The sequence below is a fragment of the Schistocerca americana genome, chromosome 11, assembly GCF_021461395.2.
Source record: "Schistocerca americana isolate TAMUIC-IGC-003095 chromosome 11, iqSchAmer2.1, whole genome shotgun sequence".
Classification (NCBI taxonomy): Eukaryota; Metazoa; Arthropoda; class Insecta; order Orthoptera; family Acrididae; genus Schistocerca; species Schistocerca americana.
In genome coordinates, this window is record NC_060129.1 from 11,350,171 (window position 1) to 11,422,259 (window position 72,089).

Consider the following 72,089-nt stretch of genomic DNA (forward strand, 5'->3'; position numbering starts at 1 on the left):
TTTCAGCACACGCGATACGCCATTATTTGTCGAACTTAAGACTTTCACAGTTATTTCTGCCAGGTGCTCCTCGAGTATTCCCTTGTATTTCGCCTGGTGACGAACATTTGGCTACCTTAAGAGGGTTATAGTTACTCCTGCCAGTTGCTCCCCGTTTTATCAACGTCACACCTTCAAGCTTTCTCTAGCCTGATCACCAGAAGCGACACGCCATTATTTGTTGACCTTAAGACTTTCTCAGTTATATCTGCCAAGTGCTCCTCGAGTTTTCCGATATTTTTAGCCGGGCGACGAGCATTGGCAACCTTAAGGGAGTCACAGTTACTCCTGCAAGTTGCTCCCCGTTTTCACACAGTAAAATCTTCAAGCTTTCTTGCGCCAGTTCAGCACACGCGATACGCCTATATCTGTCGACCTTAAGACTTTCACAGTTATTTCTGCTAGGTGCTCTTCGAGTTTGCCGATTTATTCCGTCTGGTGGCGAGGCACTTGGCTACCTTAAGAGAGTCATAGTTACTCCTACCAATTGCTCCTCGTTTCACCTTAGTTGCATCTTCAAGCATTATCTGACCAGTTCATCAGAAGTGATACGCTATTATTTCACGAGCTTAAGCCTTTCACAGTTACATCTGCCAGGTGCTCCTTGAGTTTGCCCATGTATTTCCCCTGGTGACGAGCATTTGGCTACCTTAAGAGTGTCATAGTTACTCCTGCCAGTTGCACCCTGTTACATAACATTCACGTCTTCAAGCTTCCTCTGGCCAGTTCACCAGGGGTTGTAACCATTATTAGTCGCCCCTAAGAGTTTCACAGTAACTCCTGCCAGGTGCTCGTCGAGTTTGCCGATTTATTCCGCCTGGTGACGAGGCATTTGGCTACCTTAAGAGAGTCATAGTAACTCCTACCAATTGCTCCTCATTTTACCATAGTCGCATCTTCAAGCATTATCTGGCCAGTTCGCCAGAAGCGATACGCCATTATTTGTCCACCTTAAACACTTTACAGTTATTTCTTGAGGTGCTGCTTGAGTTTGCCGATGTATTTCGCCTGGTGACGATCTTTTGGCAACCTTAAGAGAGTCATAGTTACTCCTGCCAGTTGCAACCCGTTTTATCACAGTCACATCTTCAAACTTTCTCTGGCCAGTTCACCAGATGTGATACACCATTATTTGTCGTCCTTAAGACTTTCACAGTTATTTCTGCTGGGTGCTCCTCGAGTTTGCCGATTTAATCCGCCTGGTGACGAGGCATTTGGATACCTTAAGAGAGTCATAGTTACTCCTACCCATTGCTCCCCGTTTTACCATAGTTGCATCTTCAAGCATTATCTGGCCAGTTCACCAGAAGTGATACGCCATTATTTGACGAGCTTAAGACTTTCACAGTTACTTCTGCCAGGTGCTCCTTGAGTTTGCCCATGTATTTCCCCTGGTGACGAGCATTTGGCTACCTTAAGAGTGTCATAGTAACTCCTGCCAGTTGCACCCTGTTACATAACATTCACGTCTTCAAGCTTCCTCTGGCCGGTTCACCAGGAGTTGTAACCATTATTAGTTGCCCTTAAGACTTTCACAGTAACTCCTGCCAGGTGCTCCTCGTGTTTGCCGATTTATTCCGCTTGGTGACGAGGCATTTGGCTCCCTTAAGGGAGTCATATTTACTTATACCAGTTGCTCCCCGTTTTACCATAGTCGCATATTCAAGCTTTCTCTGGTCAGTTAATCAGAAGCGATACGCCATTATTTGTTGACCTTAAGACTTTCTCAGTTATTTCTGCCAGGTGCTCCTCGAGTTTTCCGACATTTTTAGCCGGGCGACGAGCATTGGCAACCTTAAGAGAGTCACAGTTACTCCTGCAAGTTGCTCCCCGTTTTCACACAGTAAAATCTTCAAGCTTTCTTGCGCCAGTTCAGCACACGCGATACGCCTATATCTGTCGACCTTAAGACTTTCACAGTTATTTCTGCTGGGTGCTCCTCGAGTTTGCCGATTTAATCCGCCTCGTGACGAGGCATTTGGATACCTTAAGAGAGTCATAGTTACTCCTACCCATTGCTCCCCGTTTTACCATAGTTGCATCTTCAAGCATTATCTGGCCAGTTCACCAGAAGTGATACGCCATTATTTGACGAGCTTAAGACTTTCACAGTTACTTCTGCCAGGTGCTCCTTGAGTTTGCCCATGTATTTCCCCTGGTGACGAGCATTTGGCTACCTTAAGAGTGTCATAGTAACTCCTGCCAGTTGCACCCTGTTACATAACATTCACGTCTTCAAGCTTCCTCTGCCCGGTTCACCAGGAGTTGTAACCATTATTAGTTGCCCTTAAGACTTTCACAGTAACTCCTGCCAGGTGCTCCTCGTGTTTGCCGATTTATTCCGCTTGGTGACGAGGCATTTGGCTCCCTTAAGGGAGTCATATTTACTCATACCAGTTGCTCCCCGTTTTACCATAGTCGCATATTCAAGCTCTCTCTGGTCAGTTAATCAGAAGCGATACGCCATTATTTGTTGACCTTAAGACTTTCTCAGTTATTTCTGCCAGGTGCTCCTCGAGTTTTCCGACATTTTTAGCCGGGCGACGAGCATTGGCAACCTTAAGAGAGTCACAGTTACTCCTGCAAGTTGCTCCCCGTTTTCACACAGTAAAATCTTCAAGCTTTCTTGCGCCAGTTCAGCCCACGCGATACGCCTATATCTGTGGACCTTAAGACTTTCACAGTTATTTCTGCTGGGTGCTCCTCGAGTTTGCCGATTTAATCCGCCTGGTGACGAGGCATTTGGCTACCTTAAGAGAGTCATAGTTACTCCTACCCATTGCTCCCCGTTTTACCATAGTTGCATCTTCAAGCATTATCTGGCCAGTTCACCAGAAGTGATACGTCATTATTTGACGAGCTTAAGACTTTCACAGTTACTTCTGCCAGGTGCTCCTTGAGTTTGCCCGTGTATTTCCCCTGGTGACGAGCATTTGGCTACCTTAAGAGTGTCATAGTTTCTCCTGCCAGTTGCACCCTGTTACATAACATTTACGTCTTCAAGCTTCCTCTGGCCAGTTCACCAGGAGTTGTAACCATTATTAGTCGCCCTTAAGACTTTCACAGTAACTCCTGCCAGGTGCTCGTCGAGTTTGCCGATTTATTCCGCCTGGTGACGAGACATTTGGCTACCTTAAGAGAGTCATAGTTACTCCTACCAATTGCTCCTCATTTTACCATAGTCGCATCTTCAAGCATTATCTGGCCAGTTCGCCAGAAGCGATGCGCCATTATTTGTCCACCTTAAACACTTTACAGTTACTTCTTGAGGTGCTGCTCGAGTTTGCCGATGTATTTCGCCTGGTGACGACCTTTTGGCAACCTTAAGAGAGTCATAGTTACTCCTGCCAGTTGCAACCCGTTTTATCACAGTCACATCTTCAAGCTTTCTCTGGAAAGCTCACCAGATGTGATACACCATTATTTGTCGACCTTAAGACTTTCACAGTTATTTCTGCTAGGTTCTCCTCGAGTTTGCCGATTTCTACCGCCTGGTGACGAGGTATTTGGCTACCTTAAGAGAGTCACAGTTACTCCTGCAAGTTGCTCCCCGCTTTGGCACAGTAAAATCTTCAAGCTTTCTTGCGCCATTTCAGCACACGCGATACGCCATTATTTGTCGAACTTAAGACTTTCACAGTTATTTCTGCCAGGTGCTCCTCGAGTATTCCCTTGTATTTCGCCTGGTGACGAACATTTGGCTACCTTAAGAGGGTTATAGTTACTCCTGCCAGTTGCTCCCCGTTTTATCAACGTCACACCTTCAAGCTTTCTCTAGCCTGATCACCAGAAGCGACACGCCATTATTTGTTGACCTTAAGACTTTCTCAGTTATATCTGCCAAGTGCTCATCGAGTTTTCCGATATTTTTAGCCGGGCGACGAGCATTGGCAACCTTAAGGGAGTCACAGTTACTCCTGCAAGTTGCTCCCCGTTTTCACACAGTAAAATCTTCAAGCTTTCTTGCGCCAGTTCAGCACACGCGATATGCCTATATCTGCCGACCTTAAGACTTTCACAGTTATTTCTGCTAGGTGCTCTTCGAGTTTGCCGATTTATTCCGTCTGGTGGCGAGGCACTTGGCTACCTTAAGAGAGTCATAGTTACTCCTACCAATTGCTCCTCGTTTCACCTTAGTTGCATCTTCAAGCATTATCTGACCAGTTCATCAGAAGTGATACGCTATTATTTCACGAGCTTAAGCCTTTCACAGTTACTTCTGCCAGGTGCTCCTTGAGTTTGCCCATGTATTTCGCCTGGTGACGAGCATTTGGCTACCTTAAGAGTGTCATAGTTACTCCTGCCAGTTGCACCCTGTTACATAACATTCACGTCTTCAAGCTTCCTCTGCCCAGTTCACCAGGAGTTGTAACCATTATTAGTCGCCCCTAAGAGTTTCACAGTAACACCTGCCAGGTGCTCTTCGAGTTTGCCGATTTATTCCGTCTGGTGGCGAGGCACTTGGCTACCATAAGAGAGTCATAGTTACTCCTACCAATTGCTCCTCGTTTCACCTTAGTTGCATCTTCAAGCATTATCTGACCAGTTCATCAGAAGTGATACGCTATTATTTCACGAGCTTAAGCCTTTCACAGTTACTTCTGCCAGGTACTCCTTGAGTTTGCCCATGTATTTCGCCTGGTGACGAGCATTTGGCTACCTTAAGAGTGTCATAGTTACTCCTGCCAGTTGCACCCTGTTACATAACATTCACGTCTTCAAGCTTCCTCTGGCCAGTTCACCAGGAGTTGTAACCATTATTAGTCGCCCCTAAGAGTTTCACAGTAACTCCTGCCAGGTGCTCGTCAAATTTGCCGATTTATTCCGCCTGGTGACGAGGCATTTGGCTACCTTAAGAGAGTCATAGTAACTCCTACCAATTGCTCCTCATTTTACCATAGTCGCATCTTCAAGCATTATCTGGCCAGTTCGCCAGAAGCGATACGCCATTATTTGTCCACCTTAAACACTTTACAGTTATTTCTTGAGGTGCTGCTTGAGTTTGCCGATGTATTTCGCCTGGTGACGATCTTTTGGCAACCTTAAGAGAGTCATAGTTACTCCTGCCAGTTGCTCCCCGTTTTATCACAGTCACATCTTCAAACTAACCCTGGCCAGTTCACCAGATGTGATACACCATTATTTGTCGACCTTAAGACTTTCACAGTTATTTCTGCTAGGTGCTCCTCGAGTTTGCCGATTTAATCCGCCTGGTGACGAGGCATTTGGCTACCTTAAGAGAGTCATAGTTACTCCTACCCATTGCTCCCCGTTTTACCATAGTTACATCTTCAAGCATTATCTGGCCAGTTCACCAGAAGTGATACGCCATTATTTGACGAGCTTAAGACTTTCACAGTTACTTCTGCCAGGTGCTCCTTGAGTTTGCCCATGTATTTCCCCTGGTGACGAGCATTTGGCTACCTCAAGAGTGTCATAGTTACTCTTGCCAGTTGCACCCTGTTACATAACATTAACGTCTTCAAGCTTCCTCTGGCCAGTTCACCAGGAGTTGTAACCATTATTAGTCGCCCTTAAGACTTTCACATTAACTCCTACCAGGTGCTCGTCGAGTTTGCCGATTTATTCCGCCTGGTGACGAGGCATTTGGCTACCTTAAGAGAGTCATAGTTACTCCTACCAATTGCTCCTCATTTTACCATAGTCGCATCTTCAAGCATTATCTGGCCAGTTCGCCAGAAGCGATACGCCATTATTTGTCCACCTTAAACACTTTACAGTTATTTCTTGAGGTGTTGCTCGAGTTTGCCGATGTATTTCGCCTGGTGACGACCTTTTGGCAACCTTAAGAGAGTCATAGTTACTCCTGCCAGTTGCTCCCCGTTTTATCACAGTCACATCTTCAAACTTTCCCTGGCCAGTTCACCAGATGTGATACACCATTATTTGTCGACCTTAAGACTTTCACAGTTATTTCTGCTAGGTGCTCCTCGAGTTTGCCGATTTAATCCGCCTGGTGACGAGGCATTTGGCTACCTTAAGAGAGTCATAGTTACTCCTACCCATTGCTCCCCGTTTTACCATAGTTGCATCTTCAAGCATTATCTGGCCAGTTCACCAGAAGTGATACGCCATTATTTGACGAGCTTAAGACTTTCACAGTTACTTCTGCCAGGTGCTCCTTGAGTTTGCCCATGTATTTCCCCTGGTGACGAGCATTTGGCTACCTTAAGAGTGTCATAGTTACTCCTGCCAGTTGCACCCTGTTACATAACATTCACGTTTTCAAGCTTCCTCTGGCCAGTTCACCAGGAGATGTAACCATTATTAGTCGCCCTTAAGACTTTCACAGTAACTCCTGCCAGGTGCTCGTCGAGTTTGCCGATATATTCCGCCTGGTGACGAGGCATTTGGCTACCTTAAGAGAGTCATAGTCACTCCTACCAATTGCTCCTCATTTTACCATAGTCGCATCTTCAAGCATTATCCGGCCAGTTCGCCAGAAGCGATACGCCATTATTTGTCCACCTTAAACACTTTACAGTTATTTCTTGAGGTGTTGCTCGAGTTTGCCGATGTATTTCGCCTGGTGACGACCTTTTGGCAACCTTAAGAGAGTCATAGTTACTCCTGCCAGTTGCTCCCCGTTTTATCACAGTCACATCTTCAAACTAACCCTGGCCAGTTCACCAGATGTGATACACCATTATTTGTCGACCTTAAGACTTTCACAGTTATTTCTGCTAGGTGCTCCTCGAGTTTGCCGATTTAATCCGCCTGGTGACGAGGCATTTGGCTACCTTAAGAGAGTCATAGTTACTCCTACCAATTGCTCCCCGTTTTACCATAGTTACATCTTCAAGCATTATCTGGCCAGTTCACCAGAAGTGATACGCCATTATTTGACGAGCTTAAGACTTTCACAGTTACTTCTGCCAGGTGCTCCTTGAGTTTGCCCATGTATTTCCCCTGGTGACGAGCATTTGGCTACCTCAAGAGTGTCATAGTTACTCCTGCCAGTTGCACCCTGTTACATAACATTCACGTTTTCAAGCTTCCTCTGGCCAGTTCACCAGGAGATGTAACCATTATTAGTCGCCCTTAAGACTTTCACAGTAACTCCTGCCAGGTGCTCGTCGAGTTTGCCGATATATTCCGCCTGGTGACGAGGCATTTGGCTACCTTAAGAGAGTCATAGTCACTCCTACCAATTGCTCCTCATTTTACCATAGTCGCATCTTCAAGCATTATCCGGCCAGTTCGTTAGAAGCGATACGCCATTATTTGTCCACCTTAAACACTTTACAGTTATTTCTTGAGGTGTTGCTCGAGTTTGCCGATGTATTTCGCCTGGTGACGATCTTTTGGCAACCTTAAGAGAGTCATAGTTACTCCTGCCAGTTGCAACCCGTTTTATCACAGTCACATCTTCAAACTTTCTCTGGCCAGTTCACCAGATGTGATACACCATTATTTGTCGAACTTAAGACTTTCACAGTTATTTCTGCTAGGTGCTCCTCGAGTTTGCCGATTTAATCCGCCTGGTGACGAGGCATTTGGCTACCTTAAGAGAGTCATAGTTACTCCTACCCATTGCTCCCCGTTTTACCATAGTTACATCTTCAAGCATTATCTGGCCAGTTCACCAGAAGTGATACGCCATTATTTGACGAGCTTAAGACTTTCACAGTTACTTCTGCCAGGTGCTCCTTGAGTTTGCCCATGTATTTCCCCTGGTGACGAGCATTTGGCTACCTCAAGAGTGTCATAGTTACTCTTGCCAGTTGCACCCTGTTACATAACATTAACGTCTTCAAGCTTCCTCTGGCCAGTTCACCAGGAGTTGTAACCATTATTAGTCGCCCTTAAGACTTTCACAGTAACTCTTACCAGGTGCTCGTCGAGTTTGCCGATTTATTCCGCCTGGTGACGAGGCATTTGGCTACCTTAAGAGAGTCATAGTTACTCCTACCAATTGCTCCTCATTTTACCATAGTCGCATCTTCAAGCATTATCCGGCCAGTTCGTTAGAAGCGATACGCCATTATTTGTCCACCTTAAACACTTTACAGTTATTTCTTGAGGTGCTGCTCGAGTTTGCCGATGTATTTCGCCTGGTGACGATCTTTTGGCAACCTTAAGAGAGTCATAGTTACTCCTGCCAGTTGCAACCCGTTTTATCACAGTCACATCTTCAAACTTTCCCTGGCCAGTTCACCAGATGTGATACACCATTATTTGTCGACCTTAAGACTTTCACAGTTATTTCTGCTAGGTGCTCCTCGAGTTTGCCGATTTAATCCGCCTGGTGACGAGGCATTTGGCTACCTTAAGAGAGTCATAGTTACTCCTACCCATTGCTCCCCGTTTTACCATAGTTGCATCTTCAAGCATTATCTGGCCAGTTCACCAGAAGTGATACGCCATTATTTGACGAGCTTAAGACTTTCACAGTTACTTCTGCCAGGTGCTCCTTGAGTTTGCCCATGTATTTCCCCTGGTGACGAGCATTTGGCTACCTTAAGAGTGTCATAGTTACTCCTGCCAGTTGCACCCTGTTACATAACATTCACGTTTTCAAGCTTCCTCTGGCCAGTTCACCAGGAGATGTAACCATTATTAGTCGCCCTTAAGACTTTCACAGTAACTCCTGCCAGGTGCTCGTCGAGTTTGCCGATATATTCCGCCTGGTGACGAGGCATTTGGCTACCTTAAGAGAGTCATAGTCACTCCTACCAATTGCTCCTCATTTTACCATAGTCGCATCTTCAAGCATTATCCGGCCAGTTCGTTAGAAGCGATACGCCATTATTTGTCCACCTTAAACACTTTACAGTTATTTCTTGAGGTGCTGCTCGAGTTTGCCGATGTATTTCGCCTGGTGACGATCTTTTGGCAACCTTAAGAGAGTCATAGTTACTCCTGCCAGTTGCAACCCGTTTTATCACAGTCACATCTTCAAACTTTCTCTGGCCAGTTCACCAGATGTGATACACCATTATTTGTCGAACTTAAGACTTTCACAGTTATTTCTGCTAGGTGCTCCTCGAGTTTGCCGATTTAATCCGCCTGGTGACGAGGCATTTGGCTACCTTAAGAGAGTCATAGTTACTCCTACCCATTGCTCCCCGTTTTACCATAGTTGCATCTTCAAGCATTATCTGGCCAGTTCACCAGAAGTGATACGCCATTATTTGACGAGCTTAAGACTTTCACAGTTACTTCTGCCAGGTGCTCCTTGAGTTTGCCCATGTATTTACCCTGGTGACGAGCATTTGGCTACCTCAAGAGTGTCATAGTTACTCTTGCCAGTTGCACCCTGTTACATAACATTAACGTCTTCAAGCTTCCTCTGGCCAGTTCACCAGGAGTTGTAACCATTATTAGTCGCCCTTAAGACTTTCACAGTAACTCTTATCAGGTGCTCGTCGAGTTTGCCGATTTATTCCGCCTGGTGACGAGGCATTTGGCTACCTTAAGAGAGTCATAGTTACTCCTACCAATTGCTCCTCATTTTACCATAGTCGCATCTTCAAGCATTATCCGGCCAGTTCGCCAGAAGCGATACGCCATTATTTGTCCACCTTAAACACTTTACAGTTATTTCTTGAGGTGTTGCTCGAGTTTGCCGATGTATTTCGCCTGGTGACGACCTTTTGGCAACCTTAAGAGAGTCATAGTTACTCCTGCCAGTTGCTCCCCGTTTTATCACAGTCACATCTTCAAACTTTCCCTGGCCAGTTCACCAGATGTGATACACCATTATTTGTCGACCTTAAGACTTTCACAGTTATTTCTGCTAGGTGCTCCTCGAGTTTGCCGATTTAATCCGCCTGGTGACGAGGCATTTGGCTACCTTAAGAGAGTCATAGTTACTCCTACCCATTGCTCCCCGTTTTACCATAGTTGCATCTTCAAGCATTATCTGGCCAGTTCACCAGAAGTGATACGCCATTATTTGACGAGCTTAAGACTTTCACAGTTACTTCTGCCAGGTGCTCCTTGAGTTTGCCCATGTATTTCCCCTGGTGACGAGCATTTGGCTACCTTAAGAGTGTCATAGTTACTCCTGCCAGTTGCACCCTGTTACATAACATTCACGTTTTCAAGCTTCCTCTGGCCAGTTCACCAGGAGATGTAACCATTATTAGTCGCCCTTAAGACTTTCACAGTAACTCCTGCCAGGTGCTCGTCGAGTTTGCCGATATATTCCGCCTGGTGACGAGGCATTTGGCTACCTTAAGAGAGTCATAGTCACTCCTACCAATTGCTCCTCATTTTACCATAGTCGCATCTTCAAGCATTATCCGGCCAGTTCGTTAGAAGCGATACGCCATTATTTGTCCACCTTAAACACTTTACAGTTATTTCTTGAGGTGCTGCTCGAGTTTGCCGATGTATTTCGCCTGGTGACGATCTTTTGGCAACCTTAAGAGAGTCATAGTTACTCCTGCCAGTTGCAACCCGTTTTATCACAGTCACATCTTCAAACTTTCTCTGGCCAGTTCACCAGATGTGATACACCATTATTTGTCGAACTTAAGACTTTCACAGTTATTTCTGCTAGGTGCTCCTCGAGTTTGCCGATTTAATCCGCCTGGTGACGAGGCATTTGGCTACCTTAAGAGAGTCATAGTTACTCCTACCCATTGCTCCCCGTTTTACCATAGTTGCATCTTCAAGCATTATCTGGCCAGTTCACCAGAAGTGATACGCCATTATTTGACGAGCTTAAGACTTTCACAGTTACTTCTGCCAGGTGCTCCTTGAGTTTGCCCATGTATTTACCCTGGTGACGAGCATTTGGCTACCTCAAGAGTGTCATAGTTACTCTTGCCAGTTGCACCCTGTTACATAACATTAACGTCTTCAAGCTTCCTCTGGCCAGTTCACCAGGAGTTGTAACCATTATTAGTCGCCCTTAAGACTTTCACAGTAACTCTTATCAGGTGCTCGTCGAGTTTGCCGATTTATTCCGCCTGGTGACGAGGCATTTGGCTACCTTAAGAGAGTCATAGTTACTCCTACCAATTGCTCCTCATTTTACCATAGTCGCATCTTCAAGCATTATCCGGCCAGTTCGCCAGAAGCGATACGCCATTATTTGTCCACCTTAAACACTTTACAGTTATTTCTTGAGGTGTTGCTCGAGTTTGCCGATGTATTTCGCCTGGTGACGACCTTTTGGCAACCTTAAGAGAGTCATAGTTACTCCTGCCAGTTGCAACCCGTTTTATCACAGTCACATCTTCAAACTTTCCCTGGCCAGTTCACCAGATGTGATACACCATTATTTGTCGACCTTAAGACTTTCACAGTTATTTCTGCTAGGTGCTCCTCGAGTTTGCCGATTTAATCCGCCTGGTGACGAGGCATTTGGCTACCTTAAGAGAGTCATAGTTACTCCTACCCATTGCTCCCCGTTTTACCATAGTTGCATCTTCAAGCATTATCTGGCCAGTTCACCAGAAGTGATACGCCATTATTTGACGAGCTTAAGACTTTCACAGTTACTTCTGCCAGGTGCTCCTTGAGTTTGCCCATGTATTTCCCCTGGTGACGAGCATTTGGCTACCTTAAGAGTGTCATAGTTACTCCTGCCAGTTGCACCCTGTTACATAACATTCACGTTTTCAAGCTTCCTCTGGCCAGTTCACCAGGAGATGTAACCATTATTAGTCGCCCTTAAGACTTTCACAGTAACTCCTGCCAGGTGCTCGTCGAGTTTGCCGATATATTCCGCCTGGTGACGAGGCATTTGGCTACCTTAAGAGAGTCATAGTCACTCCTACCAATTGCTCCTCATTTTACCATAGTCGCATCTTCAAGCATTATCCGGCCAGTTCGTTAGAAGCGATACGCCATTATTTGTCCACCTTAAACACTTTACAGTTATTTCTTGAGGTGCTGCTCGAGTTTGCCGATGTATTTCGCCTGGTGACGATCTTTTGGCAACCTTAAGAGAGTCATAGTTACTCCTGCCAGTTGCAACCCGTTTTATCACAGTCACATCTTCAAACTTTCTCTGGCCAGTTCACCAGATGTGATACACCATTATTTGTCGAACTTAAGACTTTCACAGTTATTTCTGCTAGGTGCTCCTCGAGTTTGCCGATTTAATCCGCCTGGTGACGAGGCATTTGGCTACCTTAAGAGAGTCATAGTTACTCCTACCCATTGCTCCCCGTTTTACCATAGTTGCATCTTCAAGCATTATCTGGCCAGTTCACCAGAAGTGATACGCCATTATTTGACGAGCTTAAGACTTTCACAGTTACTTCTGCCAGGTGCTCCTTGAGTTTGCCCATGTATTTACCCTGGTGACGAGCATTTGGCTACCTCAAGAGTGTCATAGTTACTCTTGCCAGTTGCACCCTGTTACATAACATTAACGTCTTCAAGCTTCCTCTGGCCAGTTCACCAGGAGTTGTAACCATTATTAGTCGCCCTTAAGACTTTCACAGTAACTCTTATCAGGTGCTCGTCGAGTTTGCCGATTTATTCCGCCTGGTGACGAGGCATTTGGCTACCTTAAGAGAGTCATAGTTACTCCTACCAATTGCTCCTCATTTTACCATAGTCGCATCTTCAAGCATTATCCGGCCAGTTCGCCAGAAGCGATACGCCATTATTTGTCCACCTTAAACACTTTACAGTTATTTCTTGAGGTGTTGCTCGAGTTTGCCGATGTATTTCGCCTGGTGACGACCTTTTGGCAACCTTAAGAGAGTCATAGTTACTCCTGCCAGTTGCTCCCCGTTTTATCACAGTCACATCTTCAAACTTTCCCTGGCCAGTTCACCAGATGTGATACACCATTATTTGTCGACCTTAAGACTTTCACAGTTATTTCTGCTAGGTGCTCCTCGAGTTTGCCGATTTAATCCGCCTGGTGACGAGGCATTTGGCTACCTTAAGAGAGTCATAGTTACTCCTACCCATTGCTCCCCGTTTTACCATAGTTGCATCTTCAAGCATTATCTGGCCAGTTCACCAGAAGTGATACGCCATTATTTGACGAGCTTAAGACTTTCACAGTTACTTCTGCCAGGTGCTCCTTGAGTTTGCCCATGTATTTCCCCTGGTGACGAGCATTTGGCTACCTTAAGAGTGTCATAGTTACTCCTGCCAGTTGCACCCTGTTACATAACATTCACGTTTTCAAGCTTCCTCTGGCCAGTTCACCAGGAGATGTAACCATTATTAGTCGCCCTTAAGACTTTCACAGTAACTCCTGCCAGGTGCTCGTCGAGTTTGCCGATATATTCCGCCTGGTGACGAGGCATTTGGCTACCTTAAGAGAGTCATAGTCACTCCTACCAATTGCTCCTCATTTTACCATAGTCGCATCTTCAAGCATTATCCGGCCAGTTCGTTAGAAGCGATACGCCATTATTTGTCCACCTTAAACACTTTACAGTTATTTCTTGAGGTGCTGCTCGAGTTTGCCGATGTATTTCGCCTGGTGACGATCTTTTGGCAACCTTAAGAGAGTCATAGTTACTCCTGCCAGTTGCAACCCGTTTTATCACAGTCACATCTTCAAACTTTCTCTGGCCAGTTCACCAGATGTGATACACCATTATTTGTCGAACTTAAGACTTTCACAGTTATTTCTGCTAGGTGCTCCTCGAGTTTGCCGATTTAATCCGCCTGGTGACGAGGCATTTGGCTACCTTAAGAGAGTCATAGTTACTCCTACCCATTGCTCCCCGTTTTACCATAGTTACATCTTCAAGCATTATCTGGCCAGTTCACCAGAAGTGATACGCCATTATTTGACGAGCTTAAGACTTTCACAGTTACTTCTGCCAGGTGCTCCTTGAGTTTGCCCATGTATTTCCCCTGGTGACGAGCATTTGGCTACCTCAAGAGTGTCATAGTTACTCTTGCCAGTTGCACCCTGTTACATAACATTAACGTCTTCAAGCTTCCTCTGGCCAGTTCACCAGGAGTTGTAACCATTATTAGTCGCCCTTAAGACTTTCACAGTAACTCTTATCAGGTGCTCGTCGAGTTTGCCGATTTATTCCGCCTGGTGACGAGGCATTTGGCTACCTTAAGAGAGTCATAGTTACTCCTACCAATTGCTCCTCATTTTACCATAGTCGCATCTTCAAGCATTATCCGGCCAGTTCGCCAGAAGCGATACGCCATTATTTGTCCACCTTAAACACTTTACAGTTATTTCTTGAGGTGTTGCTCGAGTTTGCCGATGTATTTCGCCTGGTGACGACCTTTTGGCAACCTTAAGAGAGTCATAGTTACTCCTGCCAGTTGCTCCCCGTTTTATCACAGTCACATCTTCAAACTTTCCCTGGCCAGTTCACCAGATGTGATACACCATTATTTGTCGACCTTAAGACTTTCACAGTTATTTCTGCTAGGTGCTCCTCGAGTTTGCCGATTTAATCCGCCTGGTGACGAGGCATTTGGCTACCTTAAGAGAGTCATAGTTACTCCTACCCATTGCTCCCCGTTTTACCATAGTTGCATCTTCAAGCATTATCTGGCCAGTTCACCAGAAGTGATACGCCATTATTTGACGAGCTTAAGACTTTCACAGTTACTTCTGCCAGGTGCTCCTTGAGTTTGCCCATGTATTTCCCCTGGTGACGAGCATTTGGCTACCTTAAGAGTGTCATAGTTACTCCTGCCAGTTGCACCCTGTTACATAACATTCACGTTTTCAAGCTTCCTCTGGCCAGTTCACCAGGAGATGTAACCATTATTAGTCGCCCTTAAGACTTTCACAGTAACTCCTGCCAGGTGCTCGTCGAGTTTGCCGATATATTCCGCCTGGTAACGAGGCATTTGGCTACCTTAAGAGAGTCAGAGTCACTCCTACCAATTGCTCCTCATTTTACCATAGTCGCATCTTCAAGCATTATCCGGCCAGTTCGTTAGAAGCGATACGCCATTATTTGTCCACCTTAAACACTTTACAGTTATTTCTTGAGGTGCTGCTCGAGTTTGCCGATGTATTTCGCCTGGTGACGATCTTTTGGCAACCTTAAGAGAGTCATAGTTACTCCTGCCAGTTGCAACCCGTTTTATCACAGTCACATCTTCAAACTTTCTCTGGCCAGTTCACCAGATGTGATACACCATTATTTGTCGAACTTAAGACTTTCACAGTTATTTCTGCTAGGTGCTCCTCGAGTTTGCCGATTTAATCCGCCTGGTGACGAGGCATTTGGCTACCTTAAAAGAGTCATAGTTACTCCTACCCATTGCTCCCCGTTTTACCATAGTTGCATCTTCAAGCATTATCTGGCCAGTTCACCAGAAGTGATACGCCATTATTTGACGAGCTTAAGACTTTCACAGTTACTTCTGCCAGGTGCTCCTTGAGTTTGCCCATGTATTTCCCCTGGTGACGAGCATTTGGCTACCTTAAGAGTGTCATAGTTACTCCTGCCAGTTGCACCCTGTTACATAACATTCACGTTTTCAAGCTTCCTCTGGCCAGTTCACCAGGAGATGTAACCATTATTAGTCGCCCTTAAGACTTTCACAGTAACTCCTGCCAGGTGCTCGTCGAGTTTGCCGATATATTCCGCCTGGTGACGAGGCATTTGGCTACCTTAAGAGAGTCATAGTCACTCCTACCAATTGCTCCTCATTTTACCATAGTCGCATCTTCAAGCATTATCCGGCCAGTTCGCCAGAAGCGATACGCCGTTATTTGTCCACCTTAAACACTTTACAGTTATTTCTTGAGGTGTTGCTCGAGTTTGCCGATGTATTTCGCCTGGTGACGACCTTTTGGCAACCTTAAGAGAGTCATAGTTACTCCTGCCAGTTGCTCCCCGTTTTATCACAGTCACATCTTCAAACTAACCCCGGCCAGTTCACCAGATGTGATACACCATTATTTGTCGACCTTAAGACTTTCACAGTTATTTCTGCTAGGTGCTCCTCGAGTTTGCCGATTTAATCCGCCTGGTGACGAGGCATTTGGCTACCTTAAGAGAGTCATAGTTACTCCTACCCATTGCTCCCCGTTTTACCATAGTTACATCTTCAAGCATTATCTGGCCAGTTCACCAGAAGTGATACGCCATTATTTGACGAGCTTAAGACTTTCACAGTTACTTCTGCCAGGTGCTCCTTGAGTTTGCCCATGTATTTCCCCTGGTGACGAGCATTTGGCTACCTCAAGAGTGTCATAGTTACTCCTGCCAGTTGCACCCTGTTACATAACATTCACGTTTTCAAGCTTCCTCTGGCCAGTTCACCAGGAGATGTAACCATTATTAGTCGCCCTTAAGACTTTCACAGTAACTCCTGCCAGGTGCTCGTCGAGTTTGCCGATATATTCCGCCTGGTGACGAGGCATTTGGCTACCTTAAGAGAGTCATAGTCACTCCTACCAATTGCTCCTCATTTTACCATAGTCGCATCTTCAAGCATTATCCGGCCAGTTCGTTAGAAGCGATACGCCATTATTTGTCCACCTTAAACACTTTACAGTTATTTCTTGAGGTGCTGCTCGAGTTTGCCGATGTATTTCGCCTGGTGACGATCTTTTGGCAACCTTAAGAGAGTCATAGTTACTCCTGCCAGTTGCAACCCGTTTTATCACAGTCACATCTTCAAACTTTCTCTGGCCAGTTCACCAGATGTGATACACCATTATTTGTCGAACTTAAGACTTTCACAGTTATTTCTGCTAGGTGCTCCTCGAGTTTGCCGATTTAATCCGCCTGGTGACGAGGCATTTGGCTACCTTAAGAGAGTCATAGTTACTCCTACCCATTGCTCCCCGTTTTACCATAGTTACATCTTCAAGCATTATCTGGCCAGTTCACCAGAAGTGATACGCCATTATTTGACGAGCTTAAGACTTTCACAGTTACTTCTGCCAGGTGCTCCTTGAGTTTGCCCATGTATTTCCCCTGGTGACGAGCATTTGGCTACCTCAAGAGTGTCATAGTTACTCTTGCCAGTTGCACCCTGTTACATAACATTAACGTCTTCAAGCTTCCTCTGGCCAGTTCACCAGGAGTTGTAACCATTATTAGTCGCCCTTAAGACTTTCACAGTAACTCTTACCAGGTGCTCGTCGAGTTTGCCGATTTATTCCGCCTGGTGACGAGGCATTTGGCTACCTTAAGAGAGTCATAGTTACTCCTACCAATTGCTCCTCATTTTACCATAGTCGCATCTTCAAGCATTATCTGGCCAGTTCGCCAGAAGCGATACGCCATTATTTGTCCACCTTAAACACTTTACAGTTATTTCTTGAGGTGTTGCTCGAGTTTGCCGATGTATTTCGAATGGTGACGACCTTTTGGCAACCTTAAGAGAGTCATAGTTACTCCTGCCAGTTGCTCCCCGTTTTATCACAGTCACATCTTCAAACTTTCCCTGGCCAGTTCACCAGATGTGATACACCATTATTTGTCGACCTTAAGACTTTCACAGTTATTTCTGCTAGGTGCTCCTCGAGTTTGCCGATTTAATCCGCCTGGTGACGAGGCATTTGGCTACCTTAAGAGAGTCATAGTTACTCCTACCCATTGCTCCCCGTTTTACCATAGTTGCATCTTCAAGCATTATCTGGCCAGTTCACCAGAAGTGATACGCCATTATTTGACGAGCTTAAGACTTTCACAGTTACTTCTGCCAGGTGCTCCTTGAGTTTGCCCATGTATTTCCCCTGGTGACGAGCATTTGGCTACCTCAAGAGTGTCATAGTTACTCTTGCCAGTTGCACCCTGTTACATAACATTAACGTCTTCAAGCTTCCTCTGGCCAGTTCACCAGGAGTTGTAACCATTATTAGTCGCCCTTAAGACTTTCACAGTAACTCTTACCAGGTGCTCGTCGAGTTTGCCGATTTATTCCGCCTGGTGACGAGGCATTTGGCTACCTTAAGAGAGTCATAGTTACTCCTACCAATTGCTCCTCATTTTACCATAGTCGCATCTTCAAGCATTATCTGGCCAGTTCGCCAGAAGCGATACGCCATTATTTGTCCACCTTAAACACTTTACAGTTATTTCTTGAGGTGTTGCTCGAGTTTGCCGATGTATTTCGCCTGGTGACGACCTTTTGGCAACCTTAAGAGAGTCATAGTTACTCCTGCCAGTTGCTCCCCGTTTTATCACAGTCACATCTTCAAACTTTCCCTGGCCAGTTCACCAGATGTGATACACCATTATTTGTCGACCTTAAGACTTTCACAGTTATTTCTGCTAGGTGCTCCTCGAGTTTGCCGATTTAATCCGCCTGGTGACGAGGCATTTGGCTACCTTAAGAGAGTCATAGTTACTCCTACCCATTGCTCCACGTTTTACCATAGTTGCATCTTCAAGCATTATCTGGCCAGTTCACCAGTAGTGATACGCCATTATTTGACGAGCTTAAGACTTTCACAGTTACTTCTGCCAGGTGCTCCTTGAGTTTGCCCATGTATTTCCCCTGGTGACGAGCATTTGGCTACCTCAAGAGTGTCATAGTTAGTCTTGCCAGTTGCACCCTGTTACATAACATTAACGTCTTCAAGCTTCCTCTGGCCAGTTCACCAGGAGTTGTAACCATTATTAGTCGCCCTTAAGACTTTCACAGTAACTCTTACCAGGTGCTCGTCGAGTTTGCCGATTTATTCCGCCTGGTGACGAGGCATTTGGCTACCTTAAGAGAGTCATAGTTACTCCTACCAATTGCTCCTCATTTTACCATAGTCGCATCTTCAAGCATTATCTGGCCAGTTCGCCAGAAGCGATACGCCATTATTTGTCCACCTTAAACACTTTACAGTTATTTCTTGAGGTGTTGCTCGAGTTTGCCGATGTATTTCGCCTGGTGACGACCTTTTGGCAACCTTAAGAGAGTCATAGTTACTCCTGCCAGTTGCTCCCCGTTTTATCACAGTCACATCTTCAAACTTTCCCTGGCCAGTTCACCAGATGTGATACACCATTATTTGTCGACCTTAAGACTTTCACAGTTATTTCTGCTAGGTGCTCCTCGAGTTTGCCGATTTAATCCGCCTGGTGACGAGGCATTTGGCTACCTTAAGAGAGTCATAGTTACTCCTACCCATTGCTCCCCGTTTTACCATAGTTGCATCTTCAAGCATTATCTGGCCAGTTCACCAGAAGTGATACGCCATTATTTGACGAGCTTAAGACTTTCACAGTTACTTCTGCCAGGTGCTCCTTGAGTTTGCCCATGTATTTCCCCTGGTGACGAGCATTTGGCTACCTTAAGAGTGTCATAGTTACTCCTGCCAGTTGCACCCTGTTACATAACATTCACGTTTTCAAGCTTCCTCTGGCCAGTTCACCAGGAGATGTAACCATTATTAGTCGCCCTTAAGACTTTCACAGTAACTCCTGCCAGGTGCTCGTCGAGTTTGCCGATATATTCCGCCTGGTGACGAGGCATTTGGCTACCTTAAGAGAGTCATAGTCACTCCTACCAATTGCTCCTCATTTTACCATAGTCGCATCTTCAAGCATTATCCGGCCAGTTCGCCAGAAGCGATACGCCGTTATTTGTCCACCTTAAACACTTTACAGTTATTTCTTGAGGTGTTGCTCGAGTTTGCCGATGTATTTCGCCTGGTGACGACCTTTTGGCAACCTTAAGAGAGTCATAGTTACTCCTGCCAGTTGCTCCCCGTTTTATCACAGTCACATCTTCAAACTAACCCCGGCCAGTTCACCAGATGTGATACACCATTATTTGTCGACCTTAAGACTTTCACAGTTATTTCTGCTAGGTGCTCCTCGAGTTTGCCGATTTAATCCGCCTGGTGACGAGGCATTTGGCTACCTTAAGAGAGTCATAGTTACTCCTACCCATTGCTCCCCGTTTTACCATAGTTACATCTTCAAGCATTATCTGGCCAGTTCACCAGAAGTGATACGCCATTATTTGACGAGCTTAAGACTTTCACAGTTACTTCTGCCAGGTGCTCCTTGAGTTTGCCCATGTATTTCCCCTGGTGACGAGCATTTGGCTACCTCAAGAGTGTCATAGTTACTCCTGCCAGTTGCACCCTGTTACATAACATTCACGTTTTCAAGCTTCCTCTGGCCAGTTCACCAGGAGATGTAACCATTATTAGTCGCCCTTAAGACTTTCACAGTAACTCCTGCCAGGTGCTCGTCGAGTTTGCCGATATATTCCGCCTGGTGACGAGGCATTTGGCTACCTTAAGAGAGTCATAGTCACTCCTACCAATTGCTCCTCATTTTACCATAGTCGCATCTTCAAGCATTATCCGGCCAGTTCGTTAGAAGCGATACGCCATTATTTGTCCACCTTAAACACTTTACAGTTATTTCTTGAGGTGCTGCTCGAGTTTGCCGATGTATTTCGCCTGGTGACGATCTTTTGGCAACCTTAAGAGAGTCATAGTTACTCCTGCCAGTTGCAACCCGTTTTATCACAGTCACATCTTCAAACTTTCTCTGGCCAGTTCACCAGATGTGATACACCATTATTTGTCGAACTTAAGACTTTCACAGTTATTTCTGCTAGGTGCTCCTCGAGTTTGCCGATTTAATCCGCCTGGTGACGAGGCATTTGGCTACCTTAAGAGAGTCATAGTTACTCCTACCCATTGCTCCCCGTTTTACCATAGTTACATCTTCAAGCATTATCTGGCCAGTTCACCAGAAGTGATACGCCATTATTTGACGAGCTTAAGACTTTCACAGTTACTTCTGCCAGGTGCTCCTTGAGTTTGCCCATGTATTTCCCCTGGTGACGAGCATTTGGCTACCTCAAGAGTGTCATAGTTACTCTTGCCAGTTGCACCCTGTTACATAACATTAACGTCTTCAAGCTTCCTCTGGCCAGTTCACCAGGAGTTGTAACCATTATTAGTCGCCCTTAAGACTTTCACAGTAACTCTTACCAGGTGCTCGTCGAGTTTGCCGATTTATTCCGCCTGGTGACGAGGCATTTGGCTACCTTAAGAGAGTCATAGTTACTCCTACCAATTGCTCCTCATTTTACCATAGTCGCATCTTCAAGCATTATCTGGCCAGTTCGCCAGAAGCGATACGCCATTATTTGTCCACCTTAAACACTTTACAGTTATTTCTTGAGGTGTTGCTCGAGTTTGCCGATGTATTTCGAATGGTGACGACCTTTTGGCAACCTTAAGAGAGTCATAGTTACTCCTGCCAGTTGCTCCCCGTTTTATCACAGTCACATCTTCAAACTTTCCCTGGCCAGTTCACCAGATGTGATACACCATTATTTGTCGACCTTAAGACTTTCACAGTTATTTCTGCTAGGTGCTCCTCGAGTTTGCCGATTTAATCCGCCTGGTGACGAGGCATTTGGCTACCTTAAGAGAGTCATAGTTACTCCTACCCATTGCTCCCCGTTTTACCATAGTTGCATCTTCAAGCATTATCTGGCCAGTTCACCAGAAGTGATACGCCATTATTTGACGAGCTTAAGACTTTCACAGTTACTTCTGCCAGGTGCTCCTTGAGTTTGCCCATGTATTTCCCCTGGTGACGAGCATTTGGCTACCTCAAGAGTGTCATAGTTACTCTTGCCAGTTGCACCCTGTTACATAACATTAACGTCTTCAAGCTTCCTCTGGCCAGTTCACCAGGAGTTGTAACCATTATTAGTCGCCCTTAAGACTTTCACAGTAACTCTTACCAGGTGCTCGTCGAGTTTGCCGATTTATTCCGCCTGGTGACGAGGCATTTGGCTACCTTAAGAGAGTCATAGTTACTCCTACCAATTGCTCCTCATTTTACCATAGTCGCATCTTCAAGCATTATCTGGCCAGTTCGCCAGAAGCGATACGCCATTATTTGTCCACCTTAAACACTTTACAGTTATTTCTTGAGGTGTTGCTCGAGTTTGCCGATGTATTTCGCCTGGTGACGACCTTTTGGCAACCTTAAGAGAGTCATAGTTACTCCTGCCAGTTGCTCCCCGTTTTATCACAGTCACATCTTCAAACTTTCCCTGGCCAGTTCACCAGATGTGATACACCATTATTTGTCGACCTTAAGACTTTCACAGTTATTTCTGCTAGGTGCTCCTCGAGTTTGCCGATTTAATCCGCCTGGTGACGAGGCATTTGGCTACCTTAAGAGAGTCATAGTTACTCCTACCCATTGCTCCACGTTTTACCATAGTTGCATCTTCAAGCATTATCTGGCCAGTTCACCAGTAGTGATACGCCATTATTTGACGAGCTTAAGACTTTCACAGTTACTTCTGCCAGGTGCTCCTTGAGTTTGCCCATGTATTTCCCCTGGTGACGAGCATTTGGCTACCTCAAGAGTGTCATAGTTAGTCTTGCCAGTTGCACCCTGTTACATAACATTAACGTCTTCAAGCTTCCTCTGGCCAGTTCACCAGGAGTTGTAACCATTATTAGTCGCCCTTAAGACTTTCACAGTAACTCTTACCAGGTGCTCGTCGAGTTTGCCGATTTATTCCGCCTGGTGACGAGGCATTTGGCTACCTTAAGAGAGTCATAGTTACTCCTACCAATTGCTCCTCATTTTACCATAGTCGCATCTTCAAGCATTATCTGGCCAGTTCGCCAGAAGCGATACGCCATTATTTGTCCACCTTAAACACTTTACAGTTATTTCTTGAGGTGTTGCTCGAGTTTGCCGATGTATTTCGCCTGGTGACGACCTTTTGGCAACCTTAAGAGAGTCATAGTTACTCCTGCCAGTTGCTCCCCGTTTTATCACAGTCACATCTTCAAACTTTCCCTGGCCAGTTCACCAGATGTGATACACCATTATTTGTCGACCTTAAGACTTTCACAGTTATTTCTGCTAGGTGCTCCTCGAGTTTGCCGATTTAATCCGCCTGGTGACGAGGCATTTGGCTACCTTAAGAGAGTCATAGTTACTCCTACCCATTGCTCCCCGTTTTACCATAGTTGCATCTTCAAGCATTATCTGGCCAGTTCACCAGAAGTGATACGCCATTATTTGACGAGCTTAAGACTTTCACAGTTACTTCTGCCAGGTGCTCCTTGAGTTTGCCCATGTATTTCCCCTGGTGACGAGCATTTGGCTACCTCAAGAGTGTCATAGTTACTCTTGCCAGTTGCACCCTGTTACATAACATTAACGTCTTCAAGCTTCCTCTGGCCAGTTCACCAGGAGTTGTAACCATTATTAGTCGCCCTTAAGACTTTCACAGTAACTCTTACCAGGTGCTCGTCGAGTTTGCCGATTTATTCCGCCTGGTGACGAGGCATTTGGCTACCTTAAGAGAGTCATAGTTACTCCTACCAATTGCTCCTCATTTTACCATAGTCGCATCTTCAAGCATTATCCGGCCAGTTCGTTAGAAGCGATACGCCATTATTTGTCCACCTTAAACACTTTACAGTTATTTCTTGAGGTGCTGCTCGAGTTTGCCGATGTATTTCGCCTGGTGACGATCTTTTGGCAACCTTAAGAGAGTCATAGTTACTCCTGCCAGTTGCAACCCGTTTTATCACAGTCACATCTTCAAACTTTCTCTGGCCAGTTCACCAGATGTGATACACCATTATTTGTCGAACTTAAGACTTTCACAGTTATTTCTGCTAGGTGCTCCTCGAGTTTGCCGATTTAATCCGCCTGGTGACGAGGCATTTGGCTACCTTAAGAGAGTCATAGTTACTCCTACCCATTGCTCCCCGTTTTACCATAGTTACATCTTCAAGCATTATCTGGCCAGTTCACCAGAAGTGATACGCCATTATTTGACGAGCTTAAGACTTTCACAGTTACTTCTGCCAGGTGCTCCTTGAGTTTGCCCATGTATTTCCCCTGGTGACGAGCATTTGGCTACCTCAAGTGTGTCATAGTTACTCTTGCCAGTTGCACCCTGTTACATAACATTAACGTCTTCAAGCTTCCTCTGGCCAGTTCACCAGGAGTTGTAACCATTATTAGTCGCCCTTAAGACTTTCACAGTAACTCTTACCAGGTGCTCGTCGAGTTTGCCGATTTATTCCGCCTGGTGACGAGGCATTTGGCTACCTTAAGAGAGTCATAGTTACTCCTACCAATTGCTCCTCATTTTACCATAGTCGCATCTTCAAGCATTATCCGGCCAGTTCGCCAGAAGCGATACGCCATTATTTGTCCACCTTAAACACTTTACAGTTATTTCTTGAGGTGTTGCTCGAGTTTGCCGATGTATTTCGCCTGGTGACGACCTTTTGGCAACCTTAAGAGAGTCATAGTTACTCCTGCCAGTTGCTCCCCGTTTTATCACAGTCACATCTTCAAACTTTCCCTGGCCAGTTCACCAGATGTGATACACCATTATTTGTCGACCTTAAGACTTTCACAGTTATTTCTGCTAGGTGCTCCTCGAGTTTGCCGATTTAATCCGCCTGGTGACGAGGCATTTGGCTACCTTAAGAGAGTCATAGTTACTCCTACCCATTGCTCCCCGTTTTACCATAGATGCATCTTCAAGCATTATCTGGCCAGTTCACCAGAAGTGATACGCCATTATTTGACGAGCTTAAGACTTTCACAGTTACTTCTGCCAGGTGCTCCTTGAGTTTGCCCATGTATTTCCCCTGGTGACGAGCATTTGGCTACCTTAAGAGTGTCATAGTTACTCCTGCCAGTTGCACCCTGTTACATAACATTCACGTTTTCAAGCTTCCTCTGGCCAGTTCACCAGGAGATGTAACCATTATTAGTCGCCCTTAAGACTTTCACAGTAACTCCTGCCAGGTGCTCGTCGAGTTTGCCGATATATTCCGCCTGGTGACGAGGCATTTGGCTACCTTAAGAGAGTCATAGTCACTCCTACCAATTGCTCCTCATTTTACCATAGTCGCATCTTCAAGCATTATCCGGCCAGTTCGTTAGAAGCGATACGCCATTATTTGTCCACCTTAAACACTTTACAGTTATTTCTTGAGGTGCTGCTCGAGTTTGCCGATGTATTTCGCCTGGTGACGATCTTTTGGCAACCTTAAGAGAGTCATAGTTACTCCTGCCAGTTGCAACCCGTTTTATCACAGTCACATCTTCAAACTTTCTCTGGCCAGTTCACCAGATGTGATACACCATTATTTGTCGAACTTAAGACTTTCACAGTTATTTCTGCTAGGTGCTCCTCGAGTTTGCCGATTTAATCCGCCTGGTGACGAGGCATTTGGCTACCTTAAGAGAGTCATAGTTACTCCTACCCATTGCTCCCCGTTTTACCATAGTTACATCTTCAAGCATTATCTGGCCAGTTCACCAGAAGTGATACGCCATTATTTGACGAGCTTAAGACTTTCACAGTTACTTCTGCCAGGTGCTCCCTGAGTTTGCCCATGTATTTCCCCTGGTGACGAGCATTTGGCTACCTCAAGAGTGTCATAGTTACTCTTGCCAGTTGCACCCTGTTACATAACATTAACGTCTTCAAGCTTCCTCTGGCCAGTTCACCAGGAGTTGTAACCATTATTAGTCGCCCTTAAGACTTTCACAGTAACTCTTACCAGGTGCTCGTCGAGTTTGCCGATTTATTCCGCCTGGTGACGAGTCATTTGGCTACCTTAAGAGAGTCATAGTTACTCCTACCAATTGCTCCTCATTTTACCATAGTCGCATCTTCAAGCATTATCTGGCCAGTTCGCCAGAAGCGATACGCCATTATTTGTCCACCTTAAACACTTTACAGTTATTTCTTGAGGTGTTGCTCGAGTTTGCCGATGTATTTCGCCTGGTGACGACCTTTTGGCAACCTTAAGAGAGTCATAGTTACTCCTGCCAGTTGCTCCCCGTTTTATCACAGTCACATCTTCAAACTTTCCCTGGCCATTTCACCAGATGTGATACACCATTATTTGTCGACCTTAAGACTTTCACAGTTATTTCTGCTAGGTGCTCCTCGAGTTTGCCGATTTAATCCGCCTGGTGACGAGGCATTTGGCTACCTTAAGAGAGTCATAGTTACTCCTACCCATTGCTCCCCGTTTTACCATAGTTGCATCTTCAAGCATTATCTGGCCAGTTCACCAGAAGTGATACGCCATTATTTGACGAGCTTAAGACTTTCACAGTTACTTCTGCCAGGTGCTCCTTGAGTTTGCCCATGTATTTCCCCTGGTGACGAGCATTTGGCTACCTCAAGAGTGTCATAGTTACTCTTGCCAGTTGCACCCTGTTACATAACATTAACGTCTTCAAGCTTCCTCTGGCCAGTTCACCAGGAGTTGTAACCATTATTAGTCGCCCTTAAGACTTTCACAGTAACTCCTACCAGGTGCTCGTCGAGTTTGCCGATTTATTCCGCATGGTGACGAGGCATTTGGCTACCTTAAGAGAGTCATAGTTACTCCTACCAATTGCTCCTCATTTTACCATAGTCGCATCTTCAAGCATTATCTGGCCAGTTCGCCAGAAGCGATACGCCATTATTTGTCCACCTTAAACACTTTACAGTTATTTCTTGAGGTGCTGCTCGAGTTTGCCGATGTATTTCGCCTGGTGACGATCTTTTGGCAACCTTAAGAGAGTCATAGTTACTCCTGCCAGTTGCAACCCGTTTTATCACAGTCACATCTTCAAACTTTCTCTGGCCAGTTCACCAGATGTGATACACCATTATTTGTCGAACTTAAGACTTTCACAGTTATTTCTGCTAGGTGCTCCTCGAGTTTGCCGATTTAATCCGCCTGGTGACGAGGCATTTGGCTACCTTAAGAGAGTCATAGTTACTCCTACCCATTGCTCCCCGTTTTACCATAGTTACATCTTCAAGCATTATCTGGCCAGTTCACCAGAAGTGATACGCCATTATTTGACGAGCTTAAGACTTTCACAGTTACTTCTGCCAGGTGCTCCCTGAGTTTGCCCATGTATTTCCCCTGGTGACGAGCATTTGGCTACCTCAAGAGTGTCATAGTTACTCTTGCCAGTTGCACCCTGTTACATAACATTAACGTCTTCAAGCTTCCTCTGGCCAGTTCACCAGGAGTTGTAACCATTATTAGTCGCCCTTAAGACTTTCACAGTAACTCTTACCAGGTGCTCGTCGAGTTTGCCGATTTATTCCGCCTGGTGACGAGTCATTTGGCTACCTTAAGAGAGTCATAGTTACTCCTACCAATTGCTCCTCATTTTACCATAGTCGCATCTTCAAGCATTATCTGGCCAGTTCGCCAGAAGCGATACGCCATTATTTGTCCACCTTAAACACTTTACAGTTATTTCTTGAGGTGTTGCTCGAGTTTGCCGATGTATTTCGCCTGGTGACGACCTTTTGGCAACCTTAAGAGAGTCATAGTTACTCCTGCCAGTTGCTCCCCGTTTTATCACAGTCACATCTTCAAACTTTCCCTGGCCATTTCACCAGATGTGATACACCATTATTTGTCGACCTTAAGACTTTCACAGTTATTTCTGCTAGGTGCTCCTCGAGTTTGCCGATTTAATCCGCCTGGTGACGAGGCATTTGGCTACCTTAAGAGAGTCATAGTTACTCCTACCCATTGCTCCCCGTTTTACCATAGTTGCATCTTCAAGCATTATCTGGCCAGTTCACCAGAAGTGATACGCCATTATTTGACGAGCTTAAGACTTTCACAGTTACTTCTGCCAGGTGCTCCTTGAGTTTGCCCATGTATTTCCCCTGGTGACGAGCATTTGGCTACCTCAAGAGTGTCATAGTTACTCTTGCCAGTTGCACCCTGTTACATAACATTAACGTCTTCAAGCTTCCTCTGGCCAGTTCACCAGGAGTTGTAACCATTATTAGTCGCCCTTAAGACTTTCACAGTAACTCCTACCAGGTGCTCGTCGAGTTTGCCGATTTATTCCGCATGGTGACGAGGCATTTGGCTACCTTAAGAGAGTCATAGTTACTCCTACCAATTGCTCCTCATTTTACCACAGTCGCATCTTCAAGCATTATCTGGCCAGTTCGCCAGAAGCGATACGCCATTATTTGTCCACCTTAAACACTTTACAGTTATTTCTTGAGGTGTTGCTCGAGTTTGCCGATGTATTTCGCCTGGTGACGACCTTTTGGCAACCTTAAGAGAGTCATAGTTACTCCTGCCAGTTGCTCCCCGTTTTATCACAGTCACATCTTCAAACTAACCCTGGCCAGTTCACCAGATGTGATACACCATTATTTGTCGACCTTAAGACTTTCACAGTTATTTCTGCTAGGTGCTCCTCGAGTTTGCCGATTTAATCCGCCTGGTGACGAGGCATTTGGCTACCTTAAGAGAGTCATAGTTACTCCTACCCATTGCTCCCCGTTTTACCATAGTTACATCTTCAAGCATTATCTGGCCAGTTCACCAGAAGTGATACGCCATTATTTGACGAGCTTAAGACTTTCACAGTTACTTCTGCCAGGTGCTCCTTGAGTTTGCCCATGTATTTCCCCTGGTGACGAGCATTTGGCTACCTTAAGAGTGTCATAGTTACTCCTGCCAGTTGCACCCTGTTACATAACATTCACGTTTTCAAGCTTCCTCTGGCCAGTTCACCAGGAGATGTAACCATTATTAGTCGCCCTTAAGACTTTCACAGTAACTCCTGCCAGGTGCTCGTCGAGTTTGCCGATATATTCCGCCTGGTGACGAGGCATTTGGCTACCTTAAGAGAGTCATAGTCACTCCTACGAATTGCTCCTCATTTTACCATAGTCGCATCTTCAAGCATTATCCGGCCAGTTCGTTAGAAGCGATACGCCATTATTTGTCCACCTTAAACACTTTACAGTTATTTCTTGAGGTGCTGCTCGAGTTTGCCGATGTATTTCGCCTGGTGACGATCTTTTGGCAACCTTAAGAGAGTCATAGTTACTCCTGCCAGTTGCAACCAGTTTTATCACAGTCACATCTTCAAACTTTCTCTGGCCAGTTCACCAGATGTGATACACCATTATTTGTCGAACTTAAGACTTTCACAGTTATTTCTGCTAGGTGCTCCTCGAGTTTGCCGATTTAATCCGCCTGGTGACGAGGCATTTGGCTACCTTAAGAGAGTCATAGTTACTCCTACCCATTGCTCCCCGTTTTACCATAGTTACATCTTCAAGCATTATCTGGCCAGTTCACCAGAAGTGATACGCCATTATTTGACGAGCTTAAGACTTTCACAGTTACTTCTGCCAGGTGCTCCTTGAGTTTGCCCATGTATTTCCCCTGGTGACGAGCATTTGGCTACCTCAAGAGTGTCATAGTTACTCTTGCCAGTTGCACCCTGTTACATAACATTAACGTCTTCAAGCTTCCTCTGGCCAGTTCACCAGGAGTTGTAACCATTATTAGTCGCCCTTAAGACTTTCACAGTAACTCTTACCAGGTGCTCGTCGAGTTTGCCGATTTATTCCGCCTGGTGACGAGGCATTTGGCTACCTTAAGAGAGTCATAGTTACTCCTACCAATTGCTCCTCATTTTACCATAGTCGCATCTTCAAGCATTATCTGGCCAGTTCGCCAGAAGCGATACGCCATTATTTGTCCACCTTAAACACTTTACAGTTATTTCTTGAGGTGTTGCTCGAGTTTGCCGATGTATTTCGAATGGTGACGACCTTTTGGCAACCTTAAGAGAGTCATAGTTACTCCTGCCAGTTGCTCCCCGTTTTATCACAGTCACATCTTCAAACTTTCCCTGGCCAGTTCACCAGATGTGATACACCATTATTTGTCGACCTTAAGACTTTCACAGTTATTTCTGCTAGGTGCTCCTCGAGTTTGCCGATTTAATCCGCCTGGTGACGAGGCATTTGGCTACCTTAAGAGAGTCATAGTTACTCCTACCCATTGCTCCCCGTTTTACCATAGTTGCATCTTCAAGCATTATCTGGCCAGTTCACCAGAAGTGATACGCCATTATTTGACGAGCTTAAGACTTTCACAGTTACTTCTGCCAGGTGCTCCTTGAGTTTGCCCATGTATTTCCCCTGGTGACGAGCATTTGGCTACCTCAAGAGTGTCATAGTTACTCTTGCCAGTTGCACCCTGTTACATAACATTAACGTCTTCAAGCTTCCTCTGGCCAGTTCACCAGGAGTTGTAACCATTATTAGTCGCCCTTAAGACTTTCACAGTAACTCTTACCAGGTGCTCGTCGAGTTTGCCGATTTATTCCGCCTGGTGACGAGGCATTTGGCTACCTTAAGAGAGTCATAGTTACTCCTACCAATTGCTCCTCATTTTACCATAGTCGCATCTTCAAGCATTATCTGGCCAGTTCGCCAGAAGCGATACGCCATTATTTGTCCACCTTAAACACTTTACAGTTATTTCTTGAGGTGTTGCTCGAGTTTGCCGATGTATTTCGCCTGGTGACGACCTTTTGGCAACCTTAAGAGAGTCATAGTTACTCCTGCCAGTTGCTCCCCGTTTTATCACAGTCACATCTTCAAACTTTCCCTGGCCAGTTCACCAGATGTGATACACCATTATTTGTCGACCTTAAGACTTTCACAGTTATTTCTGCTAGGTGCTCCTCGAGTTTGCCGATTTAATCCGCCTGGTGACGAGGCATTTGGCTACCTTAAGAGAGTCATAGTTACTCCTACCCATTGCTCCCCGTTTTACCATAGTTGCATCTTCAAGCATTATCTCGCCAGTTCACCAGTAGTGATACGCCATTATTTGACGAGCTTAAGACTTTCACAGTTACTTCTGCCAGGTGCTCCTTGAGTTTGCCCATGTATTTCCCCTGGTGACGAGCATTTGGCTACCTCAAGAGTGTCATAGTTACTCTTGCCAGTTGCACCCTGTTACATAACATTAACGTCTTCAAGCTTCCTCTGGCCAGTTCACCAGGAGTTGTAACCATTATTAGTCGCCCTTAAGACTTTCACAGTAACTCTTACCAGGTGCTCGTCGAGTTTGCCGATTTATTCCGCCTGGTGACGAGGCATTTGGCTACCTTAAGAGAGTCATAGTTACTCCTACCAATTGCTCCTCATTTTACCATAGTCGCATCTTCAAGCATTATCTGGCCAGTTCGCCAGAAGCGATACGCCATTATTTGTCCACCTTAAACACTTTACAGTTATTTCTTGAGGTGTTGCTCGAGTTTGCCGATGTATTTCGCCTGGTGACGACCTTTTGGCAACCTCAAGAGAGTCATAGTTACTCCTGCTAGTTGCTCCCCGTTTTATCACAGTCACATCTTCAAACTTTCCCTGGCCAGTTCACCAGATGTGATACACCATTATTTGTCGACCTTAAGACTTTCACAGTTATTTCTGCTAGGTGCTCCTCGAGTTTGCCGATTTAATCCGCCTGGTGACGAGGCATTTGGCTACCTTAAGAGAGTCATAGTTACTCCTACCCATTGCTCCCCGTTTTACCATAGTTGCATCTTCAAGCATTATCTGGCCAGTTCACCAGAAGTGATACGCCATTATTTGACGAGCTTAAGACTTTCACAGTTACTTCTGCCAGGTGCTCCTTGAGTTTGCCCATGTATTTCCCCTGGTGACGAGCATTTGGCTACCTCAAGAGTGTCATAGTTACTCTTGCCAGTTGCACCCTGTTACATAACATTAACGTCTTCAAGCTTCCTCTGGCCAGTTCACCAGGAGTTGTAACCATTATTAGTCGCCCTTAAGACTTTCACAGTAACTCTTACCAGGTGCTCGTCGAGTTTGCCGATTTATTCCGCCTGGTGACGAGGCATTTGGCTACCTTAAGAGAGTCATAGTTACTCCTACCAATTGCTCCTCATTTTACCATAGTCGCATCTTCAAGCATTATCCGGCCAGTTCGTTAGAAGCGATACGCCATTATTTGTCCACCTTAAACACTTTACAGTTATTTCTTGAGGTGCTGCTCGAGTTTGCCGATGTATTTCGCCTGGTGACGATCTTTTGGCAACCTTAAGAGAGTCATAGTTACTCCTGCCAGTTGCAACCCGTTTTATCACAGTCACATCTTCAAACTTTCTCTGGCCAGTTCACCAGATGTGATACACCATTATTTGTCGAACTTAAGACTTTCACAGTAACTCCTGCCAGGTGCTCGTCGAGTTTGCCGATATATTCCGCCTGGTGACGAGGCATTTGGCTACCTTAAGAGAGTCATAGTTACTCCTACCCATTGCTCCCCGTTTTACCATAGTTACATCTTCAAGCATTATCTGGCCAGTTCACCAGAAGTGATACGCCATTATTTGACGAGCTTAAGACTTTCACAGTTACTTCTGCCAGGTGCTCCTTGAGTTTGCCCATGTATTTCCCCTGGTGACGAGCATTTGGCTACCTCAAGAGTGTCATAGTTACTCTTGCCAGTTGCACCCTGTTACATAACATTAACGTCTTCAAATTTTCCTCTGGCCAGTTCACCAGGAGTTGTAACCATTATTAGTCGCCCTTAAGACTTTCACAGTAACTCCTACCAGGTGCTCGTCGAGTTTGCCGATTTATTCCGCCTGGTGACGAGGCATTTGGCTACCTTAAGAGAGTCATAGTTACTCCTACCAATTGCTCCTCATTTTACCATAGTCGCATCTTCAAGCATTATCTGGCCAGTTCGCCAGAAGCGATACGCCATTATTTGTCCACCTTAAACACTTTACAGTTATTTCTTGAGGTGTTGCTCGAGTTTGCCGATGTATTTCGAATGGTGACGACCTTTTGGCAACCTTAAGAGAGTCATAGTTACTCCTGCCAGTTGCTCCCCGTTTTATCACAGTCACATCTTCAAACTTTCCCTGGCCAGTTCACCAGATGTGATACACCATTATTTGTCGACCTTAAGACTTTCACAGTTATTTCTGCTAGGTGCTCCTCGAGTTTGCCGATTTAATCCGCCTGGTGACGAGGCATTTGGCTACCTTAAGAGAGTCATAGTTACTCCTACCCATTGCTCCCCGTTTTACCATAGTTGCATCTTCAAGCATTATCTGGCCAGTTCACCAGAAGTGATACGCCATTATTTGACGAGCTTAAGACTTTCACAGTTACTTCTGCCAGGTGCTCCTTGAGTTTGCCCATGTATTTCCCCTGGTGACGAGCATTTGGCTACCTCAAGAGTGTCATAGTTACTCTTGCCAGTTGCACCCTGTTACATAACATTAACGTCTTCAAATTTTCCTCTGGCCAGTTCACCAGGAGTTGTAACCATTATTAGTCGCCCTTAAGACTTTCACAGTAACTCCTACCAGGTGCTCGTCGAGTTTGCCGATTTATTCCGCCTGGTGACGAGGCATTTGGCTACCTTAAGAGAGTCATAGTTACTCCTACCAATTGCTCCTCATTTTACCATAGTCGCATCTTCAAGCATTATCTGGCCAGTTCGCCAGAAGCGATACGCCATTATTTGTCCACCTTAAACACTTTACAGTTATTTCTTGAGGTGTTGCTCGAGTTTGCCGATGTATTTCGCCTGGTGACGACCTTTTGGCAACCTTAAGAGAGTCATAGTTACTCCTGCCAGTTGCTCCCCGTTTTATCACAGTCACATCTTCAAACTAACCCTGGCCAGTTCACCAGATGTGATACACCATTATTTGTCGACCTTAAGACTTTCACAGTTATTTCTGCTAGGTGCTCCTCGAGTTTGCCGATTTAATCCGCCTGGTGACGAGGCATTTGGCTACCTTAAGAGAGTCATAGTTACTCCTACCCATTGCTCCCCGTTTTACCATAGTTACATCTTCAAGCATTATCTGGCCAGTTCACCAGAAGTGATACGCCATTATTTGACGAGCTTAAGACTTTCACAGTTACTTCTGCCAGGTGCTCCTTGAGTTTGCCCATGTATTTCCCCTGGTGACGAGCATTTGGCTACCTTAAGAGTGTCATAGTTACTCCTGCCAGTTGCACCCTGTTACATAACATTCACGTTTTCAAGCTTCCTCTGGCCAGTTCACCAGGAGATGTAACCATTATTAGTCGCCCTTAAGACTTTCACAGTAACTCCTGCCAGGTGCTCGTCGAGTTTGCCGATATATTCCGCCTGGTGACGAGGCATTTGGCTACCTTAAGAGAGTCATAGTCACTCCTACGAATTGCTCCTCATTTTACCATAGTCGCATCTTCAAGCATTATCCGGCCAGTTCGTTAGAAGCGATACGCCATTATTTGTCCACCTTAAACACTTTACAGTTATTTCTTGAGGTGCTGCTCGAGTTTGCCGATGTATTTCGCCTGGTGACGATCTTTTGGCAACCTTAAGAGAGTCATAGTTACTCCTGCCAGTTGCAACCAGTTTTATCACAGTCACATCTTCAAACTTTCTCTGGCCAGTTCACCAGATGTGATACACCATTATTTGTCGAACTTAAGACTTTCACAGTTATTTCTGCTAGGTGCTCCTCGAGTTTGCCGATTTAATCCGCCTGGTGACGAGGCATTTGGCTACCTTAAGAGAGTCATAGTTACTCCTACCCATTGCTCCCCGTTTTACCATAGTTACATCTTCAAGCATTATCTGGCCAGTTCACCAGAAGTGATACGCCATTATTTGACGAGCTTAAGACTTTCACAGTTACTTCTGCCAGGTGCTCCTTGAGTTTGCCCATGTATTTCCCCTGGTGACGAGCATTTGGCTACCTCAAGAGTGTCATAGTTACTCTTGCCAGTTGCACCCTGTTACATAACATTAACGTCTTCAAGCTTCCTCTGGCCAGTTCACCAGGAGTTGTAACCATTATTAGTCGCCCTTAAGACTTTCACAGTAACTCTTACCAGGTGCTCGTCGAGTTTGCCGATTTATTCCGCCTGGTGACGAGGCATTTGGCTACCTTAAGAGAGTCATAGTTACTCCTACCAATTGCTCCTCATTTTACCATAGTCGCATCTTCAAGCATTATCTGGCCAGTTCGCCAGAAGCGATACGCCATTATTTGTCCACCTTAAACACTTTACAGTTATTTCTTGAGGTGTTGCTCGAGTTTGCCGATGTATTTCGAATGGTGACGACCTTTTGGCAACCTTAAGAGAGTCATAGTTACTCCTGCCAGTTGCTCCCCGTTTTATCACAGTCACATCTTCAAACTTTCCCTGGCCAGTTCACCAGATGTGATACACCATTATTTGTCGACCTTAAGACTTTCACAGTTATTTCTGCTAGGTGCTCCTCGAGTTTGCCGATTTAATCCGCCTGGTGACGAGGCATTTGGCTACCTTAAGAGAGTCATAGTTACTCCTACCCATTGCTCCCCGTTTTACCATAGTTGCATCTTCAAGCATTATCTGGCCAGTTCACCAGAAGTGATACGCCATTATTTGACGAGCTTAAGACTTTCACAGTTACTTCTGCCAGGTGCTCCTTGAGTTTGCCCATGTATTTCCCCTGGTGACGAGCATTTGGCTACCTCAAGAGTGTCATAGTTACTCTTGCCAGTTGCACCCTGTTACATAACATTAACGTCTTCAAGCTTCCTCTGGCCAGTTCACCAGGAGTTGTAACCATTATTAGTCGCCCTTAAGACTTTCACAGTAACTCTTACCAGGTGCTCGTCGAGTTTGCCGATTTATTCCGCCTGGTGACGAGGCATTTGGCTACCTTAAGAGAGTCATAGTTACTCCTACCAATTGCTCCTCATTTTACCATAGTCGCATCTTCAAGCATTATCTGGCCAGTTCGCCAGAAGCGATACGCCATTATTTGTCCACCTTAAACACTTTACAGTTATTTCTTGAGGTGTTGCTCGAGTTTGCCGATGTATTTCGCCTGGTGACGACCTTTTGGCAACCTTAAGAGAGTCATAGTTACTCCTGCCAGTTGCTCCCCGTTTTATCACAGTCACATCTTCAAACTAACCCTGGCCAGTTCACCAGATGTGATACACCATTATTTGTCGACCTTAAGACTTTCACAGTTATTTCTGCTAGGTGCTCCTCGAGTTTGCCGATTTAATCCGCCTGGTGACGAGGCATTTGGCTACCTTAAGAGAGTCATAGTTACTCCTACCCATTGCTCCCCGTTTTACCATAGTTACATCTTCAAGCATTATCTGGCCAGTTCACCAGAAGTGATACGCCATTATTTGACGAGCTTAAGACTTTCACAGTTACTTCTGCCAGGTGCTCCTTGAGTTTGCCCATGTATTTCCCCTGGTGACGAGCATTTGGCTACCTTAAGAGTGTCATAGTTACTCCTGCCAGTTGCACCCTGTTACATAACATTCACGTTTTCAAGCTTCCTCTGGCCAGTTCACCAGGAGATGTAACCATTATTAGTCGCCCTTAAGACTTTCACAGTAACTCCTGCCAGGTGCTCGTCGAGTTTGCCGATATATTCCGCCTGGTGACGAGGCATTTGGCTACCTTAAGAGAGTCATAGTCACTCCTACGAATTGCTCCTCATTTTACCATAGTCGCATCTTCAAGCATTATCCGGCCAGTTCGTTAGAAGCGATACGCCATTATTTGTCCACCTTAAACACTTTACAGTTATTTCTTGAGGTGCTGCTCGAGTTTGCCGATGTATTTCGCCTGGTGACGATCTTTTGGCAACCTTAAGAGAGTCATAGTTACTCCTGCCAGTTGCAACCAGTTTTATCACAGTCACATCTTCAAACTTTCTCTGGCCAGTTCACCAGATGTGATACACCATTATTTGTCGAACTTAAGACTTTCACAGTTATTTCTGCTAGGTGCTCCTCGAGTTTGCCGATTTAATCCGCCTGGTGACGAGGCATTTGGCTACCTTAAGAGAGTCATAGTTACTCCTACCCATTGCTCCCCGTTTTACCATAGTTACATCTTCAAGCATTATCTGGCCAGTTCACCAGAAGTGATACGCCATTATTTGACGAGCTTAAGACTTTCACAGTTACTTCTGCCAGGTGCTCCTTGAGTTTGCCCATGTATTTCCCCTGGTGACGAGCATTTGGCTACCTCAAGAGTGTCATAGTTACTCTTGCCAGTTGCACCCTGTTACATAACATTAACGTCTTCAAGCTTCCTCTGGCCAGTTCACCAGGAGTTGTAACCATTATTAGTCGCCCTTAAGACTTTCACAGTAACTCTTACCAGGTGCTCGTCGAGTTTGCCGATTTATTCCGCCTGGTGACGAGGCATTTGGCTACCTTAAGAGAGTCATAGTTACTCCTACCAATTGCTCCTCATTTTACCATAGTCGCATCTTCAAGCATTATCTGGCCAGTTCGCCAGAAGCGATACGCCATTATTTGTCCACCTTAAACACTTTACAGTTATTTCTTGAGGTGTTGCTCGAGTTTGCCGATGTATTTCGAATGGTGACGACCTTTTGGCAACCTTAAGAGAGTCATAGTTACTCCTGCCAGTTGCTCCCCGTTTTATCACAGTCACATCTTCAAACTTTCCCTGGCCAGTTCACCAGATGTGATACACCATTATTTGTCGACCTTAAGACTTTCACAGTTATTTCTGCTAGGTGCTCCTCGAGTTTGCCGATTTAATCCGCCTGGTGACGAGGCATTTGGCTACCTTAAGAGAGTCATAGTTACTCCTACCCATTGCTCCCCGTTTTACCATAGTTGCATCTTCAAGCATTATCTGGCCAGTTCACCAGAAGTGATACGCCATTATTTGACGAGCTTAAGACTTTCACAGTTACTTCTGCCAGGTGCTCCTTGAGTTTGCCCATGTATTTCCCCTGGTGACGAGCATTTGGCTACCTCAAGAGTGTCATAGTTACTCTTGCCAGTTGCACCCTGTTACATAACATTAACGTCTTCAAGCTTCCTCTGGCCAGTTCACCAGGAGTTGTAACCATTATTAGTCGCCCTTAAGACTTTCACAGTAACTCTTACCAGGTGCTCGTCGAGTTTGCCGATTTATTCCGCCTGGTGACGAGGCATTTGGCTACCTTAAGAGAGTCATAGTTACTCCTACCAATTGCTCCTCATTTTACCATAGTCGCATCTTCAAGCATTATCTGGCCAGTTCGCCAGAAGCGATACGCCATTATTTGTCCACCTTAAACACTTTACAGTTATTTCTTGAGGTGTTGCTCGAGTTTGCCGATGTATTTCGCCTGGTGACGACCTTTTGGCAACCTTAAGAGAGTCATAGTTACTCCTGCCAGTTGCTCCCCGTTTTATCACAGTCACATCTTCAAACTTTCCCTGGCCAGTTCACCAGATGTGATACACCATTATTTGTCGACCTTAAGACTTTCACAGTTATTTCTGCTAGGTGCTCCTCGAGTTTGCCGATTTAATCCGCCTGGTGACGAGGCATTTGGCTACCTTAAGAGAGTCATAGTTACTCCTACCCATTGCTCCCCGTTTTACCATAGTTGCATCTTCAAGCATTATCTCGCCAGTTCACCAGTAGTGATACGCCATTATTTGACGAGCTTAAGACTTTCACAGTTACTTCTGCCAGGTGCTCCTTGAGTTTGCCCATGTATTTCCCCTGGTGACGAGCATTTGGCTACCTCAAGAGTGTCATAGTTACTCTTGCCAGTTGCACCCTGTTACATAACATTAACGTCTTCAAGCTTCCTCTGGCCAGTTCACCAGGAGTTGTAACCATTATTAGTCGCCCTTAAGACTTTCACAGTAACTCTTACCAGGTGCTCGTCGAGTTTGCCGATTTATTCCGCCTGGTGACGAGGCATTTGGCTACCTTAAGAGAGTCATAGTTACTCCTACCAATTGCTCCTCATTTTACCATAGTCGCATCTTCAAGCATTATCTGGCCAGTTCGCCAGAAGCGATACGCCATTATTTGTCCACCTTAAACACTTTACAGTTATTTCTTGAGGTGTTGCTCGAGTTTGCCGATGTATTTCGCCTGGTGACGACCTTTTGGCAACCTCAAGAGAGTCATAGTTACTCCTGCTAGTTGCTCCCCGTTTTATCACAGTCACATCTTCAAACTTTCCCTGGCCAGTTCACCAGATGTGATACACCATTATTTGTCGACCTTAAGACTTTCACAGTTATTTCTGCTAGGTGCTCCTCGAGTTTGCCGATTTAATCCGCCTGGTGACGAGGCATTTGGCTACCTTAAGAGAGTCATAGTTACTCCTACCCATTGCTCCCCGTTTTACCATAGTTGCATCTTCAAGCATTATCTGGCCAGTTCACCAGAAGTGATACGCCATTATTTGACGAGCTTAAGACTTTCACAGTTACTTCTGCCAGGTGCTCCTTGAGTTTGCCCATGTATTTCCCCTGGTGACGAGCATTTGGCTACCTCAAGAGTGTCATAGTTACTCTTGCCAGTTGCACCCTGTTACATAACATTAACGTCTTCAAGCTTCCTCTGGCCAGTTCACCAGGAGTTGTAACCATTATTAGTCGCCCTTAAGACTTTCACAGTAACTCTTACCAGGTGCTCGTCGAGTTTGCCGATTTATTCCGCCTGGTGACGAGGCATTTGGCTACCTTAAGAGAGTCATAGTTACTCCTACCAATTGCTCCTCATTTTACCATAGTCGCATCTTCAAGCATTATCCGGCCAGTTCGTTAGAAGCGATACGCCATTATTTGTCCACCTTAAACACTTTACAGTTATTTCTTGAGGTGCTGCTCGAGTTTGCCGATGTATTTCGCCTGGTGACGATCTTTTGGCAACCTTAAGAGAGTCATAGTTACTCCTGCCAGTTGCAACCCGTTTTATCACAGTCACATCTTCAAACTTTCTCTGGCCAGTTCACCAGATGTGATACACCATTATTTGTCGAACTTAAGACTTTCACAGTAACTCCTGCCAGGTGCTCGTCGAGTTTGCCGATATATTCCGCCTGGTGACGAGGCATTTGGCTACCTTAAGAGAGTCATAGTTACTCCTACCCATTGCTCCCCGTTTTACCATAGTTACATCTTCAAGCATTATCTGGCCAGTTCACCAGAAGTGATACGCCATTATTTGACGAGCTTAAGACTTTCACAGTTACTTCTGCCAGGTGCTCCTTGAGTTTGCCCATGTATTTCCCCTGGTGACGAGCATTTGGCTACCTCAAGAGTGTCATAGTTACTCTTGCCAGTTGCACCCTGTTACATAACATTAACGTCTTCAAATTTTCCTCTGGCCAGTTCACCAGGAGTTGTAACCATTATTAGTCGCCCTTAAGACTTTCACAGTAACTCCTACCAGGTGCTCGTCGAGTTTGCCGATTTATTCCGCCTGGTGACGAGGCATTTGGCTACCTTAAGAGAGTCATAGTTACTCCTACCAATTGCTCCTCATTTTACCATAGTCGCATCTTCAAGCATTATCTGGCCAGTTCGCCAGAAGCGATACGCCATTATTTGTCCACCTTAAACACTTTACAGTTATTTCTTGAGGTGTTGCTCGAGTTTGCCGATGTATTTCGAATGGTGACGACCTTTTGGCAACCTTAAGAGAGTCATAGTTACTCCTGCCAGTTGCTCCCCGTTTTATCACAGTCACATCTTCAAACTTTCCCTGGCCAGTTCACCAGATGTGATACACCATTATTTGTCGACCTTAAGACTTTCACAGTTATTTCTGCTAGGTGCTCCTCGAGTTTGCCGATTTAATCCGCCTGGTGACGAGGCATTTGGCTACCTTAAGAGAGTCATAGTTACTCCTACCCATTGCTCCCCGTTTTACCATAGTTGCATCTTCAAGCATTATCTGGCCAGTTCACCAGAAGTGATACGCCATTATTTGACGAGCTTAAGACTTTCACAGTTACTTCTGCCAGGTGCTCCTTGAGTTTGCCCATGTATTTCCCCTGGTGACGAGCATTTGGCTACCTCAAGAGTGTCATAGTTACTCTTGCCAGTTGCACCCTGTTACATAACATTAACGTCTTCAAGCTTCCTCTGGCCAGTTCACCAGGAGTTGTAACCATTATTAGTCGCCCTTAAGACTTTCACAGTAACTCTTACCAGGTGCTCGTCGAGTTTGCCGATTTATTCCGCCTGGTGACGAGGCATTTGGCTACCTTAAGAGAGTCATAGTTACTCCTACCAATTGCTCCTCATTTTACCATAGTCGCATCTTCAAGCATTATCTGGCCAGTTCGCCAGAAGCGATACGCCATTATTTGTCCACCTTAAACACTTTACAGTTATTTCTTGAGGTGTTGCTCGAGTTTGCCGATGTATTTCGCCTGGTGACGACCTTTTGGCAACCTTAAGAGAGTCATAGTTACTCCTGCCAGTTGCTCCCCGTTTTATCACAGTCACATCTTCAAACTTTCCCTGGCCAGTTCACCAGATGTGATACACCATTATTTGTCGACCTTAAGACTTTCACAGTTATTTCTGCTAGGTGCTCCTCGAGTTTGCCGATTTAATCCGCCTGGTGACGAGGCATTTGGCTACCTTAAGAGAGTCATAGTTACTCCTACCCATTGCTCCCCGTTTTACCATAGTTGCATCTTCAAGCATTATCTCGCCAGTTCACCAGTAGTGATACGCCATTATTTGACGAGCTTAAGACTTTCACAGTTACTTCTGCCAGGTGCTCCTTGAGTTTGCCCATGTATTTCCCCTGGTGACGAGCATTTGGCTACCTCAAGAGTGTCATAGTTACTCTTGCCAGTTGCACCCTGTTACATAACATTAACGTCTTCAAGCTTCCTCTGGCCAGTTCACCAGGAGTTGTAACCATTATTAGTCGCCCTTAAGACTTTCACAGTAACTCTTACCAGGTGCTCGTCGAGTTTGCCGATTTATTCCGCCTGGTGACGAGGCATTTGGCTACCTTAAGAGAGTCATAGTTACTCCTACCAATTGCTCCTCATTTTACCATAGTCGCATCTTCAAGCATTATCTGGCCAGTTCGCCAGAAGCGATACGCCATTATTTGTCCACCTTAAACACTTTACAGTTATTTCTTGAGGTGTTGCTCGAGTTTGCCGATGTATTTCGCCTGGTGACGACCTTTTGGCAACCTCAAGAGAGTCATAGTTACTCCTGCTAGTTGCTCCCCGTTTTATCACAGTCACATCTTCAAACTTTCCCTGGCCAGTTCACCAGATGTGATACACCATTATTTGTCGACCTTAAGACTTTCACAGTTATTTCTGCTAGGTGCTCCTCGAGTTTGCCGATTTAATCCGCCTGGTGACGAGGCATTTGGCTACCTTAAGAGAGTCATAGTTACTCCTACCCATTGCTCCCCGTTTTACCATAGTTGCATCTTCAAGCATTATCTGGCCAGTTCACCAGAAGTGATACGCCATTATTTGACGAGCTTAAGACTTTCACAGTTACTTCTGCCAGGTGCTCCTTGAGTTTGCCCATGTATTTCCCCTGGTGACGAGCATTTGGCTACCTCAAGAGTGTCATAGTTACTCTTGCCAGTTGCACCCTGTTACATAACATTAACGTCTTCAAGCTTCCTCTGGCCAGTTCACCAGGAGTTGTAACCATTATTAGTCGCCCTTAAGACTTTCACAGTAACTCTTACCAGGTGCTCGTCGAGTTTGCCGATTTATTCCGCCTGGTGACGAGGCATTTGGCTACCTTAAGAGAGTCATAGTTACTCCTACCAATTGCTCCTCATTTTACCATAGTCGCATCTTCAAGCATTATCCGGCCAGTTCGTTAGAAGCGATACGCCATTATTTGTCCACCTTAAACACTTTACAGTTATTTCTTGAGGTGCTGCTCGAGTTTGCCGATGTATTTCGCCTGGTGACGATCTTTTGGCAACCTTAAGAGAGTCATAGTTACTCCTGCCAGTTGCAACCCGTTTTATCACAGTCACATCTTCAAACTTTCTCTGGCCAGTTCACCAGATGTGATACACCATTATTTGTCGAACTTAAGACTTTCACAGTAACTCCTGCCAGGTGCTCGTCGAGTTTGCCGATATATTCCGCCTGGTGACGAGGCATTTGGCTACCTTAAGAGAGTCATAGTTACTCCTACCCATTGCTCCCCGTTTTACCATAGTTACATCTTCAAGCATTATCTGGCCAGTTCACCAGAAGTGATACGCCATTATTTGACGAGCTTAAGACTTTCACAGTTACTTCTGCCAGGTGCTCCTTGAGTTTGCCCATGTATTTCCCCTGGTGACGAGCATTTGGCTACCTCAAGAGTGTCATAGTTACTCTTGCCAGTTGCACCCTGTTACATAACATTAACGTCTTCAAATTTTCCTCTGGCCAGTTCACCAGGAGTTGTAACCATTATTAGTCGCCCTTAAGACTTTCACAGTAACTCCTACCAGGTGCTCGTCGAGTTTGCCGATTTATTCCGCCTGGTGACGAGGCATTTGGCTACCTTAAGAGAGTCATAGTTACTCCTACCAATTGCTCCTCATTTTACCATAGTCGCATCTTCAAGCATTATCTGGCCAGTTCGCCAGAAGCGATACGCCATTATTTGTCCACCTTAAACACTTTACAGTTATTTCTTGAGGTGTTGCTCGAGTTTGCCGATGTATTTCGCCTGGTGACGACCTTTTGGCAACCTTAAGAGAGTCATAGTTACTCCTGCCAGTTGCTCCCCGTTTTATCACAGTCACATCTTCAAACTTTCCCTGGCCAGTTCACCAGATGTGATACACCATTATTTGTCGACCTTAAGACTTTCACAGTTATTTCTGCTAGGTGCTCCTCGAGTTTGCCGATTTAATCCGCCTGGTGACGAGGCATTTGGCTACCTTAAGAGAGTCATAGTTACTCCTACCCATTGCTCCCCGTTTTACCATAGTTGCATCTTCAAGCATTATCTGGCCAGTTCACCAGAAGTGATACGCCATTATTTGACGAGCTTAAGACTTTCACAGTTACTTCTGCCAGGTGCTCCTTGAGTTTGCCCATGTATTTCCCCTGGTGACGAGCATTTGGCTACCTTAAGAGTGTCATAGTTACTTTTGCCAGTTGCACCCTGTTACATAACATTCACGTTTTCAAGCTTCCTCTGGCCAGTTCACCAGGAGATGTAACCATTATTAGTCGCCCTTAAGACTTTCACAGTAACTCCTGCCAGGTGCTCGTCGAGTTTGCCGATATATTCCGCCTGGTGACGAGGCATTTGGCTACCTTAAGAGAGTCATAGTCACTCCTACCAATTGCTCCTCATTTTACCATAGTCGCATCTTCAAGCATTATCCGGCCAGTTCGCCAGAAGCGATACGCCATTATTTGTCCACCTTAAACACTTTACAGTTATTTCTTGAGGTGTTGCTCGAGTTTGCCGATGTATTTCGCCTGGTGACGACCTTTTGGCAACCTTAAGAGAGTCATAGTTACTCCTGCCAGTTGCTCCCCGTTTTATCACAGTCACATCTTCAAACTTTCCCTGGCCAGTTCACCAGATGTGATACACCATTATTTGTCGACCTTAAGACTTTCACAGTTATTTCTGCTAGGTGCTCCTCGAGTTTGCCGATTTAATCCGCCTGGTGACGAGGCATTTGGCTACCTTAAGAGAGTCATAGTTACTCCTACCCATTGCTCCCCGTTTTACCATAGTTGCATCTTCAAGCATTATCTGGCCAGTTCACCAGAAGTGATACGCCATTATTTGACGAGCTTAAGACTTTCACAGTTACTTCTGCCAGGTGCTCCTTGAGTTTGCCCATGTATTTCCCCTGGTGACGAGCATTTGGCTACCTTAAGAGTGTCATAGTTACTCCTGCCAGTTGCACCCTGTTACATAACATTCACGTTTTCAAGCTTCCTCTGGCCAGTTCACCAGGAGATGCAACCATTATTAGTCGCCCTTAAGACTTTCACAGTAACTCCTGCCAGGTGCTCGTCGAGTTTGCCGATATATTCCGCCTGGTGACAAGGCATTTGGCTACCTTAAGAGAGTCATAGTCACTCCTACCAATTGCTCCTCATTTTACCATAGTCGCATCTTCAAGCATTATCCGGCCAGTTCGCCAGAAGCGATACGCCATTATTTGTCCACCTTAAACACTTTACAGTTATTTCTTGAGGTGTTGCTCGAGTTTGCCGATGTATTTCGCCTGGTGACGACCTTTTGGCAACCTTAAGAGAGTCATAGTTACTCCTGCCAGTTGCTCCCCGTTTTATCACAGTCACATCTTCAAACTTTCCCTGGCCAGTTCACCAGATGTGATACACCATTATTTGTCGACCTTAAGACTTTCACAGTTATTTCTGCTAGGTGCTCCTCGAGTTTGCCGATTTAATCCGCCTGGTGACGAGGCATTTGGCTACCTTAAGAGAGTCATAGTTACTCCTACCCATTGCTCCCCGTTTTACCATAGTTGCATCTTCAAGCATTATCTGGCCAGTTCACCAGAAGTGATACGCCATTATTTGACGAGCTTAAGACTTTCACAGTTACTTCTGCCAGGTGCTCCTTGAGTTTGCCCATGTATTTCCCCTGGTGACGAGCATTTGGCTACCTTAAGAGTGTCATAGTTACTCCTGCCAGTTGCACCCTGTTACATAACATTCACGTTTTCAAGCTTCCTCTGGCCAGTTCACCAGGAGATGTAACCATTATTAGTCGCCCTTAAGACTTTCACAGTAACTCCTGCCAGGTGCTCGTCGAGTTTGCCGATATATTCCGCCTGGTGACGAGGCATTTGGCTACCTTAAGAGAGTCATAGTCACTCCTACCAATTGCTCCTCATTTTACCATAGTCGCATCTTCAAGCATTATCCGGCCAGTTCGCCAGAAGCGATACGCCATTATTTGTCCACCTTAAACACTTTACAGTTATTTCTTGAGGTGCTGCTCGAGTTTGCCGATGTATTTCGCCTGGTGACGATCTTTTGGCAACCTTAAGAGAGTCATAGTTACTCCTGCCAGTTGCAACCCGTTTTATCACAGTCACATCTTCAAACTTTCCCTGGCCAGTTCACCAGATGTGATACACCATTATTTGTCGAACTTAAGACTTTCACAGTTATTTTTGCTGGGTGCTCCTCGAGTTTGCCGATTTAATCCGCCTGGTGACGAGGCATTTGGCTACCTTAAGAGAGTCATAGTTACTCCTACCCATTGCTCCCCGTTTTACCATAGTTGCATCTTCAAGCATTATCTGGCCAGTTCACCAGAAGTGATACGCCATTATTTGACGAGCTTAAGACTTTCACAGTTACTTCTGCCAGGTGCTCCTTGAGTTTGCCCATGTATTTCCCCTGGTGACGAGCATTTGGCTACCTTAAGAGTGTCATAGTTACTCCTGCCAGTTGCACCCTGTTACATAACATTCACGTTTTCAAGCTTCCTCTGGCCAGTTCACCAGGAGATGTAACCATAATTAGTCGCCCTTAAGACTTTCACAGTAACTCCTGCCAGGTGCTCGTCGAGTTTGCCGATATATTCCGCCTGGTGACGAGGCATTTGGCTACCTTAAGAGAGTCATAGTCACTCCTACCAATTGCTCCTCATTTTACCATAGTCGCATCTTCAAGCATTATCCGGCCAGTTCGCCAGAAGCGATACGCCATTATTTGTCCACCTTAAACACTTTACAGTTATTTCTTGAGGTGCTGCTCGAGTTTGCCGATGTATTTCGCCTGGTGACGATCTTTTGGCAACCTTAAGAGAGTCATAGTTACTCCTGCCAGTTGCAACCCGTTTTATCACAGTCACATCTTCAAACTTTCCCTGGCCAGTTCACCAGATGTGATACACCATTATTTGTCGAACTTAAGACTTTCACAGTTATTTTTGCTGGGTGCTCCTCGAGTTTGCCGATTTAATCCGCCTGGTGACGAGGCATTTGGCTACCTTAAGAGAGTCATAGTTACTCCTACCCATTGCTCCCCGTTTTACCATAGTTGCATCTTCAAGCATTATCTGGCCAGTTCACCAGAAGTGATACGCCATTATTTGACGAGCTTAAGACTTTCACAGTTACTTCTGCCAGGTGCTCCTTGAGTTTGCCCATGTATTTCCCCTGGTGACGAGCATTTGGCTACCTTAAGAGTGTCATAGTTACTCCTGCCAGTTGCACCCTGTTACATAACATTCACGTTTTCAAGCTTCCTCGGGCCAGTTCACCAGGAGATGTAACCATAATTAGTCGCCCTTAAGACTTTCACAGTAACTCCTGCCAGGTGCTCGTCGAGTTTGCCGATATATTCCGCCTGGTGACGAGGCATTTGGCTACCTTAAGAGAGTCATAGTTACTCCTACCCATTGCTCCCCGTTTTACCATAGTTACATCTTCAAGCATTATCTGGCCAGTTCACCAGAAGTGATACGCCATTATTTGACGAGCTTAAGACTTTCACAGTTACTTCTGCCAGGTGCTCCTTGAGTTTGCCCATGTATTTCCCCTGGTGACGAGCATTTGGCTACCTCAAGAGTGTCATAGTTACTCTTGCCAGTTGCACCCTGTTACATAACATTCACGTTTTCAAGCTTCCTCTGGCCAGTTCACCAGGAGATGTAACCATTATTAGTCGCCCTTAAGACTTTCACAGTAACTCCTGCCAGGTGCTCGTCGAGTTTGCCGATATATTCCGCCTGGTGACGAGGCATTTGGCTACCTTAAGAGAGTCATAGTCACTCCTACCAATTGCTCCTCATTTTACCATAGTCGCATCTTCAAGCATTATCCGGCCAGTTCGCCAGAAGCGATACGCCATTATTTGTCCACCTTAAACACTTTACAGTTATTTCTTGAGGTGTTGCTCGAGTTTGCCGATGTATTTCGCCTGGTGACGACCTTTTGGCAACCTTAAGAGAGTCATAGTTACTCCTGCCAGTTGCTCCCCGTTTTATCACAGTCACATCTTCAAACTTTCCCTGGCCAGTTCACCAGATGTGATACACCATTATTTGTCGACCTTAAGACTTTCACAGTTATTTTTGCTGGGTGCTCCTCGAGTTTGCCGATTTAATCCGCCTGGTGACGAGGCATTTGGCTACCTTAAGAGAGTCATAGTTACTCCTACCCATTGCTCCCCGTTTTACCATAGTTGCATCTTCAAGCATTATCTGGCCAGTTCACCAGAAGTGATACGCCATTATTTGACGAGCTTAAGACTTTCACAGTTACTTCTGCCAGGTGCTCCTTGAGTTTGCCCATGTATTTCCCCTGGTGACGAGCATTTGGCTACCTCAAGAGTGTCATAGTTACTCTTGCCAGTTGCACCCTGTTACATAACATTAACGTCTTCAAATTTTCCTCTGGCCAGTTCACCAGGAGTTGTAACCATTATTAGTCGCCCTTAAGACTTTCACAGTAACTCCTACCAGGTGCTCGTCGAGTTTGCCGATTTATTCCGCCTGGTGACGAGGCATTTGGCTACCTTAAGAGAGTCATAGTTACTCCTACCAATTGCTCCTCATTTTACCATAGTCGCATCTTCAAGCATTATCTGGCCAGTTCGCCAGAAGCGATACGCCATTATTTGTCCACCTTAAACACTTTACAGTTATTTCTTGAGGTGTTGCTCGAGTTTGCCGATGTATTTCGCCTGGTGACGACCTTTTGGCAACCTTAAGAGAGTCATAGTTACTCCTGCCAGTTGCTCCCCGTTTTATCACAGTCACATCTTCAAACTTTCCCTGGCCAGTTCACCAGATGTGATACACCATTATTTGTCGACCTTAAGACTTTCACAGTTATTTCTGCTAGGTGCTCCTCGAGTTTGCCGATTTAATCCGCCTGGTGACGAGGCATTTGGCTACCTTAAGAGAGTCATAGTTACTCCTACCCATTGCTCCCCGTTTTACCATAGTTGCATCTTCAAGCATTATCTGGCCAGTTCACCAGAAGTGATACGCCATTATTTGACGAGCTTAAGACTTTCACAGTTACTTCTGCCAGGTGCTCCTTGAGTTTGCCCATGTATTTCCCCTGGTGACGAGCATTTGGCTACCTTAAGAGTGTCATAGTTACTTTTGCCAGTTGCACCCTGTTACATAACATTCACGTTTTCAAGCTTCCTCTGGCCAGTTCACCAGGAGATGTAACCATTATTAGTCGCCCTTAAGACTTTCACAGTAACTCCTGCCAGGTGCTCGTCGAGTTTGCCGATATATTCCGCCTGGTGACGAGGCATTTGGCTACCTTAAGAGAGTCATAGTCACTCCTACCAATTGCTCCTCATTTTACCATAGTCGCATCTTCAAGCATTATCCGGCCAGTTCGCCAGAAGCGATACGCCATTATTTGTCCACCTTAAACACTTTACAGTTATTTCTTGAGGTGTTGCTCGAGTTTGCCGATGTATTTCGCCTGGTGACGACCTTTTGGCAACCTTAAGAGAGTCATAGTTACTCCTGCCAGTTGCTCCCCGTTTTATCACAGTCACATCTTCAAACTTTCCCTGGCCAGTTCACCAGATGTGATACACCATTATTTGTCGACCTTAAGACTTTCACAGTTATTTTTGCTGGGTGCTCCTCGAGTTTGCCGATTTAATCCGCCTGGTGACGAGGCATTTGGCTACCTTAAGAGAGTCATAGTTACTCCTACCCATTGCTCCCCGTTTTACCATAGTTGCATCTTCAAGCATTATCTGGCCAGTTCACCAGAAGTGATACGCCATTATTTGACGAGCTTAAGACTTTCACAGTTACTTCTGCCAGGTGCTCCTTGAGTTTGCCCATGTATTTCCCCTGGTGACGAGCATTTGGCTACCTTAAGAGTGTCATAGTTACTCCTGCCAGTTGCACCCTGTTACATAACATTCACGTTTTCAAGCTTCCTCGGGCCAGTTCACCAGGAGATGTAACCATAATTAGTCGCCCTTAAGACTTTCACAGTAACTCCTGCCAGGTGCTCGTCGAGTTTGCCGATATATTCCGCCTGGTGACGAGGCATTTGGCTACCTTAAGAGAGTCATAGTTACTCCTACCCATTGCTCCCCGTTTTACCATAGTTACATCTTCAAGCATTATCTGGCCAGTTCACCAGAAGTGATACGCCATTATTTGACGAGCTTAAGACTTTCACAGTTACTTCTGCCAGGTGCTCCTTGAGTTTGCCCATGTATTTCCCCTGGTGACGAGCATTTGGCTACCTCAAGAGTGTCATAGTTACTCTTGCCAGTTGCACCCTGTTACATAACATTAACGTCTTCAAATTTTCCTCTGGCCAGTTCACCAGGAGTTGTAACCATTATTAGTCGCCCTTAAGACTTTCACAGTAACTCCTACCAGGTGCTCGTCGAGTTTGCCGATTTATTCCGCCTGGTGACGAGGCATTTGGCTACCTTAAGAGAGTCATAGTTACTCCTACCAATTGCTCCTCATTTTACCATAGTCGCATCTTCAAGCATTATCTGGCCAGTTCGCCAGAAGCGATACGCCATTATTTGTCCACCTTAAACACTTTACAGTTATTTCTTGAGGTGTTGCTCGAGTTTGCCGATGTATTTCGCCTGGTGACGACCTTTTGGCAACCTTAAGAGAGTCATAGTTACTCCTGCCAGTTGCTCCCCGTTTTATCACAGTCACATCTTCAAACTTTCCCTGGCCAGTTCACCAGATGTGATACACCATTATTTGTCGACCTTAAGACTTTCACAGTTATTTCTGCTAGGTGCTCCTCGAGTTTGCCGATTTAATCCGCCTGGTGACGAGGCATTTGGCTACCTTAAGAGAGTCATAGTTACTCCTACCCATTGCTCCCCGTTTTACCATAGTTGCATCTTCAAGCATTATCTGGCCAGTTCACCAGAAGTGATACGCCATTATTTGACGAGCTTAAGACTTTCACAGTTACTTCTGCCAGGTGCTCCTTGAGTTTGCCCATGTATTTCCCCTGGTGACGAGCATTTGGCTACCTTAAGAGTGTCATAGTTACTTTTGCCAGTTGCACCCTGTTACATAACATTCACGTTTTCAAGCTTCCTCTGGCCAGTTCACCAGGAGATGTAACCATTATTAGTCGCCCTTAAGACTTTCACAGTAACTCCTGCCAGGTGCTCGTCGAGTTTGCCGATATATTCCGCCTGGTGACGAGGCATTTGGCTACCTTAAGAGAGTCATAGTCACTCCTACCAATTGCTCCTCATTTTACCATAGTCGCATCTTCAAGCATTATCCGGCCAGTTCGCCAGAAGCGATACGCCATTATTTGTCCACCTTAAACACTTTACAGTTATTTCTTGAGGTGTTGCTCGAGTTTGCCGATGTATTTCGCCTGGTGACGACCTTTTGGCAACCTTAAGAGAGTCATAGTTACTCCTGCCAGTTGCTCCCCGTTTTATCACAGTCACATCTTCAAACTTTCCCTGGCCAGTTCACCAGATGTGATACACCATTATTTGTCGACCTTAAGACTTTCACAGTTATTTCTGCTAGGTGCTCCTCGAGTTTGCCGATTTAATCCGCCTGGTGACGAGGCATTTGGCTACCTTAAGAGAGTCATAGTTACTCCTACCCATTGCTCCCCGTTTTACCATAGTTGCATCTTCAAGCATTATCTGGCCAGTTCACCAGAAGTGATACGCCATTATTTGACGAGCTTAAGACTTTCACAGTTACTTCTGCCAGGTGCTCCTTGAGTTTGCCCATGTATTTCCCCTGGTGACGAGCATTTGGCTACCTTAAGAGTGTCATAGTTACTCCTGCCAGTTGCACCCTGTTACATAACATTCACGTTTTCAAGCTTCCTCTGGCCAGTTCACCAGGAGATGTAACCATTATTAGTCGCCCTTAAGACTTTCACAGTAACTCCTGCCAGGTGCTCGTCGAGTTTGCCGATATATTCCGCCTGGTGACGAGGCATTTGGCTACCTTAAGAGAGTCATAGTCACTCCTACCAATTGCTCCTCATTTTACCATAGTCGCATCTTCAAGCATTATCCGGCCAGTTCGCCAGAAGCGATACGCCATTATTTGTCCACCTTAAACACTTTACAGTTATTTCTTGAGGTGCTGCTCGAGTTTGCCGATGTATTTCGCCTGGTGACGATCTTTTGGCAACCTTAAGAGAGTCATAGTTACTCCTGCCAGTTGCAACCCGTTTTATCACAGTCACATCTTCAAACTTTCCCTGGCCAGTTCACCAGATGTGATACACCATTATTTGTCGAACTTAAGACTTTCACAGTTATTTTTGCTGGGTGCTCCTCGAGTTTGCCGATTTAATCCGCCTGGTGACGAGGCATTTGGCTACCTTAAGAGAGTCATAGTTACTCCTACCCATTGCTCCCCGTTTTACCATAGTTGCATCTTCAAGCATTATCTGGCCAGTTCACCAGAAGTGATACGCCATTATTTGACGAGCTTAAGACTTTCACAGTTACTTCTGCCAGGTGCTCCTTGAGTTTGCCCATGTATTTCCCCTGGTGACGAGCATTTGGCTACCTTAAGAGTGTCATAGTTACTCCTGCCAGTTGCACCCTGTTACATAACATTCACGTTTTCAAGCTTCCTCTGGCCAGTTCACCAGGAGATGTAACCATAATTAGTCGCCCTTAAGACTTTCACAGTAACTCCTGCCAGGTGCTCGTCGAGTTTGCCGATATATTCCGCCTGGTGACGAGGCATTTGGCTACCTTAAGAGAGTCATAGTCACTCCTACCAATTGCTCCTCATTTTACCATAGTCGCATCTTCAAGCATTATCCGGCCAGTTCGCCAGAAGCGATACGCCATTATTTGTCCACCTTAAACACTTTACAGTTATTTCTTGAGGTGCTGCTCGAGTTTGCCGATGTATTTCGCCTGGTGACGATCTTTTGGCAACCTTAAGAGAGTCATAGTTACTCCTGCCAGTTGCAACCCGTTTTATCACAGTCACATCTTCAAACTTTCCCTGGCCAGTTCACCAGATGTGATACACCATTATTTGTCGAACTTAAGACTTTCACAGTTATTTTTGCTGGGTGCTCCTCGAGTTTGCCGATTTAATCCGCCTGGTGACGAGGCATTTGGCTACCTTAAGAGAGTCATAGTTACTCCTACCCATTGCTCCCCGTTTTACCATAGTTGCATCTTCAAGCATTATCTGGCCAGTTCACCAGAAGTGATACGCCATTATTTGACGAGCTTAAGACTTTCACAGTTACTTCTGCCAGGTGCTCCTTGAGTTTGCCCATGTATTTCCCCTGGTGACGAGCATTTGGCTACCTTAAGAGTGTCATAGTTACTCCTGCCAGTTGCACCCTGTTACATAACATTCACGTTTTCAAGCTTCCTCGGGCCAGTTCACCAGGAGATGTAACCATAATTAGTCGCCCTTAAGACTTTCACAGTAACTCCTGCCAGGTGCTCGTCGAGTTTGCCGATATATTCCGCCTGGTGACGAGGCATTTGGCTACCTTAAGAGAGTCATAGTTACTCCTACCCATTGCTCCCCGTTTTACCATAGTTACATCTTCAAGCATTATCTGGCCAGTTCACCAGAAGTGATACGCCATTATTTGACGAGCTTAAGACTTTCACAGTTACTTCTACCAGGTGCTCCTTGAGTTTGCCCATGTATTTCCCCTGGTGACGAGCATTTGGCTACCTCAAGAGTGTCATAGTTACTCTTGCCAGTTGCACCCTGTTACATAACATTCACGTTTTCAAGCTTCCTCTGGCCAGTTCACCAGGAGATGTAACCATTATTAGTCGCCCTTAAGACTTTCACAGTAACTCCTGCCAGGTGCTCGTCGAGTTTGCCGATATATTCCGCCTGGTGACGAGGCATTTGGCTACCTTAAGAGAGTCATAGTCACTCCTACCAATTGCTCCTCATTTTACCATAGTCGCATCTTCAAGCATTATCCGGCCAGTTCGCCAGAAGCGATACGCCATTATTTGTCCACCTTAAACACTTTACAGTTATTTCTTGAGGTGTTGCTCGAGTTTGCCGATGTATTTCGCCTGGTGACGACCTTTTGGCAACCTTAAGAGAGTCATAGTTACTCCTGCCAGTTGCTCCCCGTTTTATCACAGTCACATCTTCAAACTTTCCCTGGCCAGTTCACCAGATGTGATACACCATTATTTGTCGACCTTAAGACTTTCACAGTTATTTTTGCTGGGTGCTCCTCGAGTTTGCCGATTTAATCCGCCTGGTGACGAGGCATTTGGCTACCTTAAGAGAGTCATAGTTACTCCTACCCATTGCTCCCCGTTTTACCATAGTTGCATCTTCAAGCATTATCTGGCCAGTTCACCAGAAGTGATACGCCATTATTTGACGAGCTTAAGACTTTCACAGTTACTTCTGCCAGGTGCTCCTTGAGTTTGCCCATGTATTTCCCCTGGTGACGAGCATTTGGCTACCTCAAGAGTGTCATAGTTACTCTTGCCAGTTGCACCCTGTTACATAACATTAACGTCTTCAAATTTTCCTCTGGCCAGTTCACCAGGAGTTGTAACCATTATTAGTCGCCCTTAAGACTTTCACAGTAACTCCTACCAGGTGCTCGTCGAGTTTGCCGATTTATTCCGCCTGGTGACGAGGCATTTGGCTACCTTAAGAGAGTCATAGTTACTCCTACCAATTGCTCCTCATTTTACCATAGTCGCATCTTCAAGCATTATCTGGCCAGTTCGCCAGAAGCGATACGCCATTATTTGTCCACCTTAAACACTTTACAGTTATTTCTTGAGGTGTTGCTCGAGTTTGCCGATGTATTTCGCCTGGTGACGACCTTTTGGCAACCTTAAGAGAGTCATAGTTACTCCTGCCAGTTGCTCCCCGTTTTATCACAGTCACATCTTCAAACTTTCCCTGGCCAGTTCACCAGATGTGATACACCATTATTTGTCGACCTTAAGACTTTCACAGTTATTTCTGCTAGGTGCTCCTCGAGTTTGCCGATTTAATCCGCCTGGTGACGAGGCATTTGGCTACCTTAAGAGAGTCATAGTTACTCCTACCCATTGCTCCCCGTTTTACCATAGTTGCATCTTCAAGCATTATCTGGCCAGTTCACCAGAAGTGATACGCCATTATTTGACGAGCTTAAGACTTTCACAGTTACTTCTGCCAGGTGCTCCTTGAGTTTGCCCATGTATTTCCCCTGGTGACGAGCATTTGGCTACCTTAAGAGTGTCATAGTTACTTTTGCCAGTTGCACCCTGTTACATAACATTCACGTTTTCAAGCTTCCTCTGGCCAGTTCACCAGGAGATGTAACCATTATTAGTCGCCCTTAAGACTTTCACAGTAACTCCTGCCAGGTGCTCGTCGAGTTTGCCGATATATTCCGCCTGGTGACGAGGCATTTGGCTACCTTAAGAGAGTCATAGTCACTCCTACCAATTGCTCCTCATTTTACCATAGTCGCATCTTCAAGCATTATCCGGCCAGTTCGCCAGAAGCGATACGCCATTATTTGTCCACCTTAAACACTTTACAGTTATTTCTTGAGGTGTTGCTCGAGTTTGCCGATGTATTTCGCCTGGTGACGACCTTTTGGCAACCTTAAGAGAGTCATAGTTACTCCTGCCAGTTGCTCCCCGTTTTATCACAGTCACATCTTCAAACTTTCCCTGGCCAGTTCACCAGATGTGATACACCATTATTTGTCGACCTTAAGACTTTCACAGTTATTTTTGCTGGGTGCTCCTCGAGTTTGCCGATTTAATCCGCCTGGTGACGAGGCATTTGGCTACCTTAAGAGAGTCATAGTTACTCCTACCCATTGCTCCCCGTTTTACCATAGTTGCATCTTCAAGCATTATCTGGCCAGTTCACCAGAAGTGATACGCCATTATTTGACGAGCTTAAGACTTTCACAGTTACTTCTGCCAGGTGCTCCTTGAGTTTGCCCATGTATTTCCCCTGGTGACGAGCATTTGGCTACCTTAAGAGTGTCATAGTTACTCCTGCCAGTTGCACCCTGTTACATAACATTCACGTTTTCAAGCTTCCTCGGGCCAGTTCACCAGGAGATGTAACCATAATTAGTCGCCCTTAAGACTTTCACAGTAACTCCTGCCAGGTGCTCGTCGAGTTTGCCGATATATTCCGCCTGGTGACGAGGCATTTGGCTACCTTAAGAGAGTCATAGTTACTCCTACCCATTGCTCCCCGTTTTACCATAGTTACATCTTCAAGCATTATCTGGCCAGTTCACCAGAAGTGATACGCCATTATTTGACGAGCTTAAGACTTTCACAGTTACTTCTGCCAGGTGCTCCTTGAGTTTGCCCATGTATTTCCCCTGGTGACGAGCATTTGGCTACCTCAAGAGTGTCATAGTTACTCTTGCCAGTTGCACCCTGTTACATAACATTAACGTCTTCAAATTTTCCTCTGGCCAGTTCACCAGGAGTTGTAACCATTATTAGTCGCCCTTAAGACTTTCACAGTAACTCCTACCAGGTGCTCGTCGAGTTTGCCGATTTATTCCGCCTGGTGACGAGGCATTTGGCTACCTTAAGAGAGTCATAGTTACTCCTACCAATTGCTCCTCATTTTACCATAGTCGCATCTTCAAGCATTATCTGGCCAGTTCGCCAGAAGCGATACGCCATTATTTGTCCACCTTAAACACTTTACAGTTATTTCTTGAGGTGTTGCTCGAGTTTGCCGATGTATTTCGCCTGGTGACGACCTTTTGGCAACCTTAAGAGAGTCATAGTTACTCCTGCCAGTTGCTCCCCGTTTTATCACAGTCACATCTTCAAACTTTCCCTGGCCAGTTCACCAGATGTGATACACCATTATTTGTCGACCTTAAGACTTTCACAGTTATTTCTGCTAGGTGCTCCTCGAGTTTGCCGATTTAATCCGCCTGGTGACGAGGCATTTGGCTACCTTAAGAGAGTCATAGTTACTCCTACCCATTGCTCCCCGTTTTACCATAGTTGCATCTTCAAGCATTATCTGGCCAGTTCACCAGAAGTGATACGCCATTATTTGACGAGCTTAAGACTTTCACAGTTACTTCTGCCAGGTGCTCCTTGAGTTTGCCCATGTATTTCCCCTGGTGACGAGCATTTGGCTACCTTAAGAGTGTCATAGTTACTTTTGCCAGTTGCACCCTGTTACATAACATTCACGTTTTCAAGCTTCCTCTGGCCAGTTCACCAGGAGATGTAACCATTATTAGTCGCCCTTAAGACTTTCACAGTAACTCCTGCCAGGTGCTCGTCGAGTTTGCCGATATATTCCGCCTGGTGACGAGGCATTTGGCTACCTTAAGAGAGTCATAGTCACTCCTACCAATTGCTCCTCATTTTACCATAGTCGCATCTTCAAGCATTATCCGGCCAGTTCGCCAGAAGCGATACGCCATTATTTGTCCACCTTAAACACTTTACAGTTATTTCTTGAGGTGTTGCTCGAGTTTGCCGATGTATTTCGCCTGGTGACGACCTTTTGGCAACCTTAAGAGAGTCATAGTTACTCCTGCCAGTTGCTCCCCGTTTTATCACAGTCACATCTTCAAACTTTCCCTGGCCAGTTCACCAGATGTGATACACCATTATTTGTCGACCTTAAGACTTTCACAGTTATTTCTGCTAGGTGCTCCTCGAGTTTGCCGATTTAATCCGCCTGGTGACGAGGCATTTGGCTACCTTAAGAGAGTCATAGTTACTCCTACCCATTGCTCCCCGTTTTACCATAGTTGCATCTTCAAGCATTATCTGGCCAGTTCACCAGAAGTGATACGCCATTATTTGACGAGCTTAAGACTTTCACAGTTACTTCTGCCAGGTGCTCCTTGAGTTTGCCCATGTATTTCCCCTGGTGACGAGCATTTGGCTACCTTAAGAGTGTCATAGTTACTCCTGCCAGTTGCACCCTGTTACATAACATTCACGTTTTCAAGCTTCCTCTGGCCAGTTCACCAGGAGATGCAACCATTATTAGTCGCCCTTAAGACTTTCACAGTAACTCCTGCCAGGTGCTCGTCGAGTTTGCCGATATATTCCGCCTGGTGACAAGGCATTTGGCTACCTTAAGAGAGTCATAGTCACTCCTACCAATTGCTCCTCATTTTACCATAGTCGCATCTTCAAGCATTATCCGGCCAGTTCGCCAGAAGCGATACGCCATTATTTGTCCACCTTAAACACTTTACAGTTATTTCTTGAGGTGTTGCTCGAGTTTGCCGATGTATTTCGCCTGGTGACGACCTTTTGGCAACCTTAAGAGAGTCATAGTTACTCCTGCCAGTTGCTCCCCGTTTTATCACAGTCACATCTTCAAACTTTCCCTGGCCAGTTCACCAGATGTGATACACCATTATTTGTCGACCTTAAGACTTTCACAGTTATTTCTGCTAGGTGCTCCTCGAGTTTGCCGATTTAATCCGCCTGGTGACGAGGCATTTGGCTACCTTAAGAGAGTCATAGTTACTCCTACCCATTGCTCCCCGTTTTACCATAGTTGCATCTTCAAGCATTATCTGGCCAGTTCACCAGAAGTGATACGCCATTATTTGACGAGCTTAAGACTTTCACAGTTACTTCTGCCAGGTGCTCCTTGAGTTTGCCCATGTATTTCCCCTGGTGACGAGCATTTGGCTACCTTAAGAGTGTCATAGTTACTCCTGCCAGTTGCACCCTGTTACATAACATTCACGTTTTCAAGCTTCCTCTGGCCAGTTCACCAGGAGATGTAACCATTATTAGTCGCCCTTAAGACTTTCACAGTAACTCCTGCCAGGTGCTCGTCGAGTTTGCCGATATATTCCGCCTGGTGACGAGGCATTTGGCTACCTTAAGAGAGTCATAGTCACTCCTACCAATTGCTCCTCATTTTACCATAGTCGCATCTTCAAGCATTATCCGGCCAGTTCGCCAGAAGCGATACGCCATTATTTGTCCACCTTAAACACTTTACAGTTATTTCTTGAGGTGTTGCTCGAGTTTGCCGATGTATTTCGCCTGGTGACGACCTTTTGGCAACCTTAAGAGAGTCATAGTTACTCCTGCCAGTTGCTCCCCGTTTTATCACAGTCACATCTTCAAACTTTCCCTGGCCAGTTCACCAGATGTGATACACCATTATTTGTCGACCTTAATACTTTCACAGTTATTTCTGCTAGGTGCTCCTCGAGTTTGCCGATTTTATCCGCCTGGTGACGAGGCATTTGGCTACCTTAAGAGAGTCATAGTTACTCCTACCCATTGCTCCCCGTTTTACCATAGTTGCATCTTCAAGCATTATCTGGCCAGTTCACCAGAAGTGATACGCCATTATTTGACGAGCTTAAGACTTTCACAGTTACTTCTGCCAGGTGCTCCTTGAGTTTGCCCATGTATTTCCCCTGGTGACGAGCATTTGGCTACCTTAAGAGTGTCATAGTTACTCCTGCCAGTTGCACCCTGTTACATAACATTCACGTTTTCAAGCTTCCTCTGGCCAGTTCACCAGGAGATGTAACCATTATTAGTCGCCCTTAAGACTTTCACAGTAACTCCTGCCAGGTGCTCGTCGAGTTTGCCGATATATTCCGCCTGGTGACGAGGCATTTGGCTACCTTAAGAGAGTCATAGTCACTCCTACCAATTGCTCCTCATTTTACCATAGTCGCATCTTCAAGCATTATCCGGCCAGTTCGCCAGAAGCGATACGCCATTATTTGTCCACCTTAAACACTTTACAGTTATTTCTTGAGGTGCTGCTCGAGTTTGCCGATGTATTTCGCCTGGTGACGATCTTTTGGCAACCTTAAGAGAGTCATAGTTACTCCTGCCAGTTGCAACCCATTTTATCACAGTCACATCTTCAAACTTTCTCTGGCCAGTTCACCAGAAGTGATACGCCATTATTTGACGAGCTTAAGACTTTCACAGTTACTTCTGCCAGGTGCTCCTTGAGTTTGCCCATGTATTTCCCCTGGTGACGAGCATTTGGCTACCTCAAGAGTGTCATAGTTACTCTTGCCAGTTGCACCCTGTTACATAACATTAACGTCTTCAAGCTTCCTCTGGCCAGTTCACCAGGAGTTGTAACCATTATTAGTCGCCCTTAAGACTTTCACAGTAACTCCTACCAGGTGCTCGTCGAGTTTGCCGATTTATTCCGCCTGGTGACGAGGCATTTGGCTACCTTAAGAGAGTCATAGTTACTCCTACCAATTGCTCCTCATTTTACCATAGTCGCATCTTCAAGCATTATCTGGCCAGTTCGCCAGAAGCGATACGCCATTATTTGTCCACCTTAAACACTTTACAGTTATTTCTTGAGGTGTTGCTCGAGTTTGCCGATGTATTTCGCCTGGTGACGACCTTTTGGCAACCTTAAGAGAGTCATAGTTACTCCTGCCAGTTGCTCCCCGTTTTATCACAGTCACATCTTCAAACTTTCCCTGGCCAGTTCACCAGATGTGATATACCATTATTTGTCGACCTTAAGACTTTCACAGTTATTTCTGCTAGGTGCTCCTCGAGTTTGCCGATTTAATCCGCCTGGTGACGAGGCATTTGGCTACCTTAAGAGAGTCATAGTTACTCCTACCCACTGCTCCCCGTTTTACCATAGTTGCATCTTCAAGCATTATCTGGCCAGTTCACCAGAAGTGATACGCCATTATTTGACGAGCTTAAGACTTTCACAGTTACTTCTGCCAGGTGCTCCTTGAGTTTGCCCATGTATTTCCCCTGGTGACGAGCATTTGGCTACCTTAAGAGTGTCATAGTTACTCCTGCCAGTTGCACCCTGTTACATAACATTCACGTTTTCAAGCTTCCTCTGGCCAGTTCACCAGGAGATGTAACCATAATTAGTCGCCCTTAAGACTTTCACAGTAACTCCTGCCAGGTGCTCGTCGAGTTTGCCGATATATTCCGCCTGGTGACGAGGCATTTGGCTACCTTAAGAGAGTCATAGTCACTCCTACCAATTGCTCCTCATTTTACCATAGTCGCATCTTCAAGCATTATCCGGCCAGTTCGCCAGAAGCGATACGCCATTATTTGTCCACCTTAAACACTTTACAGTTATTTCTTGAGGTGCTGCTCGAGTTTGCCGATGTATTTCGCCTGGTGACGATCTTTTGGCAACCTTAAGAGAGTCATAGTTACTCCTGCCAGTTGCAACCCGTTTTATCACAGTCACATCTTCAAACTTTCCCTGGCCAGTTCACCAGATGTGATACACCATTATTTGTCGAACTTAAGACTTTCACAGTTATTTTTGCTGGGTGCTCCTCGAGTTTGCCGATTTAATCCGCCTGGTGACGAGGCATTTGGCTACCTTAAGAGAGTCATAGTTACTCCTACCCATTGCTCCCCGTTTTACCATAGTTGCATCTTCAAGCATTATCTGGCCAGTTCACCAGAAGTGATACGCCATTATTTGACGAGCTTAAGACTTTCACAGTTACTTCTGCCAGGTGCTCCTTGAGTTTGCCCATGTATTTCCCCTGGTGACGAGCATTTGGCTACCTTAAGAGTGTCATAGTTACTCCTGCCAGTTGCACCCTGTTACATAACATTCACGTTTTCAAGCTTCTTCTGGCCAGTTCACCAGGAGATGTAACCATAATTAGTCGCCCTTAAGACTTTCACAGTAACTCCTGCCAGGTGCTCGTCGAGTTTGCCGATATATTCCGCCTGGTGACGAGGCATTTGGCTACCTTAAGAGAGTCATAGTCACTCCTACCAATTGCTCCTCATTTTACCATAGTCGCATCTTCAAGCATTATCCGGCCAGTTCGCCAGAAGCGATACGCCATTATTTGTCCACCTTAAACACTTTACAGTTATTTCTTGAGGTGCTGCTCGAGTTTGCCGATGTATTTCGCCTGGTGACGATCTTTTGGCAACCTTAAGAGAGTCATAGTTACTCCTGCCAGTTGCAACCCGTTTTATCACAGTCACATCTTCAAACTTTCTCTGGCCAGTTCACCAGATGTGATACACCATTATTTGTCGAACTTAAGACTTTTACAGTTATTTTTGCTGGGTGCTCCTCGAGTTTGCCGATTTAATCCGCCTGGTGACGAGGCATTTGGCTACCTTAAGAGAGTCATAGTTACTCCTACCCACTGCTCCCCGTTTTACCATAGTTGCATCTTCAAGCATTATCTGGCCAGTTCACCAGAAGTGATACGCCATTATTTGACGAGCTTAAGACTTTCACAGTTACTTCTGCCAGGTGCTCCTTGAGTTTGCCCATGTATTTCCCCTGGTGACGAGCATTTGGCTACCTCAAGAGTGTCATAGTTACTCTTGCCAGTTGCACCCTGTTACATAACATTAACGTCTTCAAGCTTCCTCTGGCCAGTTCACCAGGAGTTGTAACCATTATTAGTCGCCCTTAAGACTTTCACAGTAACTCCTACCAGGTGCTCGTCGAGTTTGCCGATTTATTCCGCCTGGTGACGAGGCATTTGGCTACCTTAAGAGAGTCATAGTTACTCCTACCAATTGCTCCTCATTTTACCATAGTCGCATCTTCAAGCATTATCTGGCCAGTTCGCCAGAAGCGATACGCCATTATTTGTCCACCTTAAACACTTTACAGTTATTTCTTGAGGTGTTGCTCGAGTTTGCCGATGTATTTCGCCTGGTGACGACCTTTTGGCAACCTTAAGAGAGTCATAGTTACTCCTGCCAGTTGCTCCCCGTTTTATCACAGTCACATCTTCAAACTTTCCCTGGCCAGTTCACCAGATGTGATATACCATTATTTGTCGACCTTAAGACTTTCACAGTTATTTCTGCTAGGTGCTCCTCGAGTTTGCCGATTTAATCCGCCTGGTGACGAGGCATTTGGCTACCTTAAGAGAGTCATAGTTACTCCTACCCACTGCTCCCCGTTTTACCATAGTTGCATCTTCAAGCATTATCTGGCCAGTTCACCAGAAGTGATACGCCATTATTTGACGAGCTTAAGACTTTCACAGTTACTTCTGCCAGGTGCTCCTTGAGTTTGCCCATGTATTTCCCCTGGTGACGAGCATTTGGCTACCTTAAGAGTGTCATAGTTACTCCTGCCAGTTGCACCCTGTTACATAACATTCACGTTTTCAAGCTTCCTCTGGCCAGTTCACCAGGAGATGTAACCATAATTAGTCGCCCTTAAGACTTTCACAGTAACTCCTGCCAGGTGCTCGTCGAGTTTGCCGATATATTCCGCCTGGTGACGAGGCATTTGGCTACCTTAAGAGAGTCATAGTCACTCCTACCAATTGCTCCTCATTTTACCATAGTCGCATCTTCAAGCATTATCCGGCCAGTTCGCCAGAAGCGATACGCCATTATTTGTCCACCTTAAACACTTTACAGTTATTTCTTGAGGTGCTGCTCGAGTTTGCCGATGTATTTCGCCTGGTGACGATCTTTTGGCAACCTTAAGAGAGTCATAGTTACTCCTGCCAGTTGCAACCCGTTTTATCACAGTCACATCTTCAAACTTTCCCTGGCCAGTTCACCAGATGTGATACACCATTATTTGTCGAACTTAAGACTTTCACAGTTATTTTTGCTGGGTGCTCCTCGAGTTTGCCGATTTAATCCGCCTGGTGACGAGGCATTTGGCTACCTTAAGAGAGTCATAGTTACTCCTACCCATTGCTCCCCGTTTTACCATAGTTGCATCTTCAAGCATTATCTGGCCAGTTCACCAGAAGTGATACGCCATTATTTGACGAGCTTAAGACTTTCACAGTTACTTCTGCCAGGTGCTCCTTGAGTTTGCCCATGTATTTCCCCTGGTGACGAGCATTTGGCTACCTTAAGAGTGTCATAGTTACTCCTGCCAGTTGCACCCTGTTACATAACATTCACGTTTTCAAGCTTCTTCTGGCCAGTTCACCAGGAGATGTAACCATAATTAGTCGCCCTTAAGACTTTCACAGTAACTCCTGCCAGGTGCTCGTCGAGTTTGCCGATATATTCCGCCTGGTGACGAGGCATTTGGCTACCTTAAGAGAGTCATAGTCACTCCTACCAATTGCTCCTCATTTTACCATAGTCGCATCTTCAAGCATTATCCGGCCAGTTCGCCAGAAGCGATACGCCATTATTTGTCCACCTTAAACACTTTACAGTTATTTCTTGAGGTGCTGCTCGAGTTTGCCGATGTATTTCGCCTGGTGACGATCTTTTGGCAACCTTAAGAGAGTCATAGTTACTCCTGCCAGTTGCAACCCGTTTTATCACAGTCACATCTTCAAACTTTCTCTGGCCAGTTCACCAGATGTGATACACCATTATTTGTCGAACTTAAGACTTTTACAGTTATTTTTGCTGGGTGCTCCTCGAGTTTGCCGATTTAATCCGCCTGGTGACGAGGCATTTGGCTACCTTAAGAGAGTCATAGTTACTCCTACCCATTGCTCCCCGTTTTACCATAGTTACATCTTCAAGCATTATCTGGCCAGTTCACCAGAAGTGATACGCCATTATTTGACGAGCTTAAGACTTTCACAGTTACTTCTGCCAGGTGCTCCTTGAGTTTGCCCATGTATTTCCCCTGGTGACGAGCATTTGGCTACCTCAAGAGTGTCATAGTTACTCTTGCCAGTTGCACCCTGTTACATAACATTAACGTCTTCAAGCTTCCTCTGGCCAGTTCACCAGGAGTTGTAACCATTATTAGTCGCCCTTAAGACTTTCACAGTAACTCCTACCAGGTGCTCGTCGAGTTTGCCGATTTATTCCGCCTGGTGACGAGGCATTTGGCTACCTTAAGAGAGTCATAGTTACTCCTACCAATTGCTCCTCATTTTACCATAGTCGCATCTTCAAGCATTATCTGGCCAGTTCGCCAGAAGCGATACGCCATTATTTGTCCACCTTAAACACTTTACAGTTATTTCTTGAGGCGTTGCTCGAGTTTGCCGATGTATTTCGCCTGGTGACGACCTTTTGGCAACCTTAAGAGAGTCATAGTTACTCCTGCCAGTTGCTCCCCGTTTTATCACAGTCACATCTTCAAACTTTCCCTGGCCAGTTCACCAGATGTGATACACCATTATTTGTCGACCTTAAGACTTTCACAGTTATTTCTGCTAGGTGCTCCTCGAGTTTGCCGATTTAATCCGCCTGGTGACGAGGCATTTGGCTACCTTAAGAGAGTCATAGTTACTCCTACCCATTGCTCCCCGTTTTACCATAGTTGCATCTTCAAGCATTATCTGGCCAGTTCACCAGAAGTGATACGCCATTATTTGACGAGCTTAAGACTTTCACAGTTACTTCTGCCAGGTGCTCCTTGAGTTTGCCCATGTATTTCCCCTGGTGACGAGCATTTGGCTACCTTAAGAGTGTCATAGTTACTCCTGCCAGTTGCACCCTGTTACATAACATTCACGTTTTCAAGCTTCTTCTGGCCAGTTCACCAGGAGATGTAACCATAATTAGTCGCCCTTAAGACTTTCACAGTAACTCCTGCCAGGTGCTCGTCGAGTTTGCCGATATATTCCGCCTGGTGACGAGGCATTTGGCTACCTTAAGAGAGTCATAGTCACTCCTACCAATTGCTCCTCATTTTACCATAGTCGCATCTTCAAGCATTATCCGGCCAGTTCGCCAGAAGCGATACGCCATTATTTGTCCACCTTAAACACTTTACAGTTATTTCTTGAGGTGCTGCTCGAGTTTGCCGATGTATTTCGCCTGGTGACGATCTTTTGGCAACCTTAAGAGAGTCATAGTTACTCCTGCCAGTTGCAACCCGTTTTATCACAGTCACATCTTCAAACTTTCCCTGGCCAGTTCACCAGATGTGATACACCATTATTTGTCGAACTTAAGACTTTCACAGTTATTTTTGCTGGGTGCTCCTCGAGTTTGCCGATTTAATCCGCCTGGTGACGAGGCATTTGGCTACCTTAAGAGAGTCATAGTTACTCCTACCCATTGCTCCCCGTTTTACCATAGTTGCATCTTCAAGCATTATCTGGCCAGTTCACCAGAAGTGATACGCCATTATTTGACGAGCTTAAGACTTTCACAGTTACTTCTGCCAGGTGCTCCTTGAGTTTGCCCATGTATTTCCCCTGGTGACGAGCATTTGGCTACCTTAAGAGTGTCATAGTTACTCCTGCCAGTTGCACCCTGTTACATAACATTCACGTTTTCAAGCTTCTTCTGGCCAGTTCACCAGGAGATGTAACCATAATTAGTCGCCCTTAAGACTTTCACAGTAACTCCTGCCAGGTGCTCGTCGAGTTTGCCGATATATTCCGCCTGGTGACGAGGCATTTGGCTACCTTAAGAGAGTCATAGTCACTCCTACCAATTGCTCCTCATTTTACCATAGTCGCATCTTCAAGCATTATCCGGCCAGTTCGCCAGAAGCGATACGCCATTATTTGTCCACCTTAAACACTTTACAGTTATTTCTTGAGGTGCTGCTCGAGTTTGCCGATGTATTTCGCCTGGTGACGATCTTTTGGCAACCTTAAGAGAGTCATAGTTACTCCTGCCAGTTGCAACCCGTTTTATCACAGTCACATCTTCAAACTTTCTCTGGCCAGTTCACCAGATGTGATACACCATTATTTGTCGAACTTAAGACTTTTACAGTTATTTTTGCTGGGTGCTCCTCGAGTTTGCCGATTTAATCCGCCTGGTGACGAGGCATTTGGCTACCTTAAGAGAGTCATAGTTACTCCTACCCATTGCTCCCCGTTTTACCATAGTTACATCTTCAAGCATTATCTGGCCAGTTCACCAGAAGTGATACGCCATTATTTGACGAGCTTAAGACTTTCACAGTTACTTCTGCCAGGTGCTCCTTGAGTTTGCCCATGTATTTCCCCTGGTGACGAGCATTTGGCTACCTCAAGAGTGTCATAGTTACTCTTGCCAGTTGCACCCTGTTACATAACATTAACGTCTTCAAGCTTCCTCTGGCCAGTTCACCAGGAGTTGTAACCATTATTAGTCGCCCTTAAGACTTTCACAGTAACTCCTACCAGGTGCTCGTCGAGTTTGCCGATTTATTCCGCCTGGTGACGAGGCATTTGGCTACCTTAAGAGAGTCATAGTTACTCCTACCAATTGCTCCTCATTTTACCATAGTCGCATCTTCAAGCATTATCTGGCCAGTTCGCCAGAAGCGATACGCCATTATTTGTCCACCTTAAACACTTTACAGTTATTTCTTGAGGCGTTGCTCGAGTTTGCCGATGTATTTCGCCTGGTGACGACCTTTTGGCAACCTTAAGAGAGTCATAGTTACTCCTGCCAGTTGCTCCCCGTTTTATCACAGTCACATCTTCAAACTTTCCCTGGCCAGTTCACCAGATGTGATACACCATTATTTGTCGACCTTAAGACTTTCACAGTTATTTCTGCTAGGTGCTCCTCGAGTTTGCCGATTTAATCCGCCTGGTGACGAGGCATTTGGCTACCTTAAGAGAGTCATAGTTACTCCTACCCATTGCTCCCCGTTTTACCATAGTTGCATCTTCAAGCATTATCTGGCCAGTTCACCAGAAGTGATACGCCATTATTTGACGAGCTTAAGACTTTCACAGTTACTTCTGCCAGGTGCTCCTTGAGTTTGCCCATGTATTTCCCCTGGTGACGAGCATTTGGCTACCTTAAGAGTGTCATAGTTACTCCTGCCAGTTGCACCCTGTTACATAACATTCACGTTTTCAAGCTTCCTCTGGCCAGTTCACCAGGAGATGTAACCATTATTAGTCGCCCTTAAGACTTTCACAGTAACTCCTGCCAGGTGCTCGTCGAGTTTGCCGATATATTCCGCCTGGTGACGAGGCATTTGGCTACCTTAAGAGAGTCATAGTCACTCCTACCAATTGCTCCTCATTTTACCATAGTCGCATCTTCAAGCATTATCCGGCCAGTTCGCCAGAAGCGATACGCCATTATTTGTCCACCTTAAACACTTTACAGTTATTTCTTGAGGTGTTGCTCGAGTTTGCCGATGTATTTCGCCTGGTGACGACCTTTTGGCAACCTTAAGAGAGTCATAGTTACTCCTGCCAGTTGCTCCCCGTTTTATCACAGTCACATCTTCAAACTTTCCCTGGCCAGTTCACCAGATGTGATACACCATTATTTGTCGACCTTAAGACTTTCACAGTTATTTCTGCTAGGTGCTCCTCGAGTTTGCCGATTTAATCCGCCTGGTGACGAGGCATTTGGCTACCTTAGGAGAGTCATAGTTACTCCTACCCATTGCTCCCCGTTTTACCATAGTTGCATCTTCAAGCATTATCTGGCCAGTTCACCAGAAGTGAGACGCCATTATTTGACGAGCTTAAGACTTTCACAGTTACTTCTGCCAGGTGCTCCTTGAGTTTGCCCATGTATTTCCCCTGGTGACGAGCATTTGGCTACCTTTAGAGTGTCATAGTTACTCCTGCCAGTTGCACCCTGTTACATAACATTCACGTTTTCAAGCTTCCTCTGGCCAGTTCACCAGGAGATGTAACAATAATTAGTCGCCCTTAAGACTTTCACAGTAACTCCTGCCAGGTGCTCGTCGAGTTTGCCGATATATTCCGCCTGGTGACGAGGCATTTGGCTACCTTAAGAGAGTCATAGTCACTCCTACCAATTGCTCCTCATTTTACCATAGTCGCATCTTCAAGCATTATCCTGCCAGTTCGCCAGAAGCGATACGCCATTATTTGTCCACCTTAAACACTTTACAGTTATTTCTTGAGGTGTTGCTCGAGTTTGCCGATGTATTTCGCCTGGTGACGACCTTTTGGCAACCTTAAGAGAGTCATAGTTACTCCTGCCAGTTGCTCCCCGTTTTATCACAGTCACATCTTCAAACTTTCCCTGGCCAGTTCACCAGATGTGATACACCATTATTTGTCGACCTTAAGACTTTCACAGTTATTTCTGCTAGGTGCTCCTCGAGTTTGCCGATTTAATCCGCCTGGTGACGAGGCATTTGGCTACCTTAAGAGAGTCATAGTTACTCCTACCCATTGCTCCCCGTTTTACCATAGTTGCATCTTCAAGCATTATCTGGCCAGTTCACCAGAAGTGAGACGCCATTATTTGTCGAGCTTAAGACTTTCACAGTTACTTCTGCCAGGTGCTCCTTGAGTTTGCCCATGTATTTCCCCTGGTGACGAGCATTTGGCTACCTTTAGAGTGTCATAGTTACTCCTGCCAGTTGCACCCTGTTACATAACATTCACGTTTTCAAGCTTCCTCTGGCCAGTTCACCAGGAGATGTAACAATAATTAGTCGCCCTTAAGACTTTCACAGTAACTCCTGCCAGGTGCTCGTCGAGTTTGCCGATATATTCCGCCTGGTGACGAGGCATTTGGCTACCTTAAGAGAGTCATAGTCACTCCTACCAATTGCTCCTCATTTTACCATAGTCGCATCTTCAAGCATTATCCGGCCAGTTCGCCAGAAGCGATACGCCATTATTTGTCCACCTTAAACACTTTACAGTTATTTCTTGAGGTGTTGCTCGAGTTTGCCGATGTATTTCGCCTGGTGACGACCTTTTGGCAACCTTAAGAGAGTCATAGTTACTCCTGCCAGTTGCTCCCCGTTTTATCACAGTCACATCTTTAAACTTTCCCTGGCCAGTTCACCAGATGTGATACACCATTATTTGTCGACCTTAAGACTTTCACAGTTATTTCTGCTAGGTGCTCCTCGAGTTTGCCGATTTAATCCGCCTGGTGACGAGGCATTTGGCTACCTTAAGAGAGTCATAGTTACTCCTACCCATTGCTCCCCGTTTTACCATAGTTGCATCTTCAAGCATTATCTGGCCAGTTCACCAGAAGTGAGACGCCATTATTTGACGAGCTTAAGACTTTCACAGTTACTTCTGCCAGGTGCTCCTTGAGTTTGCCCATGTATTTCCCCTGGTGACGAGCATTTGGCTACCTTTAGAGTGTCATAGTTACTCCTGCCAGTTGCACCCTGTTACATAACATTCACGTTTTCAAGCTTCCTCTGGCCAGTTCACCAGGAGATGTAACAATAATTAGTCGCCCTTAAGACTTTCACAGTAACTCCTGCCAGGTGCTCGTCGAGTTTGCCGATATATTCCGCCTGGTGACGAGGCATTTGGCTACCTTAAGAGAGTCATAGTCACTCCTACCAATTGCTCCTCATTTTACCATAGTCGCATCTTCAAGCATTATCCGGCCAGTTCGCCAGAAGCGATACGCCATTATTTGTCCACCTTAAACACTTTACAGTTATTTCTTGAGGTGTTGCTCGAGTTTGCCGATGTATTTCGCCTGGTGACGACCTTTTGGCAACCTTAAGAGAGTCATAGTTACTCCTGCCAGTTGCTCCCCGTTTTATCACAGTCACATCTTCAAACTTTCCCTGGCCAGTTCACCAGATGTGATACACCATTATTTGTCGACCTTAAGACTTTCACAGTTATTTCTGCTAGGTGCTCCTCGAGTTTGCCGATTTAATCCGCCTGGTGACGAGGCATTTGGCTACCTTAAGAGAGTCATAGTTACTCCTACCCATTGCTCCCCGTTTTACCATAGTTGCATCTTCAAGCATTATCTGGCCAGTTCACCAGAAGTGATACGCCATTATTTGACGAGCTTAAGACTTTCACAGTTACTTCTGCCAGGTGCTCCTTGAGTTTGCCCATGTATTTCCCCTGGTGACGAGCATTTGGCTACCTTAAGAGTGTCATAGTTACTCCTGCCAGTTGCACCCTGTTACATAACATTCACGTTTTCAAGCTTCCTCTGGCCAGTTCACCAGGAGATGTAACCATTATTAGTCGCCCTTAAGACTTTCACAGTAACTCCTGCCAGGTGCTCGTCGAGTTTGCCGATATATTCCGCCTGGTGACGAGGCATTTAACTACCTTAAGAGAGTCATAGTCACTCCTACCAATTGCTCCTCATTTTACCATAGTCGCATCTTCAAGCATTATCCGGCCAGTTCGCCAGAAGCGATACGCCATTATTTGTCCACCTTAAACACTTTACAGTTATTTCTTGAGGTGTTGCTCGAGTTTGCCGATGTATTTCGCCTGGTGACGACCTTTTGGCAACCTTAAGAGAGTCATAGTTACTCCTGCCAGTTGCTCCCCGTTTTATCACAGTCACATCTTCAAACTTTCCCTGGCCAGTTCACCAGATGTGATACACCATTATTTGTCGACCTTAAGACTTTCACAGTTATTTCTGCTAGGTGCTCCTCGAGTTTGCCGATTTAATCCGCCTGGTGACGAGGCATTTGGCTACCTTAAGAGAGTCATAGTTACTCCTACCCATTGCTCCCCGTTTTACCATAGTTGCATCTTCAAGCATTATCTGGCCAGTTCACCAGAAGTGATACGCCATTATTTGACGAGCTTAAGACTTTCACAGTTACTTCTGCCAGGTGCTCCTTGAGTTTGCCCATGTATTTCCCCTGGTGACGAGCATTTGGCTACCTTCAGAGTGTCATAGTTACTCCTGCCAGTTGCACCCTGTTACATAACATTCACGTTTTCAAGCTTCCTCTGGCCAGTTCACCAGGAGATGTAACAATAATTAGTCGCCCTTAAGACTTTCACAGTAACTCCTGCCAGGTGCTCGTCGAGTTTGCCGATATATTCCGCCTGGTGACGAGGCATTTGGCTACCTTAAGAGAGTCATAGTCACTCCTACCAATTGCTCCTCATTTTACCATAGTCGCATCTTCAAGCATTATCCGGCCAGTTCGCCAGAAGCGATACGCCATTATTTGTCCACCTTAAACACTTTACAGTTATTTCTTGAGGTGTTGCTCGAGTTTGCCGATGTATTTCGCCTGGTGACGACCTTTTGGCAACCTTAAGAGAGTCATAGTTACTCCTGCCAGTTGCTCCCCGTTTTATCACAGTCACATCTTCAAACTTTCCCTGGCCAGTTCACCAGATGTGATACACCATTATTTGTCGACCTTAAGACTTTCACAGTTATTTCTGCTAGGTGCTCCTCGAGTTTGCCGATTTAATCCGCCTGGTGACGAGGCATTTGGCTACCTTAAGAGAGTCATAGTTACTCCTACCCATTGCTCCCCGTTTTACCATAGTTGCATCTTCAAGCATTATCTGGCCAGTTCACCAGAAGTGATACGCCATTATTTGACGAGCTTAAGACTTTCACAGTTACTTCTGCCAGGTGCTCCTTGAGTTTGCCCATGTATTTCCCCTGGTGACGAGCATTTGGCTACCTTAAGAGTGTCATAGTTACTCCTGCCAGTTGCACCCTGTTACATAACATTCACGTTTTCAAGCTTCCTCTGGCCAGTTCACCAGGAGATGTAACCATTATTAGTCGCCCTTAAGACTTTCACACTAACTCCAGCCAGGTGCTCGTCGAATTTGCCGATATATTCCGCCTGGTGACGAGGCATTTGGCTACCTTAAGAGAGTCATAGTCACTCCTACCAATTGCTCCTCATTTTACCATAGTCGCATCTTCAAGCATTATGTGGCCAGTTCGCCAGAAGCGATACGCCATTATTTGTCCACCTTAAACACTTTACAGTTATTTCTTGAGGTGTTGCTCGAGT